Below are 72,089 nucleotides of genomic sequence, written 5' to 3' on the forward strand. Positions count from 1 at the left end.
CATCTTTTAAATGAAAGAACAGGTCTGGAACGGCTGTTTTAAAGGGCAGCCAGAGATAGCACGAACAGCACAGAGAAAGCATCTTGAAGCGGAGTTGTGCAAAACCTGGCCATTAATTCAACCTTACATCTTATTCTTTTTATGCCAGAAAATCTGAAAACTGAACACTAGAGAGGATCGCAACATCTGCATTTCAGTAGCCTGCCTACAATATAAAAGCTATCTTCACATCTCTCTTTTGTGTCCCCCTACAAGAAAAGTAGCAGAGGCAAGGCTTTTTTTTTTTTTGGAAGGTTTGGTGTCAGAATGAGGGGTTATTTGCCATCTGCCATCAGCTTGTAGTTTGCATATCAATAAAAAAAATAAATTAATAAACTAATTTCAGGCATATATAATACAGTTAATGTGGAAGCCTTATTGTTAAGGAAGGAATAGTATATTCTTATCAGTGGCTTTAAACAGCTATTCATCATTTGTAAAGGGCAATTATTTGGAATCTATTAAACCAGAATTTATAATACCCCTGCATACTGAATTTTAAATAGAAATCCTTATTTAGATGAAGGAATACATTAGTATAAGTCATTAAAGCACTGAAAATCCATGACTTGTTCATTTTTCACTCACTTTTTTTCTTTTCTTCCCCCCCGAGAGGATATGAGGTGCTGAGGATCTCAGCATTCAAAGAAAACTTTCCAAAGTCTTTCCTTTTCGGGGAGAATTTGGATAACAGAATATCCAACCCTTTGTCTGCTTTGTTTCATATGCTGCAAATTTCTGATGAGAAAATTAACAATCCAGGTGTCCCAGTTTGAAGGCAGATCCTCTCTTGCCTCCCACCGAGGCAGAAAAAAAAATTAGACTCAGACAAAAGGATTGCAGAAATGATGGAAAGTTCAATGCAAAAGCCGTGAGTGTTTTACAGAGAGCTACAAGCACAGTGACAAAAGGGATCCCAAAGCATGCCCAGAAGCCTCCCAGCACTCCCCTTCTCCCTATCTGAGGGTACACCCAAAACCCCCAGGGCTCCTTCTTCCCCCCTCCACTGTTAGGCTAATCTCATCTGGCCAGATCTGAGATTGCCCTTCCCCCTTCTCATTCTGGAATTAGGCCTAGCCAGGCCCAAAAGGCCTTGAGATAACTCCCCTTCCATTACCAGATAGGGAGCATCTCCCACAGGAGCAGCAAGGGAAGAAAGATGAAGTGTGAGGCCTTGCTGATAGATTTATAGGGAGCCAGACATTATGGGTATGAAATATGCTATTTCCTGTGCCCACCCACTGCGCTGGACACCTGGGGCACCAGAGGTGCACCCCATGTGGCAGCAGCAGGAGGCACCCAGCCTAAACTACCACGCCAGGAAAAATGTTTAAGTCAGCAAGCAGAAGCCTAGGAAGGTAGAGAGACAGACAGATGCTGCATCTGTATCTAGCTGTTGGGCAGTCTAGAGATGTTTACTTAAGACAGTAAGAAAACCTATCACCGGACAGGGGGCTCATATTTCATAGGATCATAAAATCTTTTTGTTTGGAAAAGACATCTAAGATCTTTGAGTCCAACCATTGTCTAACTACCAAGTCTGGTGCTAAACATGTCTCTCAGCACTCTTCTTTTAAACACTTTCAGGACTGGTGATTCAAGCACCTCACTGGGGAGCTTGTTTCAGTGTTTGATAACCCTTTCAGCGAAGAAGTTTCTTCTAATATATATAATTTAAATCTCTGATTTTGTAACTTGGAGCCATTTCCTCTCATCTTGTCACTTGTTACTAGAGAGAAGGTCTCCCTTCGGCTTCCTTTTCTTCAGACTAAACAACCTCAGTTACCTTCTCTGTTCCTCAGAATACTTGTTCTCCAGACCCTTCACCAGCAACAGCTCTTCTCTGGACCCACTCCAGGGCCTCGATGTCTTTCTCGTATTGAGGGCCCCAAAACTGAACACAGTACTCAAAGTTTGGCCTCATTTGTGCTGAGCACAGGAAGATAATCACTTCCATGGTCCTGCTGGCCACACTATTCCTGATATAATCCAAGATGCTGTTAGTTTTCTTGGCCATGTAAGCACACTGCTGGCTCATATGCAGCTGGCTGAATGTCACCTGTTTTCTGATGGTTATTTCACTTTAACGTGCTGGTTATTCAATGTTGGTTTTACAAGGCTGAATATCAATGAATAAAAATAACTCATTAAAAAATGTAATAGAAAAATGTAATGGAACTGTAGAACAGTTTATCAACCCAGTAAATGCTAGTGCATCTTCTAGCAGGAGACTCACAAACAAGTGAAGCAAGCAAAAAATCCAAGACCCAACAGAAATACATAGATAAGCTAAAAATCACTATCACATACTGCACATATTTTCACAGTAAATCTGGCTTAAGTGATGAAAAAAGCACAACATATGGATATCTCACATCTGCTTTGTAACTGTGTGAGGCCATTTATTCCAGCAAGCACATTGTTAAAGCATCATTTCTCACAGGCAGTTGTTCGATATGTACATTCCCATGAATATGTCTGTGCACACACACTCACCTTTCCTACCAAGAAACTGCCCAGGAAGAAACTTAGTCTCCTGAATCTGAAATATGGTAAAAGATTAGCCAATAATACGAGAATATGATTTCCATACATGCTGCTCTTTTGGATCCAGATTCTCATTAATATACAGTCACAATAAAACAGTGGTATGGAAGTAACAATCATGCTTTGGCCTAATGCTTTCTTATCTCTGCAAGGATCATGTTTCCTTTCTGCTTCTGTAGAAACTGAAAATTACTCAGAAACAGAGAGGTATTAGAAAAGCTTTCTGGAGTCCTTACTGCAGCACTGCAGAGGAGTGGCAAGGAAGAAGGTTTCATATTTGGTACTGTGAGTGGGCACCATCCTCAACAGACCTCTCAGAGCCGGTCTCCCCGCAGGACCGAGTGACTGCCAACCCCAAGGAATGTTCTATTGTAGAGGATGCAGTGATGTGAAACTGAGGAAATTTTTTTATATATTCCCTGAGAATAAAAAGCAGTTAATTTACAACAAGTTTTTTAATTGCCTGTTGAATATAGAGGATGCTAGATGCTTTCAAGCAAGGATACATTTTTGTTGCAAAGAATTTTCCTGGACTGATTTTCCATGCAATGATCTATGTCCCTGCTCACTGCAGGGAGTAGAAGGTCAGTGATGCATTTCCAGGTGCAGAACTGCATTAGCAATCTTGCAAGAGCTTTCATAAACTAAACAAACTAGATTTTTCTAGGTCACATTCACTACAGCTGGGCTTGTGCTATGTTTGGTCACCTTTTACCCTGTTTGTGATTCATGAGATGTGATTACATGATGCATTAATCTAAGCTGAGACTTGTGTACGCAAGAAACTTACATGGACTTGGCATAAAGGGATCTCAAAAGTATTTTATTAGTCACACAATCTGGCAGCTACAGTCTGGCAACTACAGTCTGGCAACATTTGAACTTTTTCAGCTTGGTCATGGTAACAGGCAGGTGTACACTAATAACCATGGCAAACTCAAAATAATCTGAATACCCTTGAGTGAAATAAATTTAGGTTTAGATTTATTATATAATATATGCCCCATACATAAACCACACAAGCACAGTGGGCTTGTGATTCCCTTCTCCTGGTGTTACCCTACGTCAGGACAGACACACAAGTGATGTTAAGAAAGTGATGGGGGAAAGTCAAGAAGAATGTTAGGATATATGTGCTTGAATTAAATCTGATGAAAAGCTCTAAGTTTTCAGCATGGCTTCTGTAAGTTTCTCCTAACTTGCTGAAAAGTAGTCAATTTAAAATAATGTCAAGATAATTCAAAACACATTGTTTAGCATAGAAGCAGTTGCAAACAGTTTGAAAAATGGGGCTTTAGTTAAACAGACAGAAAGGGAATATTTAGAGGTGAGTCTTTAATCTAAATTACTTAGTTGGAAGCCAAGCAGCAAGGTATTGGATAAGATAATTAAATTGTTGTGGGTGAAAAACTACTGAAAGGGATGCATGCTTCTGCCCTGCTCCAGCAAAGCATCTGAGTACATTTTCAAGCTGAGAGCACAAGAACCATCTTTTTATTAAATGGAACTATTCATGTGGCTTAAAGTTAGGCATGTGCATAAGAAGCACTTGCAGAATTGAGTCCAGAGTGCTCATCCCTTTACAAAATCAATCCTGGCACAAGTGGCTCGAGATCAGGTCACTATCATTAGTAGCTCTCAATCTCAATTAGGAAATTTAAATAGAGAACACTTCAGACTGCAAGAGAATTTACATTCATGTTTTAAATGCATGCTTGAAATGCATCCAGAGAGCCATGTTCTCCATTAATTGTCATCTTGTTAAGTTTAATACATTAATGACTTCTTCTCTGGCTTGTGCAGTGTTCAGCACATCAGAGAGGATATCACTATAGAACTGTCTACTCTGTCAGCAGTACAAGTTGAAGAATGAATTGCTACAGAATCTAAATGTAGGTATCAGGAGTAGATATGCTGAGCAAGTGAAAACACAGAAGCAAAGTGATGTGCCATGACTTTGTGGATATACAGATAAAAGCAACCACAACTTCACAGACACAGGTGAGGTGATAAATGGAAAAAAGCCCTACACTTGATCATGATTTGCCTGAAGATCAAGGATCTAAGCATATCTAATTTGATGCAACAAATAATCAAATTGTCAAGTGAATTTCAACACCGGAACAAATTCAAGAGATCTCATTGTAACCAAAAGGAGCTTCAGAAGATAAATTACATGTCCACTTGTACTTAAGTGCTAAAGAGTGAAAGGAATGGCTTTCCAGTTGTAGAATATAATAAAAAAGCAATATGCCTTCTCCCTTCCCATGCATTTTTATTCCAGCTCCAGCTGAATTTATGTATGTATATATGCATTTTTTTTTTCCCCCAGAGAAATATGTCATCTTGTTTATGGCATAGCTGAGAGGTATTAGTTTCCTCTGCACCTCACCCAGCTTCATACATGACTCCCTGCCTGCACACAACACAGGGGCTGGTAAGTGATGGAGGCCATTCTCTATCAACAGCAGCAGCAGGAGTAGTGGCAGCAGACAGAATAGGTACTCACTCCCTGCCCTCCCTGGGTTTAGGGCCTTATTTCTAGAGTCCAGTGAAAGGATTATATGGGTGACAGAGATGTAAACCCCTACTTAAATGCAAGGAGATGGTGTGTTTTACTAAGCAATCTGCCCCCTTCCCTCCTCCTGCCGACTGCAGAAGTGAAGATAAAGCAGCCTGACATGCTGCATTCTTACTATTTCATCTCTCAGACCCTTATAAGGAGAAGAAGCTGTGGTATAATTAATGCATGAGATAGCTGAAGATATTTTTGATTTGTTAAATTGAAGTATGAACTGCAGTTAAAATATTTTTAGTGCAAGGCTCTTTTATCATTCTATAGCCATGATCTGTTGTTTCAGATAAAATACAGAAAAATGAATATAAATCTTCCTGGTATCTACTGTGAAGAGTATAATTCAGCAGAGAGTTTCCCCACACTCATGGAATTGCAATAATCAGCATTGTACTCTGCCATTCCTGGAGTGCATAGTGACATTTACTGTTTCCCACAGTAAAGGAAATTGGCAGAATAGTGAAGATTACCAGTGCCATTTTCTTTCAAATTTTTGTGTTCCCTATGGAAGTCCTTTGGAAAGATTGTAGGAGAAAGCATTTAGTATATTTTCTTTTAATTTTAAATGCTAATATATTAATCAGAGTTAAACACACCCCACACCCCACACCTCCCCACAAAACCCCACAAACCACAATAAACCAAAAATAACAACAAAACCCCCATATGAAACAATACCCCTAAAAAAACCTCACCCCAACCCAAAACTAACCAACCAACCAAAACCAAACCACCAAATGGAGGAGAGAATAACAAAGTTTTGCTGAGAATATTGACCTCTATACCTGGACAGATGCATTTGCCTGTGAATATTAGATATTTATATCATCATATTGGAAGGAACATACCTATCATCTTTTAGTAAAGTTATTGGCTTAGGTTGTGAAATTGTGTTCGTATTCCTTTTGTGGAAATGGCTGCACGGGTAGTGCTCCATGATTGTAACTAGCAGGACTCTTTCTTCATGTCATCACAAAGAGATGGATCACGCTGATGTGTAGTACCTAGCACCTCGTTGCTGACATTTCCTTGCTGACGTTGGAGACTGCATTTTAGGTTGAGATTAAACTGACAGTGGACAATTCTGCTGTGTTTTTCAGGAAACAATATTTGTGTGCTTGCATTATGCTACACCTTGTGTGCAAACCATCTTACTAGACTGATCATCTGCACAGTACGTCTGATGTGTTTGACATGCATTGCACTTAATGAGAATGAACATATTGTTGCCATAGCACAAACCACAGTAGGTCGCATGTGTTATAGGTAAGTGAGAAAAATATAGAGCTCTTGGGACCTAATTTTTCCCCCAGGAAGTCTCAGGTGTAAATCTGGGAGTCCTACCCAAAATTAATGGTAGTCAATTCAGAGCAAGTGTGAGGCCGCTTCTTTCATATTCACTTTTCTATCACTGCTGCAAAAGAAATTCTTCCCTTCTTACAAGCCAGGCTGGATATTTTGTGTAGGCACTGAAATGAGAGCAAAGCAATGCGATCCTTGAAGAAACCGAAGCAAAGATTATGGTTAGGTCCACGTTTTTCTAAATAGCAGAAAGATATATAACCCAAAACTTTTTAGCGGAATGGATCATGGTAGTGTGAATAGCTAAACACCACGTTAGTTCATTTCAATTATATGGACAGTGCTCCATTTTTAAGAAATACTGTAGTTTTAGGTGCTTTATCAGAAGAAAGTGAATAAAGATTTCAAATAATAATTACAGGCATTAAATTAAAGGAGATGGAGAAAGGGTAGACCATTCTTTACACCATGTATGATATGAAAAGAGAGGCAGCTACAAGGAGTTATAACTTATTATTGAGTCGAAGACACTTGAAATTTTCATGAACAGCTGTTTGAAAAAAAAACAACCCCAAACCAATGAAAAAGGCAGATAAAATCCCCCATTATTAACTAATGTAATCATATGAATTTCAGCATGCAGCATGCATGCTGCAGATAGTCACGGTGTATTGTTACAGTGAATTAATGACATTGTCACAATGGATAACATCACATATGCTGGCTATCTGAGTGATAGAAAGACCATTAGAGTTTCACAATAACACAGCCTTAAAATTAATAAAAACTAAACAAAATGGGAACAAAAACCAAACAACCCAAACCACCCAAACCCAGCACCCCCAAGTTAAATTCTTTCTTGACTGATGAGTAGTGTAACCTCTGTCTGCTGCTGCAGATGAAAGAGCACTCAGAGCGAACGGCCTGTTTGGAGGAGATACACGCTTTGCATGCGCATAGTAGTCAGTTTTAATCTTGTTGATTGAATTTAGGCTGGACACTAAAAAGTATCCTCATCACCTTCTATACTCTTGATATTTTTGGCAGAAGGAGCCCTAGCTAGTGCAATGTCTCTTCCTCCTCCAATGAAATAAAAATTCACTGCACTTTGGCAACTCGTCAGCGCCTGCAAAACTTATCACCATTTGGACTTCTTTTTTTTTTTCCTCATCACCTCCAAAATAGCTCTTCCAAATCTGAGTCTATAATAATAAACACCATCTTTCAAAAATATTATTCAAAAATTTTAGTGCTGAAAAAACATCCTAGCTTCCTCTCCCCCACTTACAAATTAGTGAGAAAAAGTTAGTTAATTTAAATGAGCTTAAGGAATGTTTAATCAACTGAGGGAATCCACAGCAGACATGCAACATTTATAGATTTTTTTTACATATATGGGATAAAAGCAGGATTTTTCACTTTCTTTTAGGCAAAAAAAAACAAAACATAAGAAGAAGATGGGGAAAAAAGAGAATAATGAAAATTAACATTTTCTTGGAAACCATTTATTGAAATCAAATTTTTATTGCTACTTCAAAAAGAGAGAAAGGACTTAATATACTTAGCCCTCAGGAGGTGCTGCTTGGTATAGTTCATAGAATCATAGAATCACGGAATGTTTTGGGTTGGAAGTGACACTAAGATCATCTAGTTCCATGTGCCGCAACATGGGCAGGGACTCCTTCCACTAGACCAGGCTGCTCAAAGCCCTGTCCAAACTGATCTTGAACACTTCCAGGTATGGGACATCCACAACCTCTCTGGGCAACATGTTCCTGTGTCTCACCACCCAGACACTGAAGAAATTCCTTATGTCTGATCTAAATCCATCCTATTTCAGTTTAAAGCCATTACCCCTTGACCTAACACTACAAGCCCTTGTAAAAATTCCCTCTCCAGCTTTCTTGCAGGCCCCTGTTATGTACTGGAAGGCCTGAGGTATCCCTCGAGCCTTCTCCAGGCTGAACAACACCAGCTCTCTCAGCCTGTCTTCACAGAAGTGCTCCAGCCCTCTGATCATCTTTGTGGCCTTCCTGTGGACCTGTTTCAACAGGTCCCTGTCCTTCTTTTGCTAGGCCCCCAGAGCTGAATAGAATACTCCAGATGGGTCTCAGAAGAGCAGAGTTGAGGTGGAGAATCACTTCCCTCAACCTGCTGGCCATGTTTCTTTTGATGCAGCTCAGGATATAGCTGAGCTTCTGGACTGCAAGCGCACATTGCTAGGTCATGTTGAGTTTCTCACTATTGGCACAGTGGGTGACACTTCCTCCTTGCTAGTATATTTTAACTCCTCGTGTATAGTCATAATATTAATAATTATAGAAGCTTCCAGGCAATAATAGATACATTCAGCATTACAGAAATGAATTCAGTGTTGTTACTGGACACATTGAATCCATTTTAAGCTTATATTCTTTTTGTCTGTTGATGTGTCATTCTCATGCATGTCATTAAAATACTAAAAATATCTGAAATGCAGACTTGGGAGCAAGAAATTTAGGACTTGTACAGCTCTAGATGGCATGTGAAAAGGATTCTGGAAGCTGGAATTTAGACACAAATCACATGTATTTCTTAAAAAGTTATGTCTTGGAATACTACTATAACATCATCATGGTTTTGCTAAAGAGGTTGTGGCATCTCCATGTTTGGAGAATTTCAAAGCTTAGTTGAGCAAAGCCCTGAGCAACGTGCTCTAACTTTGAAGACAGCCCTGCTTGGAGCAGAGTAGGTGATCTCCAGAGTTCCCTTCTAGCTTCATTTATTCTATTATTCACTGAGCAATTAACCCAATGTGATGTTAAGAAACACTCAGACTCAATCAAATTCTGTAGGTCTTGAAATACAATCTCCCCTTTGAAATATTTTGTAATTATAGATGAATAAATAATAATATCACCTTACACATGTCTAAAAATTAACTCAAAAACCGTTTCTACTTTTGCAACCAAATAAAAGGTATCCTTTTCCCTGTGAAACACATGAATTATGAATTTCCCTTTGTTTTGTTTCTCAGTAGAAAACTTTATGAAAAGAACAAAAAAAATAATTCCTACAAATAACTTGACTTCATTGCATTAAAACCCACTATTGGTTTAGGTAATAGAATCTGCAGCAGTGCATTAAAAACATTCCCCATAGAAATAATTTGTTTTCATTGCACTGAAGAAAAAAACCCTGAAATCATCAAGCCCCCTTTACCACCAAGGGTGATTGCAATCTCCAAAGATACTTTTTCATCAATAATTTTCAAACTCTGGAAAAGATTGCAACTTCCGTTTGGCAATCTGTAGTAAATTATGCATTGCTTTTCCCAAGACTCAGAATATTTTCACAGATGTTTAAAGTACATTGCACCGCTGTATAAATTATATGGCCATTAAAGGTGGTCAGAGAATGCAAACACATGGGGTAAAGAAAACCCATGTAATTCCTTCCTGTGGGGGAAAGTACAGTAGAGTTTTTAATTTGGGATTTGCTTTTTGTGCCCTGTGAGCACAGCATGTGAGAACACATGGATATAGCCACAAATGAAATCTTTGCTTTGATTGGTTAGATGGTAGATGGGCTCTCCAGAGGGATCTTGACTGGCTGGACAGATGGGCAGAGTCCAACATGATGGCATGTAACAAGTCCAAGTGCTGGGTGTTGCACTTTGGCCACAACAACCCCATGCAGTGCTACAGGCTGGGGTTGGAGTGGCTGGAGAGCTGCCAAACAGAAAGGGACCTGGGGCTACTGATAGATAGCTGGCTGAACATGAGCCAGCAGTGTGCCCAGGTGGCTAAGAAGGCCAGTGGCATCCTGGCCTGTATCAGGAATGGTGTGGCCAACAGGAGCAGGGAAGTCATTGTGCCCCTGGCTGCCCGCTGTGTACAATAGCCTCATCCTATTGCCTCATCCTATTGTGGTTGCCAAAATGAACAGAACACCCAAATGAGTTGTATCTATTCTTGAGGCCAAAATGCCTGGTCTGTAGAGGAATCTTGCCCTTAGTGTAGTCACAGAGGATATCATTGCAGGTCATGGGCTTCTCTTGCATGCTGCATCAGTCCCACAAGCAGCCTGAGAGCAACGGTTTTCTCTGCTGCTAGTATGGACCATTTGCATGTGGCCTGACAAGCGTGAATCCAAGATGTTCTTCAACTTTATGGTCAATTCCTGGTGACTTTAGGCAACTCAGAATTTGTTTGCACTGCCTTCAATGTTGCTTTCAAAATAGAAAATGTCCACAGGCAACCCATTACCCGTCACACAACATGCAGTACCCGTGAGGACAATGGTAATATGCATCCCTTATGAAAAGATCTAGGAAAATAGTCACTCTGAAAGCCTGTCCCGCAGATCAGCTCTGAAATTGTGTTTGTTGTTAGCTAGCAAGTTTCCATGTGCATATGCATTTGCAAATACAGCTTCCTCTCTTTGTATACAGTGGTTGTGATTCCATTTGCCTTTGCCCAATTTAAAAAATAAAACAAATCATTGAATCTCCAAGCCTTGTTAGAGTCTGCCTGTCAGATTCGCCTGTGTAAAACACTCAGCATCTTACATCCCCTTAAAATTCCTAACTGATGGCTGGATCAATTATTTTATTTTATTTTTAATAGCAGCAGAATGACTGGGTATATATGAGAGAGGGAAGCAGAAGCTAATGTGGATCTGCTGTTTCACTGGTTGGCTGTCATACTGCCTAGACATGAGAACGGAGACCCTGGAGACTCCTCATGCCTGCTGCAGTAAACACTTAAGGATAAGAAAGAAAGAAAAGAAGCAAAGATGGAATAATAAATTAGATTAGGGAAACAATCAAAAGGGAAGACAGATAAAGGAGAGAGAGTGGAAAAGGTGCAGAGATGGCAAATGACAATGCAAAGTCAGGTTGTTATAATACAAAACCAAAACAAAGCGAAACAGAGATTTTGGTTTCTTCCCCCAAGTAGTCATTTATAGGACTACAGGAAATATGTTTATGTTGTGCCAGGGGAGGTTTAGATTGGACATTAGCAAAACCATCATTAGAACAGGCTACCCAGGGAGGTGGTGGAGTCACCATCCCTGGGGGTGTTCGAAAGTGTGTAGATGTGGTGCTTCGGTTATAGTTCAGTGGACACGGTAGTTGTGTTGCTATTCGTGTCCAGAGAAGGTCAATGAGGCTGGTGAGAGGCCTTGAGCACAAGCCCTATGAGGAGAGGCTGAGGGAGCTGGGGTTGTTTACCCTGGAGAAGAGGCAGCTCAGGGGAGACCTTATTGCCCTCTACAACTACCTGAAGGGAGGTTGTAGCCAGGAGGGGGTTGGTCTCTTCTCCCAGGCAATCAGCACCAGAACAAGAGGACACAGTCTGAAGCTGCACCAGGGGAAGTTTAGGCTCGAGGTGAGGAGAAAGTTCTTCACAGAGAGAGTTGCTAGCCTTTGGAATGTGCTGCCCAGGGAGGTAGTGGAGTCACCGTCCCTGGAGGTGTTCAAGAGGGGATTGGACATGGCACTTGGTGCCATGATTTAGTAGTCATGAGGTGTTGGGTGACAGGTTGGACTTGATGATCCTTGAGGTTTTTTCCAACCGTATTAATTCTATGATTCTATTCTATGACTCAATGATCTGAAAGGTCTTTTCCAACCTTAGCAGTTCGTGATTCTGTTCTATGATTCTGTGACTTGTGATGTAAAGCATACACATAAAGAGTCTGAATTGAGTTTTCCAGACCTATTTCATTTTTAATTGCTTTAAATGTTCAACCTTTTAAACCCCAGTGCTTGGTGTTTAACTTTACTTTTCCTTTAATGCAATCCCTGTAGCAAATATACCATATAAACTCAGTAGGAGCAAATAAAAGTCTTGGCCAGATCCTCAACTGATCATTTCTGCATTTCTAAATGATCTCCTCCTATAGTTCAAGATGTTGATCTATATGACTGATATGTAGGTAATTGTATAAGGAGATGGAACAGGCTGATTGTAGAGTTATCTGGGCAGCTGAATTCCTCACTGACTTGCTCCATCTTTTGGCTAATAAGGATGCAGGATTTCAAGGAAATACAATGAAGCATAAAAGCAAATATCTTCTTTCACTTGTCATGGGTAGAAGAAAATAATTTATTGCATTGCACAAAAAAATAGAATCTCAGTTCATATAGTAGAAATATTTGTAATGGAACCAAATCTTATCATTGAAGGAAAATATATCTGTCCTCTTCAGCATTTACCTTTCAACAGCTGCCTTTTATCCAGTCACAACATTCAATTTAATCGACATTATCTCCTAAATTGAATCATAAATGTGGGAAAGATCTTTAACATAAAAGACAAACAGGGTGTTACTCTGAACGAAGTGGAATTTCAGTTCTTATCTTTGCTGACCATTTTGTTGGTTAAAAAGGAAATGCAATTCATGTATAAATGCACTTTTATGAAAGTTTCTGAGCACCAGGTGTTCCCATGGCCACCCAACTACTTTCTATTCAGGGCAGCTCAGACACACATAACGGCCATGGGGAGCTTATCCTTAGTTCATACCACATACAGTGCTTTGGCAAAGGAGCACTCTGGAAGTTTAAGCTATCTTTTGTGACTCAAACGTCATCAAGTAAGATGATAGTTGTATCTCTCCTTTTCAAGGCTTAGTTACTCAAATCAAGGAACACTATTACCCATGAACTCATGAACACATTACAGAAGGATTTACAGCCCCTCAGGATTTTCCCAAATGCTGTACAAATCTCTCTGGTATCAGAACCGTTTCCAAACCCAAAGTCTTTGTAATTGCCGGATTTAACCCAGCGAGCACAGAAGTGTGTGCTTGGAGACACAGAGCTTTACTCCTCCTTTAGGAGCCCCAGTAAGCTGTCATTTGATTAGAAGGTTGTGGTGAATGAATTTTAGCTACTGAATTTTTGGGAGCTCTAAGCCTCTTGTCATATGAGATTTGTGTATGGGTGATAGGTTTCCACTGCCCCTATTTCTAGCTGGAGGCTAGGAACTGCACCCTACATTGCTCTTCAATGGGGAAGAGTTTCGTCAGAGCATATAAAAAAATTGAAAGTTGCCTCATTCTTCCCACTCTAGCTTCTCCTTATTGATAATGTTGCAACATGAACAGCACCAGAACAAGAGGACACAGTCTCAAGCTGCACCAGGGGAGGTTCAAACTGGATGTTAGGAAGAAATTCTTTCTTCCTTCACAGAGCAAGTGATTGCCCATTGGAATGTGCTCCCCAGGGAGGTGGTGGAGTTACCATCATTGGAGGTGTTTAGGAGGAGGCTTGATAGGGTGCTTGATTGCATGGTTTAGTTGATTAGGTGGTGTTGGATGATGGGTTGGATGCAATGATCTTGAAGGTCTCTTCCAACCTGGTTTATTCTATTCTAAACCAAAGGGGCAATAAAAGAAGCTGGGAACAAAGTAAAAAGGAGGTGGTCCAGACAACAGAGCTGACATGCAATGTGTAGCCAAAGGATGTTATGAATGCTTAAAATTTAAAAAGGAGGAAAGAATAGATGTGTTTGTGCAGCAGAAATCTATTGAGGCTTATCAAATACTAAGGAACTCCTCACACCATAATTCAACATAAGTTTAAAATGTCTGGCAGATGAGAGAGTAATCATGGTGAGCATTATGTGTGTCACTCTCTTCTTGTCTTTCCTATGTACCTCTCTGTGCTCACTGCTGAAGACAGGGTACTGAAATATATGACTGATTTGCCCACTACAGCTATTGATATCTCATAGATGTCCATAGAAAATTATTAACTACCACTGTTATCAGTCAAAATTCATTTAACATGATAACTAAAGAAATCATTATCCCTTACTAACTCTCCATTCATCACATATTATACATCAAAAAATTAGTTATAAACTGGTTTATATATGGCGTGTCCTGTACTGATAAGATTATCACACATCTCTTCAGTTAGCCTCCTGTATTTGCCACTATGCCTGCAAGTGGTACAACACTCCCAACTGTGTCACATCATCAGAGTGATGCAGAAAGGTGCACAGCTTTTACCTGCTTCCCAGGAAAATAGAGGAAGAAGCTCTGTTTCTTATAAATCCCTTATATCAAGCTGTTCTTTTAAATCCCTTTTAACAGCTAAGCTAGGACTAAACATGCCACAGAAATTATACAAGCTGTGAAATTTATTTCTAAATAAACTAGAATTTTTAATTTTATTTTTTTTTCTGGGGGGTGGGGCTGAGATATGCATCATGTTCACCTCCCTGGAAGTAGCCTAGTGAAGAGGAGACTTGGGGCAGACCTTATTGCTGTCTGCAGCCACCTGAAGGGAGGTTGTAGACAGGTGGGGGTTGGTCTCCCAGGCAACCTGCACCAGAACAAGAGGACACAGTCTCAAGCTGCACCAGGGGAGCTTTAGGCTGGATGTTAGGAAGAAATTCTTCATAGAAAGAGTTATTGGCCATTGGAATGGGCTTCCCGGGGATGTGGCGGAGTCACCATCACTGGAGGTGTTTAGGAAGAGACTTGATGTGCTGTTCGGTGCCATGGTTTAGTTGATTAGATGGTGTTGGATGATAGGTTGGACTCAATGATCTCAAAGCTCTCTTCCAACCTGATTAATTCTATTCTATTCTAGAGGTACAGTAAGGAAGGAAACACATTGATCATAAGCTTTCCCCTATGAGTGGTGTCACTGAAGAGGTGAGACAGAGGACAGACTGTAGGTGGAACACCATTTTTGTTTCTTCAATACCAAATTTCAACAGAGGCTCGTAAGCCTGATTTCTATGCACACTCATACAGAATTGTAATGTCCAGATATTAAAAATAATATCAGTACAGACATATTCAATCTTAGTGGACATAAAGAACTACTCTGTGTCAAGATGGCTAGTGAGAAACCATGCTAGAGAGACCATGCTAGCATTCATTTAAATCAGGGAGCTGTTGTGAAGAAATGCTGTCTAATCTGTAATGTACACTGACCTGACTTTTATTTTGCCAAGGAAGGTTACTTTGGCTAAGGATTTTGTCTGGCTAGAGAACCCAGCCTGAAGGAACATGGCCATGACATGACTGGTCCTCACTGCCAACTCATTCTCATGATTGTTCTCCCACTGCTCTCTCACAGCAGGATGCCTCAGTGTTGGAGTCTAATCTTCAACAGTGACTAAGCTGCAAGCATCTATCCTTTGATAAGTATATTTTAGAAAGCCATTATTTTAGGTAATGTTTCCAGTAATCCTTGACATTAACTCTCTGGCTAGAATGACCTCTCTGTGTTTAATGACTTTAATCCCAATTTCTTTTCCAAATAGAATATGACACACAGCTGAATCTGTTTCCCCTTAATGTAACATGAGACAAATCAGGGAAGAGAGAAGCCCAGAGGATGTCCATTGCCTCTTACATGTTGTGAAGTACAAATCTTCAGAAGGGCAAATAACAAGACTTAAATATGCTCCAGGGCATCTCTTAACCTCCCTTTCAAACTCAGTGTTCTCCACTGCTTGGGCAGCTGCTGAGTGAAAGCCAGGAGGTGGAAGGTTTTTGAAACTGAATCATATTTGGGTGTTTTTTTTCCCTCACAAAAGAAGGAAGAAGTTGTGTGCTGTTGTTACTGTTCCTCTGCACTCGAGTTATATCTCCCATTTTCTCACATCCAAGGGTCTGCCTTTACAGCTTTCTGTGAAAAAGAGCATGCATCACTCCCTCTAGCCAAATGCTGTGAAGGAAATTTACCCTTCAAAAGTTGATAAGCTGCTCTCACATCCTCTGATGAGTGGCTTTGCTGGCATGCTTAAGTGAGTTATAAGGATGAAGGATCAACACTGGAAAAATAGCATGGCTTTTTCTGGGGTACCAGACCTAAGATGAGAACTCTCTATCTGGGGTTAATTTCATTACTCTAGTTATTTTCAAAATGTCCCCTTGTCTTTCTTCCAAATGGATGACATTGGTACATGGGAGAAAAAAATGCAGTTATACATTTTATTATGAAAATGAATACATTTCCTTCATATTTTCTTCAAGTTCTGTATAGACCCAGAGGTCTGCTGGCTCTTAACATTTGCATCCACAGAGAAGAGTGTAGAAACCTGTTTTCTCCAAGGAAATGGGGTAGACGTAGAGTTTAATGCCACTATTTACCAAGGCAAACTGTACCAACACTCCAGATGTGCTCCCCAGACTCTGAAAAGCAGCAGCTGACATTGTAGTATTACAGCAGTACCTCAAAATTAAAGAAGCTTTGCTCTAATTTAGCTGCTCTGCACACAGTCTGTCTTAATGCTGACATGGTTTGCAACTGAGTAAGGTCAGATATATGGAGATGGAATTCTTCCTGCTCAGAGCTCATTGTAGACTGGGGGCTTCTATTACTGCATTTGCAGACATACTGGCTCCAGGCCTGCTCACGAGGATGCTAAAATGATCAGAGTTCCATCAGGAGCAAGATCTGGCTAACTATAAGATCTAAACATCTAAAAGCAAAATAACCCACCCTTCTTCCTCCACAAAGTGTCAATAGAATATGCAAACGGACCAAGATTACTTTTCCACATAATCATTTCATCACATCCTTTTTGAACACCAACCATTATGCCAATATGGCAATATAAACAGTGACATGACTGAGGTGCTCTAATCCATCCAGCTTGTGTTGCTATACTTGTCAAGAAAAAAATCAAACCTCCTTAAAACCCTTAACCAAAACAAGACCCCACTATCTTACATATGTTATCAATGCTTTCCAAAAATGGCCATTCAACAAACTAGGCTCCATGCAATGACTCCAAAATAGACCACATGCTCCTTTGTAAAATGCAAAACTGTCTTGAATGAACCACAGAGATGGAAATAATGATTTCCAGTGTGATATTCTTTATCAGAAACCTTGGGGTAATCTTTATGCCCACCATACTAATTGCTTTACACCTATGACACTACAGCATACATGCTGGCTTCCTCATATAGGTCCTCTGTTTTGCAAAGAAGGATCACAGGGTGTCAGGGGTTGGAAGGGACTCAAAGAGATATCAAGTCCAACCCCCCTGCCAGAGCAGGACCATACAATCTAGCTCAGGTCACAGAGGAACGCATCCAGTTGGACCTTGAAAGTCTCCAGAGAAGGAGACTCCACAACTTCTCTGGGCAGCCTGTTCCAGTGGTCTGTGACCCTTACAGTAAAGAAGTTCCCCCTTGTGTTGAGGTGGAGCCTCCTGTGCTGCAGCATACATCCACTGCTCCTTCACAGTCCTATCACAGTGAGAAGAGCCTGTACCCTCCCTCCTGACACCCAGCCCTCAGATATTTATAAACATTTATTAAATCCCCTCTAAGTCCTCTCTTTTCCAAATAAAAAGCTTGTGGTCCCTCAGCCTCTCCTCACAAGGACTCAGTATGTGGACTGACAGCTTGATCTTTTTCCATTTTGACATTTGTTGAAAATAAACTACAACAGGCTCAGTCTCAGAGAGTTTATGGACATTGGAAAATTTCTGGCATTCCCAGCCTGCAGGCTCACACACCAGAGTCTACCCTAAACCTGCTTGTGAGAGGACACAATGGAAGGTAGTGCTTTGCACTAAAGGAACCAAATAAAATTACAGTCAGCTTAAAGACAGAAGTTTCATTACACTTAGTTCCTTAATAAATAGTAATAATAAAACTGCAAAACTAGTAATAATAAAACTGATGCAGAATTGCAAGAAGAGTAAACCGAACAACAGTAATTTTAATGGTACACTGGCTTGGTCCCACAGCTCTCTTCTATTTGTACATATATCAGGGTCCACTATGATAATGTACCCAGGTTGAAGAATATAGCAAGAGGCCTCCAGAGAATAAGCAGAAAAACAGACACTCACACTTTCTTACCTGCCTTGCATTTTGCAAATGTTATTCTAGGCACTTTGAGGCCATCTTTAGCAGTGATAATAAATTCCCTTTTCATGACAACTGCTCCCCACTTCACGGCACAATGTGATACCCTTACAGAGAATTATCAGAAGAGCTCTAACAAAAGCAAATTGCATGTGTCATTACTATATGCTACAAAAGTGGGAAGATGGTGCAAAGTATTATAACCTTCAAACTTTTCACTTCTAACAAGCTACTTACTGAGGCAGTAAATGCTGTGGGTTGCAAACATACTTGCAGCACTCCCTCTATATGTTGGACACTTTTCTTGCTTAGCTGAAACTTTCGACTGCTTCTGAATTTCCTTAGCCTTAGGGTTGCTCTAATTTCCAGCTGGCTGCTCATGACCTCAAAGACCTGTTCTTGCTGGGTTTTTTTTGCTGGAAACAGCACATCCACACCCTGTACTTCAGACTGAGTGCTTGGGTGTCTTAGAAATTAAGATAGCCCTGTAATGTACAGAGATTACTCAGACTTGATTAAAAAACAATGAGCTAATCATGCTTCTATACCACAAAGGTAAATGTTGAGCCAAAACCAGATACTTTGTTGCTCCAGCCCTGAGGCTGGGAAGACAGGCAAGGAGCAGGAGGAGCATAGCTAGAAGGGACCACCAGCCTCCCTGAGTTGTTTACTTGTTGGTGGAAGCCAAAACCTGGCAGTAGGAAGCGGGTTTGTTTTTTAAAATCCAGACATACATACTCCTGTGTCAAGCTCACCTGACCTTTCCATGGGGTAAAGTTTCCTCATCCTCCGTCACGTGCCTTTGCAGGTTCACCGGGGACTGTGGCTGACTCACTGTCTGGGAATTTGGAGTAGGCATGGTCTTTGTAAAAAAGCTGTACAAAAAAAAACTTGCTGTGCAAGATAAACAAGGAAAACACTCTCCTTGGCACACAGGCAGTTCAGATGTTGACAATTGTGTTCTCCTGGAGTTAATCATTTCGGGCCAGACTTGCCCTTGCAGTGAGAGGTGAGTTGCAGCTGCTCACTCAGTGCTAAGGAAGCAGGTGCAGTAACAGCTCATTGTTATAACAGTGTTTGGAAAATTGGGAAACTTGATATATTTTCTCCCCTCTTAGGAAAGCAGAGGTGAAGCTGTGTGATGCTGATGCAGGTGGCACAGCCAGAGGTGGGGAGGGCAGAGGTGAGTGAGTGTGGTTGCCTTGCTTAGAGACCCGATGTTTCTCCTTGCACCTGTGTTTTTCCTCACTACATTGGAGGCTGACCTGGATTCGTGTTGGAGGAATAGGCCCCCTGCCCAGCCTAGTCACCCATGTCTGCCAGCTCAGGGCCACCACGGTGATAAGCCCTTACTCTAATTACAGACTCACCAGCTGGGGCCTATCCTGAAAGTTACCTTCAAAAGATATTCAAAGCCTCACAGGCTCCCTGGGCAGTAACCTGCCACAGCGCAGGCTCTCTGAATTGCTCTTCTTCCAAAGGCTGCATGCATGCATCTACCACCAGGCAAATCACGGAATGATGACATTCAGGCACCTTCACCTGGGAGGCATACTGCTTGCTTCATTTCTTGTCCTCCTCCCTGGCCATTGCTCAATGCTTTACAGTCAATTTATTAAATCTCAGCTTCTTTCCTACCTTTCACAACACTAGTTGTGGGAGAGACTGTCAACAAGAGACCTCCCTCTGCTTTGGTGTGCAGAGGCTGAAGGTGCTGATAATTCCATAACTGCTCATTGGCCAACCTGAAATATGTTTGTGCTTAATCCTCATTTACAGAGGACAAATGGATATGTTAATTCTTGCTACTTTGGCTCACCTAGCTGGCAGTGGCCTAGGTCAGTCACAGAAGACTGAACTTGTCGCACAAGGATGGAAGGGCAGGATTGAGATACATGTTGATGACATTGATAACCCATTCTGATCCTACTCTGTGGTTGCATGAAGGACTAAATTTACCAAAGCTCCTCTTGTCTAGCTTGCCTGGAAGAGCAATGCTTTAAGAAGGAGAAAAGAACACAGCAGCAAGATAGGTTTGCAGTCTTTTATGGAATTTTAGCTCTTATACAAATGATTTGCTACTAAGTCTTCTTTGTCCTTGCTTCCTTGCCAAGACAATAAACGATGCAAATGTAGACACACATACACACAAATCTGTATTAGAAGGATTTCTGGAAAACAGCATGTGTAACTAGAGGGGGGGGGGGGGAAGGATGTCTATATTAATTTCAAAAGCATTTGAGGTTGAGATTGTAAAAAAATATTTTATTTTGAGAGTAAATCCTCCGGGCAACTCTGCTCACAATACATGAAGAAAAGGCAAAGATAGGAAGAAAGCAAAATTTGGACCCAAATTCTTTGTGCAAGGCTTTATTCTCTGTGACTATACAAAAGTAGGGAGTAGCACACTGCCTTTGTAAATAAGAAAATAAATGGCAAAGATGAAAGTGGTGAGATTAATACACAACTATGAGGTACACATCATTGTTCAAGAATGTTTGGTAATGTAATAATACCTTCTCAGAAAAGCCTTCATGGAGTAGTGTTGTGTTTTCTGTTTTATTTCTTGCTGCACTGCTCCAGACACTTGTACTGCCAGCACTTTCCCAAGAGTCCTTCTGACAAGTTCTTCAGAGACTTTTAGGTGGTCCCTGAAGCCAATAGCAAGGATGAACTTCTACATGTCAACCATACCTTCAGGTATCTAGTCTTTTACGTAACTTGTAATTTAAGACATTTTAAGTGTGCTGTACATGCATACACACAAATTCAACACATGCAAGATGCTGTACACACCCCCCACCCCCCCCGCCCATACTCTGTAGGTTCTGTCCATTTTGATTATGCAGCCAATTAGAAGATCTAGAGTTTGACTAAAATCCTCACTGTAGCAGGGGCAGGGAAGCCTTGTGCACACAGGTGTGTAATATAACAGTATTTCATGTGGCTAAATGCAGCATGAGAACAGGTAGATTTTCTGGTAGATGAAAATCCTCAGAACTACCAAGTACTAACACCCTTAGCCAATTTAACAATACTGTGGATGCTTAAACTCCCTTATGATTTCTTTGCAACCAACTCATTTTGTACATGTGTTGGTTTTTTTCAGTATGAAAGTGATTAGCTTCATTTCCCAGCCCATGTTGATTGAACTGTCTACATTTAGACAAAAGTCTCAGGTGAGACTCATTCACTGAAATGAGTTGAATAAACCTTTCAAATTTCAATGCACAGCCATTTAAGCAATTGGAATTTTATTGGAAAGTGTCCCAAAATCAATTAAAAAGATGGTGAACACTTTCAGCTTGCTAGGGTCACTAAGCAGGCTTTTGAAAGTAGAATTTGCTTGAAAGTAGAGAAGGCCAAAGAGTAAAATCCTTGTGATCTACATTTTTAGATGAAAATCAGAGTTTGAAGCTGGTGAGATCAAACTTGTTTAAAAAGATTTCTCTTGCCTTCCGGTGAGATTTTCTTCTGAGTTTGAGGGCCTAAGACTATGGGAAGTAGACTGCCATGTTTATTTTTAATGGAATTAAGTAGTCTTTATTTCCTTCTTCACTGATAGAAATTACACAATATTCTGAAGGAAATCCTATTCTTTTGATAAAGAAACATCTAAAGAAGCTGAGTTTATAACAAAGGGAGTAGGGTGTAATTGCAGATCTGATGAAAATCTAGTAGGTCTGGCAAATGGAGATTTGCAAAGACATTTATTCAAGGATGAAAATCAAGGCTTCTTTCTCCAGAAGATTTGAAGAGGTTTAAACACAAGTTTCTATCCTTCTCAACTTAAAAATTAGTTAAACAAGCAAAAAAAAAAACCCACAACTAGGTGATCTTATCTGCAGCGTGTTGGACTTGATGATCTCAAAGGTCTTTTCCAACCTGGTTAATTCTATTCTATATATCATGCCCTATACACTGGAAGAAAGTAGATACTTCTAATTCTGCACACTGCAGCATTCTGCCACACTTTTACTATGGAAATAACCAGAAAACATAACGGTGTGGAAAATGCGTGCCTTGAGCAGAAATACTGTACCTCTGCTGAGATTAGAGTTACAGAGAGCTCCATCAGCTGATGGAGCAATTAAAGAGAGAAGCTGGTGTCAAGATGACTGATGTGCCACTCTTAGTAGATGCAGCAACACTGACTCTTGCAGCCTGTTTCTGGACTGTTTCCCACCTTGACTGGGAGAGGACCCATGAGTGCCTACACTGTCTCTCCATTCCCTGGTAGAGAGAATATGTACAAAACTATATAAGCAACAGCTGGTTTAGCCTTGTGCACTTGCAAGAAGCTCTGATAAAGCATCTAATTTCACAGTCAGCTGGTCTCCTTTTATTTTTGGTAATCTTACCAGGATCTTCTTTGATATCCCGGACTTTGATGTTCAAAACTTGAAAATACTTTTCTCAGATAATGTCCTTAAAGTTAACTCTTCTATATGTTGCTTATTGATGACATGAATTCCTTCACTTAAAACAAAAATGAAAAAGAAATCAGCACACCCCCAGATCTGTTCCATTGCAGTCTTCTGAATGAATATGCTTTAAATATCGTTGCTGTTAACTTTCCTGTTTTTAAAAGCAGTCTGCCTTTCGGATTATGCTGCTATTGTTTTTACTGCATCATTACAAAGGCTAACATTTTCTAAATGCCTTCAGGTGCTGCACTGCTGCTGTTACCTCATAGGCTTACTTTTTTTAGTTTGCATATATACATATTTTGATTTACAACACATTAACTGAATGCCCCAACAAACTACTAGGAGGAATATTTTACGTCAACTTTCCAAAGCAAAGAGCTGCCAATGATGAAAAATAATACACGGTGTGCTTTAACAAACCATCCACAGATTCACTTTTAAGACTTAGCAGGGAAAACATGATCAAGTCCTGACACAATGACAGGATGTAGATTCCTGCTTGGTACTTGTTTTTGATGAACTCAGATTGCTGCTAACAGTATTTCCTTCAGAAAAGAAGGGTCTGTTCAGTCTGGAGAAGAGAAGGCTCTGAGGTAACCTAATTTTGGCCTTCCAGTATCTGAAGGGGGCCTACAGGAAGGCTGGGGAGGGACTTCTCAGGATATCAGGTACTGATAGGACTAGGGGGAATGGAATGAAGCTGGAGGTGAGGAGGAAGTTCTTCACCCTGAGAGTGGTGAAGCCCTGGAATGGGTTATCCAGGGAGGTGGTTGGGGCCCCATCCCTGGGGGTGTTTAAAACTAGGCTGGATGAGGCTCTGTCCAGCCTGACCTAGTGTTGGGTGTCCCTGCCCATGGCAGAGGGGTTGGAACTAGATGATCCTTGTGGTCCCTTCCAGCTCTGACTGATACTATAAGACTGTGGAGTTACCCAGGACACTTGATTTTAGAGCACTACTGACCACGACTGTTACTATATTAATTACAAAATATCTGCCTAGCTAAACTTCAGTTTGAGTCAAAAGCTGAACTCTTAGTCCATACATATTCTTCAAAGTTTGCTAGCACATCAGAGAATTTAGAGTAATCCTTTAGCTTTGAATCATGTTCACAGATACATATTTTCCTCATATTCTTCCTTAAGTAATCCAAGTTATTTGAACTGCACTGTTTCAAGGTAATTCACCTCAAGTGCTGCCTAAAGGACTGGAAAATCTGTCCCCTGGTGAATTTAGCTGAAAAACAAAGCAAAACAAAAAAAAAGGAAGATAATTTAAAAAAACAAGTCAGAATGTTTCATCTTTCTACTCCCAACATTTATCTTTCCTGCTTTATCAAGTTTGTCTGGAGTCATTCACCAAAGCCAGCACAGACTATTCACTTTTTTGATAATTCTATTATTTTGCACATCTTTCCCACTACACACACACTCACACACACCACCCCAACCTTCACCCTCCCAAAACCAAAAAGAATAATGCATATACACTGGAGCATGTACTACCTCTTCATTTCTTGAGATGCATGTGTGAATCCTGAAGTAGACACTGAAGAAAGGTAGAGGAAGAGGCACTTGTCTTTACTGCAGAGTATAGTGCTACATACATGATGTATTACTGTTTCCTGGAGGCTTTCTCTACAACTGTCTTCTGATTGCTTTGCTTAGCAAGTGACTGTATTACTGTAGAACACATACTGACACTCCTAATTGTCTCTGTTATGAAATCATTATAGAGCTGTATAATGAAATTTTGTAGTGGTATTCTACTGAGGGGAATACTGTTAGCTATTAGGTAATAGGTTGGACTTGGTGATCTCTGAGGTCCTCTCCAATCTGGTTAATTCTATGATTCTTCACATTCCCAAAGCAGCTCCTGCTCCTTCTACACTATCCTCCATCCTGCCCAAACAGCTCCTGCTCCACCACCAACATTTTTGCACCCATCCCAGAGCCAAGGGCAAGTCCCTCAATCAGCCAAGACACCACACAGAGGAGCTCAGCCAGCACCCATAGATGATATTGGAGTTGCAATCAATCCTGTCCCTAACAACCGGGGGGCCACCAGGCCCCCCGGCCTTTGTTGTCACCACCACCATCACCCAGTGTGCACCATGGGCACTCACCAGTGATGAGAGGAGGATCCCTCAGCCCAGATGGGCTCAGCTTGGGGCATCTGCCTTTCCTGGGGGGGATTAAAAAGGGGAGCGGGCGGGGAGGGCCAAGTGGCCACACCTGGGGTGGGAGGAGACTCCAACAGAGCCCAGGTGCTCTGGGATTTGAGAGCAAAAAGGGGAAAATGAGGCAGGTGGGGTGGAAAAGGGGCAGATATGGTGGGAAAGGGGAGCTGGTGGTGAAAGGAGGATATTTTAAAATAGCTTTATTTTCCATAAATCTTTCATAATGCATGGTTTCATGGTTTGCTTTGCCTCCATGCAAAAAGAACAAACTCATTAATACTTCATAAAATAAAGCAGCATGGTGGCTATTAGAATTAAACCTTTCCATCATTATCATTTTCCTTGGCAGGAAAATCTGTGCTTTTCAGATCAAAATAACAAGTTTTAACAACAACAAAATACTCAAAGAGTGAATTTTTTACCTGGATACCAGCAGACAATGCCAAGGTGATTGAGGGACTGGAGCACATGCCTTATGAGGAGGAGCTGAGAACCCTGGGGCTTTTTAGTCTAGAGAGGAGAAGACAGAGGGATTTAATAAATATTTATAAATATCTGAGGGCTGGGTGTCAAGAGGGAGTGGACAGGCTCTGCTCAGTTGCACATTGTCATAGAACAGGGGGCAATGGATATAAACTCCATCACAGGAGGTTTTGCCTCAACATGAGGAGGAACTTCTTCACTGTGAGGGTCACAGAGCACTGGAGCAGGCTCCCTAGAGAGGTTGTGGAGTCTCCTTCTCTGGAGACTTTCAAGACTCATCTGGATGTGTTCCTGTGCAATCTGTGCTAGATTCTGTGGTTGTGCTCTGGCAGGGGGATTGGATTTAATGATCTTTGGAGGTCCCATCCAACCCCTAACATTCTATGATCCTATGAGCAAAATCTGTACTGTCTACAACTACCTGGTTATAACCAGGTGGGGATTGGTCCCTTCTCCCAGGTAACCAGCAACAGAACAAGAGAACACAGTCTCAAGCTGTGCAGGGGAAAGTTTAGGCTTGATCTTAGAAAGAAGTTCTTCACAGAAAGAGACATTGCCCATTGAAATGGGCTTCCCAGGGGGGTGCTGGGGTCAATGTCCCTGGAGATGTTTAAGAATAGACTGGATGAGGCACTTAGTACCATGGTCTAGTTGATGAGTTAGGGTTGGGTGATCGGTTAGACTTGATGATCTTGGAGGTCTCTTCCAACATTTTTGATTCTGTGATTCTGATTCTGTGAACACAATGCTCAGCCTTTTCAGAAACTATAACTGCAGCTATACAGAAGGAAAGAGCTAAGAATGTAGACATAAATTGTTAATCACACAGAAATGATTACAATTTGATAACACACAAAATGAATCCATCTCCCTTGAAATTAAGTCAAAATTATTTAAAACCTCAATATGCAATCACAATCAAAACAACTTTATAAAATGATATTTTAATTTAAATTGCTTAAGTGGAATGCTTTAGTGTATTCAACTGGCAGACAGGCATAGTCCCAGTACTTGTATAATAAGCTACTTAGGTTAGATAGCAATTAACTTTTAAAATTCTGTAAGTATTACAAATTGTCAATTGCTTTCTGGGAAACAGTGTCTAGAGAGGAGATCGGGTACTTCTGGCTGAGTATAAGAAAATGTACTTGTATTAACTAATCCTGCAAGATGTTCAATATTCAAAGTGTGATAAAGCTAATGCTTTTAAATGGTACTCATAGATTATTGCTCCCTATTATTTTTGTAATCATATTCAAATTCTGTGTGGAATTGTGGCTACATTCTGGATATAATTTAGGCAGAGGACATTTTCTGGAAGCTGCTTTTTGAGTAAAAAGCTTTTGATTTACAGTCCAAAAAACAGGAGCAATAACCAAGGGTATAAAATAAAATAAAATAAAACTCACCAAAAATCACTACCACCAACCCTCTCCCCCCACCCCCCAACAACAACAAAAAACAAGCACAACAACTTACAGAGCTGTTAAAGGTATATTTTTAGAAGTAGGTAAAGAGCATTAGAAAAGTGTCATCAACCTTCTGGGGCATATATCTTGCTAAACCTCTTTGGCTCCTCAGTTTAAGAAGGACATTGAAACACTTGAGCGTGTCCAGAGAAGGGCAACGAGGCTGGTGAGAGGCCTTGAACACAAGCCCTATGAGGAGAGGCTGAGGGAGCTGGGATTGTTTAGCCTGGAGAAGAGGAGGCTCAGGGGTGACCTCATTGCCCTCTACAACTACCTGAAAGGTGATTGTAGCCAGGAGGGGGTTGGCCTCTTCTCCCAGGCAACCAGCACCAGAACAAGGGGACACAGTCTCAAGCTGCGCCAGGGGAGGTTCAGACTCGAAGTGAGGAAGAAGTTCTTCACCGAGCGAGTCATTCGGCATTGGAACGGGCTGCCCAGGGAGGTGGTTGAGTCATCGACCCTGGAGGCGTTCAAGGGGAGATTGGACGTGGCACTTGGTGCCATGGTCTAGTCATGGGGTCTGTGTTGATAGGTTGGAGTCGATGATCCTCGAGGTCCTTTCCAACCTAAGTGATACTGTGATACTGTGATACTGTACCCTTGAAGATCTCATCTTTGGTAGTCTCTTGGACTAGATGTGTTGCAAACAGAATAGCAAGAAACTTGTAATAGATGAACTTCAGGGGAAGTTTAGGCTTGAGGTGAGGAGAAAGTTCTTCACAGAGAGAGTTTTTAGCTGTTATAATGTGCTGCCCAGGGAGGTGGTGGAGTCACCATCCCATGGGACTGGATGGCATCCATCCTAGGTTGCTGAGAGAGCTGGCAGGTGAGCTGGCCAAGCCGCTCTCCATCATTTTCCTCCAGTCCTGGCTCACCGGTGAGGTCCCAGATGACTGGAAACTGGCCAGTGTGGTCCCCATCCATAAGAAGGGTCGGATGGAGGAACCTGGAAACTACAGGCCAGTCAGCCTGACCTCAGTGCCAGGGAAAGTGATGGAGCAGATTTTCCTGGTGGCAATAACTGCGCACCTGAAGGATGGCCAAGGGCTTGGGTCCAGCCAACATGGATTTAGGAAGGGCAGGTCCTGCCTCTCCAACCTGATTGCCTTTTATGGTCAGGTGACCTGTCTGGTGGATGTGGGGAGGCCTGTGGATGTGGTCTACCTGGACTTCAGCAAGGCTTTTGACACCGTCCCCCACAGCAAACTGCTGGCTAAGCTGTCAGCTCGAGGCTTGGACCACAATACTCTGTGCTGGGTTAGGAACTGGCTGGAGGGCCAAGCCCAGAGAGTGGTGGTGAGTGGTGCCACATCCAGCTGGTGGCCAGTCACCAGTGGTGTCCCCCAGGGATCAGTGCTGGGCCCCATCCTCTTTAACTTGATGGGGTGCTTGGTGCCATGGGTTAGTTGTTTAGGTGGGTTGGATTGGTTGATGGGTTGGACACGATGATCTTGAAGGTCTCTTCCAACCTGGTTTGGTTTATTCTAAATAAAGATTTATTCTAAATATCTTTGAGGTCTTTTCCAACCTTATTGATTCTATGATTCTGTGATTCTATGAGCTTCTCATAGGGCTGTTAAAAAGGGCTTTTAAAGATAACAGAGAGATTTGCACAAACTTCAGTGGTTTTCTTCCCTGTGTTTGCTGTATCTGTACCCACAATGACAGAGAATGTGTTACATTATGTGAATTTAAACCTCCAAGCTATCCTCATTTTGCAGGACTGTTGGCCTGAGTCCTGGTTGACATCCAGCAGCACGTGAAGGGGGAGAATTAATTACCTAAAACCTACTCCAAAGCAGCTGTTTGGTTCTTTTGGGCAGAAAGAGATAGTATGACTGTTTAGGCTTTGTTTCCTCAGTGTACAAAACAAAAACTCAGGTGTGTTGACTGAAGTGGACAATTCCAAAATGCAAGTAATTTGTTATGTGCTGTGACTTATGGGTCTCTGTCAGTGGTGACATGTGAAGGTCATCTTCTGAAAGAGTTTGGCTTCCCTCCTTGGTACGCACTTGCTTGCAGAAAGTACTGAGGCTTTATCTCCCTTACCTTGCAATTAGCATTCTTGCACACACTGAAGCCAGCCTTCTAGAGAGGGTCTTATTTATGTAAGTATTCATTAATCTGATAAGCAATGGAATGAGTGTTTTCACTTGCATAGCTGTTGAGCTGTCAAAGTCAGAAGTGTTGTACATGTATTACGCTTTTGTATGTAAGTATTGGGAAGGAGGGACTGGTCAAGGAGTTATAACAAGCAGGCCACTGATGGGAAAGAACTAGGGAGAGCTTATGGAGGAAGGGAAACAGGTGGATGCAGTAGGTAGACTGGGGTGGTGAAGAGGAGCAATGCAAAGAAGGGATCAGAATTAGAGTAGGCTTGGCATGCTGTCAGCAGTGTAAGCTATGTTGCAGGACAGAGTGCTTGCGTAGGTAGGTGCTATATGACGAGAGGAAAATAGGGCAGATAAAACGAGGAAAGATCCAGCCTCCAGGATTCACAAGGCTTGCCAATAGTTGCCCGTAAAAGCATGTGAAACAACCATGGCTAAGGGTTTATTTCAGTCCCACAAGGAATCCCAGTAATGTAAAGTAGAATATCAGGTATTTTGCTCCTTTCTTTCTCTGTATATTTTGAATATTTATGCAAGCTCCTGAATAGAGTGCAAACAAAACACTGGATGGTTAGCATATTTTTGGAGCAAATATTTCTTTTAGAAGCAGGAGACAAAGGTCAGCACTGCCCACGGAAGCAAAAAAAAAAGCACCAACCAACTGATGGGAAAACTGGTTTTTAAAGATGCATCATACAAATAATTATTTATGCATGAAGTATTGCACAACATAGGTCACAAGTCAAATCAAGGCATGCTAATGCTTCCTTTTTCAGCTTCTTCAAAACTTCATATTAACCTGAACATTAATGCAATGGGTTTATGTGGAAGAAGAAAGGGGAAAAGGCAAAATGAAATAATTATGTGTGTGCCATTTCAAGTGCTAATTATTCTTCTATATTAGAGGAACTTCTGTTTTCTGATTCACTGGGAAACAGTTGGATGATTTGTTCTTATGGAAGCATAGTTTTAGTATTTTTAGGAAGAAAGGAAGAAGGCTGAAAATAGGTTTACTGTCCACTGTAAATAACTTTCTAAAACAGTAGCTGTTCTTCTTTATTTTTAATAACATTTGAACTTATATGTAATTTCAATTATGTATAAATGGAGTGAGGTGAGGATCCATGTAAGTATGTTCATCCACACAGAGTAAAATAAAAGCAATTATTTCTATTAAAATAATTGTAAAGGTGGACTTTTCTGTGGTGCACTGGAATCGACTTCAGACTTACTGGGGCAATGCGAGTGCCCAAATACTCTTTTGGGGCACAATTTTAGGGGCTGGTTAGGCCATGCTCTTTGGAGAAGCAAACTGGATCATAAATCCCAATTTTCAGTCATTCCAGGGTAGAGTAACAGAATTGGAGAATCATATAAATTGTTTCAGTTGGAAAAGACCTGTAAGTCCAACCATTGACCCAACACCATGATGACCATTAAACCACAGGTACACAGTTTTTGAATATCTCCAGGGACAATGGCTCCACCACCTTCCCAGACCTCCTACTCCAATGCTTGACCACTCACTCAGTAAAAATTTTTTTCCTAATAGCCAGGTGAAACTTTCCATGGTGTATTTTCAGGCCATTTTGTCTCATTTTATTGTTTGATACTAGGGAGAAGAGACCAACACCCACCTCACCACAACCTCCTGTCAGGATAAACTTTTTCTTTGGATCCTGATGCAACCTAATGAAGTGGTTATGCATTATACTTGCTTTCAAATAGCCATGCTGCTCAAGCACAGCATTTTTGAACTTGTGCCAAGTCCTATACAGATTAGTAGTGCTTTGGGAACGAAAATAGAGGTGTTTTTAGCACATCTGTGTCTCACAAATGTAATCATACAGAGTTTCTTGAGAAAGGATTTGGCTGCTGGCCCCCACCCCCACAAAACAAAACAAAGCACCGAAAACACAACAACAACAAAAAAATGCTTTCAGAAGGATTTGCTTTTGATAAACTACTTTAAGAATTTCTTTACCTGTAGTCATTTTGGTTGGTTGATTGGTTTTCTGATTCCTTGTTTTAAACTGAAAAGTCTTCTTACAAAAAGCAAGGGAGAAAACCCTGTCCAGACAAGAAAAAAAGCTTCCTTTGATGATAGATCTATCTTGTCCTTCAGATTTCCATTGCACATGGCATTGTATTATGCCCTCAGTAATCTTGCTGACAATAGCACGGTCTCATTCTTCATGATGACTGTAATTCAGCTTGGTGAAAGCACTCTTTGACAACACTTACCACTATAGCAAGACAAGATGAGAAGCATTACAAAACTCTTTCAGCAAATGTTGTACTGCTCCTCTGTCTTCACCTCTGGAAAAGCTGCCTGCTGGTATGGAACACATGAGCATTTCATTTCGTTTTATGATCACTATTCCTCCCTAATACAACCTTCCCTAAGCCAGTCCTGAATTCCCTAAGCTACTCCTCAGTAGCTTTTCAGTTTATAATGGGAGTACTGCACTAACAGATGAGGAGCTACAGTAGTCTTTAAAAATATGCAATGAAAACAGTTGGGATGATAGGAAATGTAGCCCTGTCAAGGCCCTGCATAGTGAAGGGAAACTCTCCTGCTCACTCACTCACCCACCCCTGTAAGAGACTAAATCTTGTCTCTCTTGACATGAATCAACAAAGATAAAATCACCTTTGTTCCTCCACCAGACAACAGCTGCCAAGGGAGGGGATGGTGAAAAGACCCTCTGGCAACAGAAATCTCTAATGGGCAGATGCCACTGGTACCTGCTCTCTGGAATGTGCACAGACAAGATCATCTCTAACCCAGAAAGGAAGGATGGTGAGAAGGACAATGGATTCACCACCTGGCATTATAAGCCCCTGATGTGTATTGTGTGTATGAACAGGTAAAAGACAAAGGAGGAGGTGGAGCAGCCCCTGCCTCCATCGGACCCCTGTAAGCACACAAGGAATACACAGGAAGCTTTTCCCTTGGGACAACACCTGGACATATACCTAAAAAGTCCTGTGACTATAAAACTGTACAAAAGACCTGAGGATGTCTGATCAGGAGGAGGAAAAACAAAGAGAGGAGAATACAGACACAGAAGATAGCATGCAGCCTGGAAGCAGTCCAGGAACCCTCTCTTCACCACCACCAGCAAAGCTATGCCCTATATTCTGCCTGCTGTAACTCATGGAGAAGAGAAAAGACATCTTTGCTGAAGTCACTCTAGGACCTCTCCCTCCCCTCCTCCAGGGTAGACAGCAGAAACCAACAAGGATGCAGCAGCACCCTTCCACAGACCCAAATTGTCTCAGGGCTGGGGGGATGTGGTGATATAATTCCTTTCCTTCTCTCTCTCCATTTTTTTCTGCTCTCTCTCTCACTCTCTCCCTTCTTCTGTTCCATCCACTTTATTCTGTTAATAAATAGCCTCGCTGTTGATATTTTGGCCTCGTTTGTGCCTCTAATTTCATAACATGCGAGTGTTCAAAATGAACTGAGTCTCTTTCCCCCTCTGGACCGAGGCAACCCGCTTTCATATTTTCAGCATATGGGAATTCAGTAAGACAAGCTGTTGAGTTAAAGGTCAGAATGGAACTCTTTCCCACCCTTTTTCATTTTTCCAAGCTAAATATTTTACTGGCTCTAGTACAGTGAAAAGTGGAGGGGGCGGGGAGAAGGAAAATATATCCTTCCTATTTTTAACTCTGCAACCCTTTCAGTATTTTTAGGTTTTGGTTTAGGTTTTCTTTTCTTTTGTTGGTAGTTATTTTGAAATTAATTGATTAATTAATTAACATATTTTAATTGTATTTACACTGTTTATGTTACAGAGGCAACCAGGACTGGCTCGACTTTGGAGAAGGGTGGGATAAATTTTGCACTGACTTACACACCTTACAATTCCAATATATGTGCATATCTGCAGAACACAGTCCAGTCAATCACTACATACTTTCTTTGAACAAATACGTGCATGAATGCACACATTTTTAATCCTTTGAAGGCCTTTCTTTCAGAGCCTCGCTTAATTTCAAGTTACAGCAAGTCTATCCTATTTCAGTGTATTTATCATCATTCCACCCCAGTCTGCACAAAATGTGCGGGGTCAGTAGCATCAGCAGATTGAGTCTGCCAAGGTGCTGGAGATGAAAGGTCATGAACAGAATGTTATTCCTGATAAATGAAATCTGCTGCTGCTCTTTCCATTTCTGTGCAAAAAGCTGCAAGTCATTCAGAGCTGTGTGTGCCGGCTGGTAGAGTTAGAGACCACCTGCTCTGTAAATGATAAGGAGAAATGAATTAATTTAATACTGACAGCTCATTAATCTATTACCTGGTGGCCACTGCACTGAGGCCTGATCACAATTTACAAAAATTCCTGTATGGTTGCCTGAAATTTCAGTAATATCATTGCAATCTGTGAATGAATCCAACCTAGAGTCATATATAATAATCATAATGGAATTTGTTAGCAGATATAAGCTCTCTACCTCTGATAACCTAAGGAAAGGTTTTTCCCCATTATTCTTTCTAACATGGTAACTAGTAAATGTAATGAATGACAGAAGAGTAATATTTGTTCTTGTCTAACAACTGAAACATAATATGATTGGAATAGACAATACCTTGGTATTTATGGATTACACTTAATTGCAAGCAGTAGGACTGGTGATTGGAGATAAACCTTTTCTTTGTTGTTTCTTAATATTATTTATATTGTTAACTACAGGGCAGTCTGTAGACAAATGAAGTTTTTCTATAGGTCCTGCAGTTATTTTATACATACTTGTTCTCAAAACTCTTCCAGGTGAACCCTAAGGTCTTTACTTACTTCATGGAACTTGCACATTTAAGTCATATGAACAAAGAATACGTATCACTCAACTTGAGGAAGAGTGCAAGAGTCAAATACATGAGTTTGACCAAATGACTATGTACACCAAATTCCCAAAGATGAGAAATGGCAAAAGCAGACTTGCTGAGGACCAGAACTGTTTTCATGGTGCTCCCAGCTGGTGTCACAGCTCAGCTCTCACCGGGAAGTCATGCAGCCGCTAGTATGGTACATGGTTAATAAGCCACATCCCAGAATGTGCCAGTATGGCAAAATGCCTTGACAAATTTAACCATAAGACAGAAATAGTCTGCCTTTGACTCAGGCCATCTGTGGCTTTCAAGCACTTGCAGTGTAGGTTCTGTGACAGAGCTACGTCATAGAATCATAGAATGGCTTAAGTTGGTAGGGACCATCTACTCCAACCTCCCCACCATGGGCAGGGACACCTCTCAACTAGGTCAGACTGCTCAAGGCTTCATCCAGTCTGGCCTTGAACGCGCCCAGAGAGGAGGCATCCACAGCCTCCCTGTGCAGCCTATTCCAAAGTCCTACTACCCTTATAATTCAGTGAGGGGTTGTGCTATCACAGGGCCTACTGGCTAATGCCCATCGCTAGCCATTAGAGGTAGGTGTGTGCAGGACCTTATAGTAGCATTTGGGACTCAATATTCATGAGCAGAGGAGCGTCTGAAGGCCAGTGTCACTGCTCATCTTTCTGATAGTGGATCTATGGCTTGTTTCTGCAGATGCTCCCCTCACACAGAGCCAGGAAGGATGCCCATTCCTGTTGTCTGTATGTTTGGATTGGGGATTTTGGAGTGCCTGCCCCTCTCCATCCTTTCCACAGGAGTGCTAGATGAAGAGCACAAGTTTTGATCTGTTGCATGAGGAACCAGTTGACAAAAACTCTGAGAAGATGAGTCTAAGCCTTCCAGAACCATGGCTTTCACTACCAAGTGTCCAAACCACCACAGTGCTGAAGTACCCGCCCCAAGGCACTGCCAGTATCCTTGTGTTTCAATCATTTGGTGTGTTGGCAATGCTTGTCTGAACTACAAACACCCACAGATCCATAATGTCCTAAAAGACAGGCAGAAAGCAGGCCACATGTAGTGTAAGTAAATAAAATTGGTTTAGGGGCTGTATGATGAAAATGCATCTTTTTGGTAAATGCTTTTCAAACACACAGACTCCAATACAAGGCTTTAAACCAGAGACCCCTGGGGTCACAAAATGGCTGCAAATCAACGGCTTGTTGTGGTAGGTTTTTTCCCTCCATATCCAAATAAATTAAAACATTCTCCAGATCAAAAGTATGAGTTACAAAGATATTTGCCACCATGAAACACCATCAAGAGCAGATCAGATGATCCCCTGCAACAGAGCATTGTGAGGGGTTCTGAAAGGAAAACAAGGTATGATTACCAGATTCCTGGAGCACATTTTGCATTGCTAAGTTGTTTCTCTCAGTTTCTGTTGTTTCCCACTGACTGTGTGAGAATAATAGTGTTGTTTCATGAGTACTTACATGCAAAGTGCCTTTAATACTCTCTCTGCTCTTCCTCTCTGTGCCAAAATTGAGATAAAGATTTACTGTTTTACAAATGAGAGAAATACAGAATCAAGCCCCCATTTCTATTCCCACTATGTGACACTCGGTACGAGAGGGCACAGAGCTCCAGGTGCCAAAGTTTGCATAGGAAAATGACCAAGTAATACCTCAAGGATACTCATAACATCCTTTTTCCTTTTGTCATGTACTAGCAGTAGACACCTGCCTTGTGTGGTCAGCAGGGAGTTTTGGTACCATGTGGACAACAATCAGGGAAGTAAAATTTTGTACTATGTAACCAATAGCTGCTCACTGCACAGTAGTATGGCACCAGTAAAATGCCCCAGGAAAGTGACTTCTACCTATGCCTGCTTTTCTTTCATCCTTTCATTGGACTGTGTGTTGATGGGCAAGAGACAGAAACCAGGAACAAGGGGAAAATGCAGCAGACCCTGCTTTCCCTTCCATCTTACTGTCTGGAAGCATGACTCAGACTGCACATAAACAGAAGTCCAGAGGTGACAGGGAGAAAAGCATATTGGATACCCAAGGGACACCCTCCCATTGTGAGACATCTCTCTTTCAAACTTTCCAGTTAATGATTAATTGTTTCAGTTTGGCTGTGGTCACTCTTTACCTAACATGGTCTATCTAGCCTCAGCAGGCAGGATCAATCATACTAATTGATGCTGGAACTAGAAATGCAACATTCAGTAACTTTATGCAATATATAATTTCACTTCATTGTATAAGGGCCATAACAGGGCAGTTTCCAGTGAGAAGGGACATGTGGAGTGTCCTTGATGGATTTTGTGACAGAGAAAACAACCAGAGGAAGAGTTCTCAGAGCAGATCCTCCCTGTGACCCCTGTGTGAAGTGTGTACCAGGCATGGCTTCCTGGTTTAGAACTCTAATCTCCACAATAGGCATTTTAAAACCTGGTATCTTAGTATTTAACTCCAGCTAGATGACAGGAGCATTTGATTTTCATTTAAAAAATATACCTTGAAATGAACAAGGGGGAATAATGCAAAACAAATTAATAACTTGCAAGGAGGACTGAGTGAAATTGTTGTGTTTCCTACTTTAATATTCACATCAATCAGTCTATTTTGTTTTCAGCTTCATATAGTCCTATTGGATAACATGTTAACAAAACAAATATCATTTCAGCACCGAGGGCTTTTCCCATGCTTATTCAAATCCTGTAAATATTGTCTAAGGAACAGGTTCACTCTCAGGTTTTACTACTGTAATATATGTGCATGATTGGCACATACATTTGAAATTTATTGTTTTACAAATGAGAGAAATACAGAATCAAGCCCCCATTTCTATTCCCACTATGTGACACTCGGTACGAGAGGGCACAGAGCTCCAGGTTCCAAAGTTTGCATAGGAAAATGATGTATTGGCTTTTCTCCCCTTTTGTTTCACTGTCATTCATAGAATCCATATTAGCTCTTATATTAATCAAGGTACAGCTATGTAATATATATAAGGTTTGGTATCTGTTTAATGTTCAGTGGTGTATCTGTTTACAGCACCTCACCAGGTAATTAGCTGAGTATTCTCCCAATATTACTCTTTTGATACTCATATGACATAACTTTTCCAGGAGCTGAAGTATGGTTATAACCATACACTCCACTTGAATAGCAAAAAAACATATAGTTAAAGCAAACAAGCCTAAATTCCACAATCTCTTAATTTTATTGATGTTATCTATCTTCTAATAACAATAATAAAAAAAGTCATAGAAATAACTGAGGTAGTCTCTAGCTTATCTATTTTTATCCTAGTTCTGCCTTCCTGTTATCTGTGACACTGGCATCTTGTGGCGCCCTAATGATCTCAGAGAGTCACTCTGTAAGGATACCTCTGAGAAGCTGGAACACTGGTGGTCTTGTTAATTCCTCCTTTCTTGGCTTTTCTCCCCTTTTGTTTCACTGTCATTCATAGAAGGGCTGAAGCAGAGAGGGTAAAAGGTCAAGAGAAAGGAAGCACTACTGGGAGAGAAGATGTTACAATAGCCCGACTGTATGGGAAAAAAACATGGAGGAGAGTAGTTCATAGCAGGGTCTCTGTTCCCAAGAAGCCCATGAAGAGATCTCTTTATCAGTTCAGTGTACTATATGCACCTGGACTAATGTATACAGCATGTGTATACATATATATGTATACTTTATGCTTTCTAGCCTCATTTATATTACAGCTTTGACATTGTTTGATAGCAAAGCGCATGATGGAGACAAGAGGAAGAAGAATAATTTGCATTGCTCTCCAATCTGATAACTTGACTTGCAGGTGTTTTTGTGGGGCCTATCTAGGAATAGTGGAAGGAACTACAGATGCAGTAGAAGAGATGGTTTTTGTTTGGTTTTGCCTAAGTTGCTGTAGATGAAATGCAAAAATGCTGGGTATGCAAACAGAAGTTTTAATCACATCACAGTTTTTTTTTTAGTTTTCCCAGTTAACTAACTAAAGTCACTGTTCATAGATTCATAAATTCATAGAATAGTTTGGGTTGGAAGGGACCTTAAATATCAGCTAATCAGGGACACCTTTCACTAATCCAGATTCTCAAGGCCTCATCCAACTTGGCCTCAAACACCTCGATGGAGGTGGCAACCACAGCATCCCTGGTCAACCTGCTCCAATGTCTCAGCACCCTCACCACAGAGAATTTCTTCCTACTCTCCAGTCTAAATCTCCCCTCTTCCAGCTCAAAGTCTTGCTCTTGTCCTGTCACCATAAGCCTTTGCAAAAATTCCCTCTCCCAGCTCTCCTGTAGCATCCTTTGGATACTGGAAGGCTGCTATGAGGTCTCCCTGGAACTTTCTTTTCTCCAGGCTGAACAGCCCCAGTTCTTTCAGCCTTTCCCTGTAGGGAAGGTGCTCCACACTCTGATCATCTTCGTGGCCTCCTCTGGACCAATCTAGCAGTTCAATGGACACCCCAAAGTCCTTCTCCTCAGGGTTTTTCTCGAGCCATTCCTTGCCCAGCCTGGATCTGTTCTTGGGGTTGCCATGACCTTGTGCTTCACCTTGTTGAACTTCATAAGCTTGGGTTGGGCCCTCCTCTCCAGCCTGTACAGGTCCCTCTGGATGTCTCCTTTCCCTCCAGCATATCAACCAGACCACACAGCTTGGTGTCATCTGCCAACTTGCTGAGGATGCCGCAACTCCACTGTCCATGTCACCAACAAAGATATTAAACATTACTGGTCTCAGTATAGACTCCTGAGGGACACTACTTTTCACATTCATGTGACAAAGTTAGTCCCAGATGAGGATCTAGGAGGTGATGCTTGGATGTGAAGACAGGTTTGGCTGTCGTTGCACAGCTTGGTCTTGTCAATAGCATAGCTTTGAAGGCAGAAAGCTGGAGATCCTTAATGCTGTTCCACATCCTAGAAATAACTCCAACTACCAAGGATCCCAGCAGAGAGCTGCTCCTGTAAAACCTGCACCTGGGATCAGTATAGAAGCAAGACATGTACTTGAGGTAAAAAAGACATTTTTAATTTTGACATCCATGAAAATGTTTCCATCAATTAGGCTAATGAGATAAGCCTGACATTTCTAAAACTACTGTTAAAATCGCAATCACTTTGAAATCAGTGCCTGAGTCTCCAGAGGGGCCAAGATTTCATTCCATGAAGTCAGCATCTTTGGCTGCCTACATCCCAAACTCAGAAATCACATCAGTTCCAGTGCATGCTGAAGCTTTGAATCTGAAGGTGCTTTAGAGTTTTCCCCACATTTTCTAATTAAAAAGACATTTTTCAAGGAGCCCATAGTGTCTGACATAATTACTACACTATGATTCCTGTAGTACCACTACTGGGCAGATCCCAACAGACTTGTGTGCTGTCATTGGATAAGCTAAGCAGCTTTGAGATATACTCACTCCAGTCTTGAATAGCTAAACTGATTAAGGTGTACTGGATCATTTGTGGCTTCAAACTGACCACTGTAGACCAGAATATCAGTTAGTTCTCCATTTGTTTTTCCTGTGGTATTTCCAAGGGATATTTCTGGCACAAAGGATGAGACATGCATATGACATAGTGCACTTGACGTGAACGTGCAAGACAAATATATCAAAGTGAGAGCTATGTCACAACACTTATAAATCATGCCTGCCTGCTAAAGAGCAAGATATATGACTGAATGTATATGACTATGTATATTGATCCCTGCAAGCAATACAAACAGTCATAGTTCCTGCTGAAATATGGGAACTGGAATCAGCATAGTGCTTTTAGAGTTTTCCTTGCCACTCAGGGTAATTATCCGCTTAAATAGGGGGGAAAGGTGCAGATGAAATGCCAGAAGAGTTTTGAGTCTGAATATTTGTATTAGGTTTGGCTGAGCTGCAGTTGATTCTCCCCAGAGCACCTTTGTAGTGCTGTGTTTCACGGTGCTGTAGCTGGGTATTGATAACACACGAGTGTTTTGGTTAGTGCTGAGCCAGGCACCCAGGCTGTGTTTTTAGAGCATTTCCCTCCCCCCACCCCCATCAACAGTAGGCTGAAGGATGGGTAGGATATTGGGAAGGGACACAGTTGGGCCATCTGACCCAAACTGACCAAAGGGGTAAGACCTCAAAGACCATCGAGTCCAACCTGTCACCACAGACCTCATGACTAGACCATGGCACCAAGTGCCACATCCAATCCCCTCTTGAACACCTCAGGTAGGGCCTGAGATTATTCCATGCAATGTGACATCAGCTCACATTTAAAAGCTAAGTGAAACAAGGAAGTGTGTGGGACATTCATTGATGGAATCTATCCTCCAGAGCAACCACTACACGTTTTGAAGCGCTGCTTCCCGGGGAGTGACTGAACATTGTTTGCTGATGGGAAGTAGATAATAATGTCTTTGTTTGCTCTTTCTTCTGTGTGTGGCAGGAAGAAGGAAAGAAAGAATTATGTGGCATTTTTATATCAGTAATGGTGTGATACTGCTAAGTACAACTGCAGTGAAGGCAGTGTAGCACAGCCAATATTTAAACCAGAACTTCTGCCTGAAGAAACTGTGTTATGCACATTAGCCATGAAAGGGACAAAGAGCAGTAAAACCATCTAGAGAAGCAAGTCATACCATCCAGTTCCTCAAAAAATTCATGTCTATAACACAGGCATCAAAGAATATTATTGTATCATACAGAGCTGCACAATGGAGTGCAAAATTTAAGATGATCTCTCTTAATGTAGTTCTTCTATTTCCATAATGCACTCAGCCCTTCCCTCTCAGCATGTGCTTTCAAGAACAGGATGCAAGGTAGGAATGGGAGGTAATTTTGCCTGAGTATAGGTTAACATACTCATGCTTAAAATGACTTAATGAACAAATTGTGATGTTTCCAAAATGGAATAAATAGCAGAAAACCAAGTGCTATTATTTAATTCAATAGTGAGGGAGAAGGAAGGAAAGGAAAAACTTTTCTGTCCATTGTCTGTAACTGAAACACCTGCCTATGCTCCCCTACATTTAATAGCTTTTGAAGATGGCTGTAAAGTGCCTCCAGCATACATCACTGAGCAGCAACACAATCCTTTTTGGTAGAGCAAACACAACCTACAGAAGATCGCTGCACCTAAAAACACACCTCCTGATGGAGTGCAAGATGGATAATGGCTACAACAGGCATGGCAGTTACACTTACAAGCTGGGTAATGGCACATATGACTTCCATGTGAGGTGGTAACCCACTCAATACTCAGCACTTCCCTAAATATGTAAGAAACACTAGATGCCAGGGTTGTTTTTTTTAACATTTTTTTTTTACATCCCATAAATCCATTTGCAATTACAGTAATCTGTATTGTTATACAGTAATAATAGTCTTGCTGACTTTCAGACCTGACTTAAGGGAGAGGCAACACAGGTTCAGCAGTCCAGGTAGAGTGAAACAAGTGGCCGTTGAAGAGAAAAACAACTTCCCTTAGAAAATCAAGTGTTGAATTGAGAGCATTTCCCAGGAAACTGGTACTGACCTTCTAGACAGCAGGGGAAGACTCCACACAAGACACTGTGTACAATTTTAGTGCTCCATGATGAGGAAAGATGCACTGAAATAAAGAGGAAAAGATGCAGAAAAATTGCTGAAGGGATAAATAGAGCAATGTTTAGAATCCTTAACCTGCTTGGCTTATTTTGGCAGAGCAAAATAAGAGCTCAGCAAAGACAGGTGGTGGTGAAAAATAAAATAAGTAATTGCTAACTGCTTATCAATTAATTTGGGGTTGGAACTGTAAATGAAAGACTTACAAAATTATGTTCTAGACCAGAATTTTATTACCACAAATATTGTAATTTGTATTACATTAAATTTGATCTATTTTGATGGAAATGCCTTGCTTTCCATGAAATGTATAAATCTTGTTAACAGTGTGATACAGTGAAAGGATTCATTTCAGAACGTGACCACTGTAGACAGAGGATCCATTTTCCTTAATGCTCAGCTGTGTTCAAAGCAATGACAAATTGAACTGTCACTTCACCATCTCTAAAGGGGGGCTGTATTCCATGGCCTCATGTTTTGGTTTTTCATATGTTCTCTTACTTGAAATGCAGACAGTGGTGTCCTTATGGATCTCTATTTTGCAAGGAAAATCAGAGTATTAAACAATTGATTCCACAGTGAATTGGGAATATTCAGTATTATTTCCCACCTCCAAACTACAATAGCTCTGTAACGTTGTCATATTGCTATAAATATTATTGCTGCTGGCTGGACTGCCAGCTCCTGAGCCTGCTTTCCACTACCCCATGACGAGCCCCAGGGACTGGGTCAGTGACCATCTTTGGGTTTGGACTCCTGGGGTGCCCACAGGCTGCTGCTATAAACAGAAAAAAGGAAACTATACCTAATCCTTCCCTGTGATGCCCTCATAATACTCCCAAATATAAGTACTATAGACATGCAATATGAGCTATTATAAGGACCTCCAAATTGACAAAACTGGATGGCACTTATAAAATAAATGCAAAGTGTTTTTCTTTTTTCTGAAGATATCCCACTCCAGCTATCAGTCCAACTATAATTGGAAGCCATGTATTTTGACTGGAAAAGACATCTAAGTTCACCAAATCCAACCATTGACCTAACCACATTATTCAATCACATCCCAAAGTGCCATGTTTACATGTGTTTTTAACACCTCCAGGGACAGTGACTCTGCCACTTCCCTGGGCAGCTTATTCCAATGCCTGACCACTCAGTAATGAAAGTTTTTCCTAATTTCCAATTTAGGTTAGGCATAAGAAAAAGGTTCTTTACAATGAGAGTGGTAAAATACTGGAACAGGTTGCCCAGGGATGTAGTTGAGGCACCATCCCTTAAGACACTCAAGATCAGACTTGATGTGGCCCTGGGCAGCCTGATCTAGTTGGATGGTGTCCCTAATCAGAGCAGGGGGTGTTGGATAAGACGTCCTTTCAGGGTCCCTTCCAACCTAATGTAATCTGTGAATCTGCCCCAGACAGTCACAGTGAACTGTGATATGGATACATGTCTGTGATCTCTCTCAGCTTGTCAACTCCTTTCACCATACTTTTGTGATACAGCCACTGATTACCATACCAGAACCTCAGTGGTGTGGTTAAATTTCTTTCCCACCCTTCCCATTCATTTCTCCATGGACCTTTCTAGCCTCCTAAACAGCAGTTGTTTTGAACAGCATCATTATATCCCTCCCCTCAGTAAGGCCTGCAGTGCACCTAGCAGGAGGCAGCATCAGGGTCCATGTAGATTTCTCTCTTTGTGAACAAGGCCATTGTGGCATGCACCTCTCCAGCAAGAAGAAAATGCCTGCAATCTTCTTTTTGTATATCAGTGTACTGTAAAGAGTTGAAGAACTTGTGTGCTGGGAGAGGTTAACTGTGACTGAATAGTTATTGTAAGACTACCGCACTTGTCATTGTTGTGTGCAATAAATGGGTTCTTTCATGCACTTCATGCAAAGGGCCCTGTCCTAAGCAGGTAATGTGTGACACTTAACCATAAGGCAAGGTACAGAACAAGTCTCATTTAAGTTCTGGCTCCTTAAACCAGAATATCCTCCTGTCCCACAAACATACTGAAGTGCCTATACACATGGCCTTTTTGAATTAAAAAACACAGCAGCCCTCTCTTATTTACTGATGTTGCAGGGATAGAGGGGAGAAGATAAGCAGGGAAACAGTCAGGAGCATCTGAAGACATAAAAGAGGTTGCAGTGATGTAGTATGCTTCCATTAAAATGTTTATGGGAATTGAGCTATTTTCCAAGCCATCATTATGCAAACAGGCGACAAGGTGGAGGGTGTTCAAGGTAATCAATTGCTCTAACCATGTTCATGATCACACAGTATCACAGTATCACAGTTATCACTTAGGTTGGAAAGGACCTCGAGGATCATCGAGTCCAACCTATCAACACAGACCCCATGCCTAGACCATGGCACCAAGTGCCACGTCCAATCTCCCCTTGAATGCCTCCAGGGTCGATGACTCAACCACCTCCCTGGGCAACCCATTCCAATGACGAACGACTCGCTCGGTGAAGAACTTCCTCCTCACCTCGAGTCTAAACCTCCCCTGGCACAGCTTGAGACTGTGTCCCCTTGTTCTGGTGCTGGTTGCCTGGGAGAAGAGACCAACCCCTTCCTGGCTACAACCACCTTTCAGGTAGTTGTAGAGGGCAATCAGGTCACCCCTGAGCCTCCTCTTCTCCAGGCTAAAAAAGTGAAGGGATTTCTTCCATACCTAGCTCACTGCCACAACATGTGTCTTGGCTATGCCTTTTTACTCTGCTTTCCCACGGAGGAGGCAAAAACATAGGAGTTGTCATAGTTTTAACAGCACCTTGTTAAAAGCCTCAGTAAAAACCATGATAAGATCTTCAAAGAGGAAGATAGTGGAGATGTAGAGAATGTAAAATAGCACACAACTATTGATGCTTCTGTCCTCTCTACAAATACATCTGTGATACATCCTGACATGTTTTCACACTTTGTGTGGGGTTAGCCCCCAGGAAAGATGGCTGTCGTCAATATTATGTTCTCCATTGGGTTTAACAATAAATTCTAATCCAACATGCTAAATCCAGGGATGCAGGACCCAAATGATGGTAACACTAGGTAACACGACCAGGCACCTTCAGAATATGGAGATGAAAACTCTATACCTGCCCTGTATATAGGTAGTGATGATTATCTGCTTACGTGTTATCAGTATAAAGAACAACTATTTTCATCATTGCTGCTGTGAACTGAAGAAGTCATCAACAGTTCCATTTCTCCTTTTAATTTTTTTTCTTTGTTTCTCTCTTTATATCTTGGCTTGTTAAACCATCAGAAAACATGAAAAGGATCAGATTTAGGAGATTTACACACTGCTTGAATGCTTGCTAATATACAGTCAAGCTGTGTCCCGTGACAGTGATGTCTAACCTTTTTTTTTTTTTGCACAGAACTATTTTAGTTTATGTCAGCTCTTCAATCTCAAAGCAAAAGAGAGCTGAAGAGGAAAAGGCAGGTTGAAGAATCTTATGTCAAGTGCTAATAGCCGCTAGCAAACATCCTGGTTTTAGCATATGGCTGTGAAGAAGAAAGAACAAAGGTGATGAAACAAATTGCTGCCCACCCTTTTGAAATTTGAAATGAAGCACTGAAATTCTCCCAGACAAATAATCAGATCAGGATTACCACCTGACAGCCATAAAAACAATGATGTTCTAGCAGGGGATCCTCTGAGCTCCTGGTAACACTTTGCCAGCAAATCTGAGTGAAAACTTGGGGTGAATTCTCCATCTCTGGTGTTGATCACTTCTACCTTCAAATATAGCCCCCTATGCTCTTTAAAAACACTTTAGAGAACACACCCCTTTGTTAATGTAATGAATGTAAAGAAATCTTTGAAGGAAGACTCAGGTTTCATTCAGATGCACGATATACACACCCCTTCACCTACTGCAGAAAGTGTCATTGACACACACAGCGAGCTACAGTCCTGTGATGTATGTTGAAAGCGATTTCACAGAATTGTGCAGGTTGGAAAAGACCCTCAGGATCACCAGGCCCCAAATGGTAACCATTAGCCATCAATCAGCTGTATCACATGACCCATATGCATGTATTTACACAGGAGGTTTCTAGTAAGTCAAGCACATGAAAGTCATAATTTTAAGGGCCTTCATTCATTGTCTGAAGGAAAACAAATCATGTTTCAAAAATCATCCTTTCTATCACACCAAATGGATCAGAAAATTATTTGTCTCTTTTTGGTTACTGGTGTTATTGGTATTTGGTATTACATCTGTTATGTTGGGTGTTACATCTGTCATGTTGTTTCCCTGCAGCATGACTAGCCAGTGTGATGTGATATGCCTCTGCACCAAAAAAATGAATCAATGGGGTAACATCAGACATGCAAAAAAGCCATAGGTCATACAAAGTTAGTCTGCACATGAGACAACAAGAGTACTTTTAATTAAGGAATGAGTCTGTATCCACAACATGATGGGGAGCAATAATCTTCATGGAGGAGTGAACTGGAGATAACACAAACCCCTGAGCCATAATACTCACAGCTGGCTTGATGTGCTTCTTCACATCAAATACTGAAACTCCTTTCCTACGTTATCGTCCTTCAGTATTATTGTAGACAGAGGGAAAAATGGAACACACACTTCCACATAGGTGTGTGTTGCAGGTATGGATACCATTTTTACCTCATTTGTTTGCTGATGCTCTCTTTTGATCCTGTTTCTTAATGATATTAACCTCTGAGCTGCCTCTGAAAATGAAGGGATGGAAATGTTATGAACTTGTCCTGGGGATATAACAATCTACTGCTTGAATCTCAAATCATTCACACAGATAGCAGGTCACTACATCATCTCTACTTTTTGTTACCTAACTGGTAAGGACTGCCACATTCTACAGCACACAGACTTGCTTGACTCAAATTGTAATTGCAGTAAAGTTGGAGCTTTAAATGCCTAATTCAAAAGCTTGTTATTTTCATCCATAATATTATATGTTGTATATTATAGAGGATTGCTTCAGTACGTACAAAGTCTGCACAGAAAACTGTGAAACTCCTCTGTGTTGTTAACCACTGAATCTAGAGCTAGAATAAGATAGCTCTTTTACAATGTACTAAGATATCCCCAGTTACAAGGTAGATCATGAATTTATGTGAATGGTAGTTTATATCACAGATCACAATAGATCAAAAAGGTACAAAGATATGAGGGTGAACTGGAGAAACCAGGGGAAGATCAGGTAACAGAGAAACCTACTAGGATTTCAATACAGTATGAAGGAAACAATTTAGTACTTCAATATAATTAACAGGCCAAAAAATCAAACCATATGTGAACTTTCTGGTATCTCCTCTTGGCTTTGCTCTCATCAATCATCTCATTAGACTGTGCTTCTCATGTCAGGCCCTCTATTCCTCCCCATTTTTCCCTTCCTCCAAACTACTGCTCAAAGCTGGAAAAGCAGAGAATGATGTAAGGAGGAAATCAGCAGGGATCTGAATAAATTGGTTTCTTCCATTTTGACCTTCCTTCTTATTCCATAACTGTAAAATACCATTTTCTTATGGACTAACAGCAAGAGCAGTCTTCTACTACACCACAGGAGGATCCTAGCTGTCAGGAAGCTCCAGAGGGCAAGTGTCTTGTCTAACAAAATCTGCTTCAACTTTCAGTGTCATTCTTGTTCCAGTCTAAATGCCTATCTTGACTTTCTGAACATGTTCCTCCCAAAATTGTGTGAAACCTTGGTGTTCTCAGACATCATCTGGATAGTTATTCATATAAATCACAGAATGGCAGGGGCTGAAAGTGACCTCCTGAAATCAGCAAGTCCAACGTCATATTCCTTACAAATCCATCACAGGGTGTTGCTTAGCAGGTTGTGCAAGGTCACTGCTTTCCTGCTAAAGACCATACTGCAATTAAGCTATAAGTGTATTCAGAGCAGCATTCAGGGTGCACAGCACATTCACCTTTGCTGTTGATCCATCCAGCATTTACTGTGGAGATCACAAGAATGCTCTAACTGGAAAATTTTCATTTCATCATGCATGGGTTGGGAGGGTAACAGGAGGACTATACTATAATTGTGAAAAATATGTTGGTAGATGCATGACATCTAATGGGAGCAATGCTTAGTACAGGTGGCTCAGAAGTTGTCATGGATTGAGTTGAATCTATTGATTTGTCTTCAATACCATCCTGCCACCATGCCAGCTTCAAAATGAAAGAGCTGGCTGGAGCGAAGCATCAAGAGGCTTGAAGTTTGGACTGTAACTTGAGAGGCTTTCTGTTCTGGTGGCTTCTTCTGGTTTCTGGGGATTTGAGTTGTTAATCTTTTCTGATGGGCTGGCTGCTGCATGCTTCTGGTGAAGGGAACTGTTTTATCACTGGCTTCTGCTGCTGCTTCTGCTTTTTCTTGTGCTGTTCTGCAAAACAGGCTAAAGTAGTTATGTATCTCATTAAACTCCTTATCTCAACTCAGAGGGTTTTTTGTGTTACTTTCCCTCCCATCTGTGTGTGTGTGGGCTTCACTTGGAGGGCAGACTGTGAAACCAAGACATTTCCCCTCCCTATCTGTGTGGGTGGGCTTGCTAATTAGAGCGGACTGTGTTAACCCAGGACAGAAGTGCATTCTAGAGTTTGCTGTAAGTCTTAGGTGCTTCTGAAATACATATATTGTTATTCCAAATGGTCCTCAAAATTTACACCATCTGGATTGATTTTATTTTCTTTTGTTTTTAGCAACAAAATAGTATTTTGGGTTTGACAGATTTCAAATGTCTTGACTCTTCCTTCTTTTCCCTTTCAGTACAGAGAAAAAAAAATTACTAATAGTTTGATCTTTGAGGGCTGCTGTCATTTTTAACTCAGACCCTTGATTTTTTTCTCATATGCTGTTTTATTTTCCTCCTAATATTTTTTTTCTCCAGATTGCCTGTATATCAAAATTAAGCAAGTCTGAGTGCTTCTGATTTGTTTGTGTTAAGAATGAGGGGGGGGGCGGGAAATCATATTAAACTTTGAAGATTCTGTTGCAAAGCACTAAATTAGTTTCCCAGATCCATAGCCCATTGAATGGCTGAGTGATAGCTGTGTCATGAATACCTTTACCATTCTGTGAAGGACCTTGATATTAATTTGGAAGCAGAATCCAATACCTGGAAGATTTCTAACCTAAGGATATTTGTGCCTTCGAAGTTCATGAGCCATGCTGCTGCTTAATGGAATTCATACATTCTGGCTACTTTTTATGGATTTTATTGTTAATAAATAAATTTTAATATATCTGAAATATATTGCTGATTGTATCACCAATTTGCTAGCCTGGGGTCATAACTCAAATCTTTGAAGCAAAATATTAATTGTCAAATTACTGTAACAAATAATGAGGCCTAATTAAGAGGAATAATTGTGCTTTCACTTCATACAGGATTAAGAGTAAATAGGAGTTTAGTGAATGGTGAAGTAAGACTATCCAACACTGCAGGGTCATCAGTAAAGTTGATTGATCTCTTTGATGAGGGGCGTTCATATCTATAGGCTGGAAATGCTCATAGGATCTAAATGTCCATTCTCATCCTAGACCTAATCAGATTAAATCACTTAAGCAGATAACATATGGTTTTTGACTCAGATGGGAAAGTTATAGCAATTTAAAGGCTCACAGCACCCTCCATTTTACCCCTTGTATCTTCTGATCTCTTATTATGTACTCTTAATTTATTCTGATTTTACTCACTCAGAATAGAATAGAATAGAATAGAATAGAATAGAATATAATAGAATAGAATAGAATAGAATAGAACAGAATAGAATAGAATAGAATAGAATAGAATAGGAGTAGAGTAAGCCAGGTTGGAAGGGACCTTTGAGATCATCAAGTCCAACCTATCATCTAACCCTATCTAATCTACTAAACCATGGCACCAAGCACGCCATCAAGTCTCTTCCTAAACACCTCCAGGGATGGTGACTCCACCACCTCCCGAGGCAGCCCATTCCAATGGGCAATCACTCTTTCTATGAAGAACTTCTTCCTAACATCCAGCCTAAACCTCCCCTGGTGCAGCTTGAGACTGTGTCCTCTTGTTCTGGTGCTGGTTGCCTGGGAGAAGAGATTAGCCCCTACCTGTCTGCAACCTCCCTTCAGGTAGTAGCAGACAGCAATAAGGTCTCCCCTGAGCCTCCCCTTCTCCAGGCTAAGCACCCCCAGCTCCCTCAGCCTCTCCTCATAAGGCTGTGCTCCAAACCCCTCACCAGCTTTGTTCTCTGGACACTTTCCAGCAACTCAACATCTTTCCTAAACTGAGGGGCCCAGAACTGGACACAAGGTGTGGCCCAACCAGTGCTGAGTAGAGGGGCAGAATGACCTCCCTGCTCCTCCTGGCCACACTATTCCTGATACTGACCAGGATGCCATTGGCCTTCTTGGCCACCTGGACACACTGCTGGCTCATGTTCAGCCTACTATCTGATAATTAAATGTCTTTTGATTGACTTATCAGTGCTTTGTCTAGACACTGAACAACAAAATTAATCCAAAGGAAATCAATCTGATGAACGTGAATCATATCTGTGTTTAGTCTCACTACTATAATTATCATTCCTCTTTCTCGTCTTTCCTAATAGACAAACACACTAGTGTAAATTAAAGAAATCAGAAATATAGGTTTTCATCCTAACAACACAGAAGAAAATGTAACAAAGAGTTTGGTCTTTGGATTAATTTCTCAGCATGCATAAGATACATAGTTAATTTTCTCAAACCATGTGTTGGAGGCTTAGCTAAAGTTTGCAATCCATGTGGTGTCTCATGTCTCACTGCAGAGTGGTCAGGCCTCCTTTGACACTCTTCTTTCCAAAAGAAGCAGCTGCAGGTGGTCCTACATTGTGTTGGAGGCATCAGGAGATGGAGATTGTTTTCCCTCTGTGTGCTTATGGCTTTCTCTGAAATTGCCCCCCAGTTTGTGCTGCTATGGGAACATCCTTTTAAGCCTAAGAGCACAGTGGAGATTATTGCCACTGAAGGGCTTTGATTTTGCCAGGTCAGCCAAGACTGGCTGCAGATCACACCTACTTCTTTTTTTTCCCCAAAAGGGAAAGAAAAGGACTGTCTCCTTGGAAGGCTGTGCTGTCCATTCCTTCTGAGAAAATGGACACAGGACCAGGACCAGAAACAGCGCCCATTGGCAAAGAAAAAAAAAGGAAAAAGAAAGAAATGGCTAATCTAATGAACACACTCATAGTAATTTCTCTTAAGGCAATTATTTCAGAATCTGGAGTTTTATTGACAAGGATTAGTGGAAAAGTATTCATAAACATATAGCGTGCCCTAGGGGAGCATTTCTGAAAGCTGAAGCTGCTGTTAGAAGTTCTCAGAATTACTTTTCCTTCTAAATTATCCATGTCCAGATCAAATGTGGGTCCTTACTCCTCAGAGGCTGTAGAAAATTTCACTGTCTGAAAACTGTGCTGTTCTTTCAGACTAGATGCAAGGTACGTAGTCAATAAGCCAAATAACATCCACCCAAGTGCAGATGCTCAAACAGCCAGAGCTGTAGTCAGATGACATTTGGAATTATACAGGCGATGCAGAGCAAGGTTTTTACTTTATTAGGTGTTAGAGAGACAGATAGGCAGATGTGAGACAACACAGAAGCAGTGTCAAGAAAACCATTTTACCCCCCAGGATCTGGCTGTCACACACACCAAAAGTATTTTTTGAAACAACTGAAAAACAGTTTTAAACAAGCCAGTGGATCATGGGTTCAACACAAGGTGCAGGTGTAGACTTAAACATTCTCCAGACAAGCTAATTGATTAAGGAAAGTCATTACTCATATCTCTTGAGTTTACTAATGGGAGACCCGAGAAGTTTAAAAGCATATCAGATTTCTGAGAGACTGGCTCTGGACTGCATTTCAAAGTACATCAAATGCTGCTGTACCTCGACTGGATATTTGATATGCTACATGCTTCAGCAAGGCAGGAATGTGAACAGTCAGGGCAGGTGGTGGGAGAGCTCCCCGTACATCACTGCCTTAGGGGTCTGGCTGTTCTTTTCCTCCATGCTACTTTTGCTTAGGGTAATCACACAAAGCACCCAGACAAGAGCCATCTGTGCTTAGGGTCACACTGTTCTTCCTTTCCTTAAGCACAGCCTCTCTAGTCCCAGAACCTCAACCTGGGTGGGCCGGACCTGTCCCCAAACTGGGAGGTGCAACCTGCACCTGCCAAACTCAAGGCACTCCTGCTATCCCAGCACAACTTTGAAATTCTTCAGCAATTTTACCTTTTTTCTTATTCCTTTTTTTTTTTTTCCTTTATTTATTTCTTTACCTACAGGAGTTTTACTGATGGGAGAACCCATGCAAGACAAGGCTTTGAATTAAAACTGAATGTGGCATGTATTTGACATGTAAGTGCATTAGGAAACCGCCTAGGCTAGTCTTTCAGAAAATGGAAAAGATGACACTCTCGGTATTTGCCACCTCTATGCTTCATTATAACCATCAATGATGGATTAAAGGCAAGGTTGGATGCTTCTGTTCAAATTGCTTAGCCTGAAACAGTTAACCGTGGGTTTTAAATTGTCGTCATTAGGTGTCAGAGCCAACGCTTCTCTGAGACAAATGTAGTTGTTCATACCTCTGCAGAAAGTACTACTCCAGACTGCCTGTTGACTCTGTCAAACAGCACTTCCTCTCTTCTCTTCCTGAGGGTTGTCTCGGCAATCTTAATGTAAAAACCTTCGACTTTATAAAAATGAAAGCATGCGCTTTGCAGAAAGTGAACACAGCACAAGAAAACTCTGGAGTGCTGTTTAGACTGTGTCTTTTTTCATCACAAGCTGACCAGACATGAGTTAGTCACTACCAAAATGAATTTTAAAGTTCTGACTGCAAATATTACAGAGATTTTATAAACATACTCTATTTTCAGGTACTTCTGTAAGTAGTTTGTGCATAGTTGTATTCTTAGCAATCACTTAGCTATCCATAAGCTAATTCTTCAAGAAAGGGGCACTGTCTATCTTCCAGGACAGCTTCTAGGAAGAGAGAACTGTATTTTTATTTCATTATATTAAGAGGTAAATGCATAAAGCTTCACACATCAAGGTGAGATCACAGCTCTTACTCAATTTGAGGGTAAACTAAATACCTGCTCTGATATTTTGTCACAAAAGATAACAATTATGTTCAACAGCATTTGTGCCCTAGGTATGTTTTCAGCAGGGATTAATCTCTTCAGTATAGCTGTTAGTATGAAGGAAAGGGGAAAGGAAAAGAAAATAATTCCATCTGTCAGTTTCTCAGGTATTCCTACATGGAATGAAAAGCAGGTAATCGCTGTGGTAGGATCTTGCCTCAAATTAAAGCAGTATCATGTAAGATTGGTAATGCTTTAAGGGATGGAACAAATGATGTATGGAATCCAAACTGCTGTTGGCTTTGTCTAGATTCCTGTTGGCAGAAACGACTGACCTTAGATATTGTGGGGAAGAAGTAAGAAACCCATAGCTCAGCCTTTTCCAGTGGGTAGTTGCGTCCCTACAAATGCCTTCTCCAAATAAAAGTCTCCTTATAAATGTCTTTTCCAGCAGTTAGAGAAAGACACCACACCCTAACTTTTTATATACTTTCTGATATACCTTTCAAAGCTTTAATTAATGTAAATATGCAGGGGTTTATTATCTATAAGAGTGTATTATTCATTAGAAGACACCATGAACTTGACTGAACTTGGTTGTGGCTGTGCAGAGCAGAGTGACGTTGTGCAGAGCAGAGTGACGTTGTGCAGAGCAGAGTGACGTTGTGCAGAGCAGCCTGCTAGCTTCAAACCAGCTGAGGTAAGAAGAGCAGAAAACTGTGTCCAACCACCCTGGGCTCCCTTGACTGGAGGCATTTGCACAGACCTGCTCCCTCGTGGCTTTGTAAGTGTATCATGTAGGTGAGTCTCCTGTAGCAATGAGTTCCACAGCATCCTTCTGGAATTTGGTGTTATGAGAGGTGGGATGGGAGTTCTTCACCTATGTCATTGACTTGTGCATTTATTTTTAATCTTAGGTATCATAGTGGTCTCTTATGGTCAAGAGAATGCTCTTTGTAAACTTAACCTCTGTTATCTGACAACCCTCTATAATTTTCCTTGTGGTTTTCAGCAACCCTTCCAAAGTTTTTATATTGAGGTGACAAGCACCGTACCCATTATTTTCATAAGGCTGCATCACTGACCTAACTTGTGCCACAACTCCTCTTTAAAAATGGAAGATCTTGTGAATCTGCAACAGTGCTACCCACTGGCTATAAATGGGACTGATGTGTCTCTTAGTGTGTGTACATAATTAATTAACAAGCAAACCATAAAAAGGAAACTAAAGAACATGAGGTACCAGTCCTTGTTTTTCTGTATGACCAATAAACTTTACACTGACTTCACAGTATCACAGTATCACAGTATAACTTAGGTTGAAAGGACCTCGAGGATCATCGAGTCCAACCTATCAACACAGACCCCATGACTAGACCATGGCACCAAGTGCCACGTCCAATCTCCTCTTGAATGCCTCCAGGGATTGTGACTCAACCACCTCCCTGGGCAACCCGTTCCAATGACGAATGACTCGCTTGGTGAAGAACTTCCTCCTCACCTCGAGTCTAAACCTCCCCTGGCGCAGCTTGAGACTTGTATTTAATTCCTTACTCAACACAGAATGAGAGAATCGCAGGATATGCCTGGCTGGAAAAAAAACCTCAAAGATCATCCAGTCCAACCCTCAACCCAATACTGGAGGGTCAACACTAAGCCATGTCCCTAAGCACCAGGTTCACACACTACTTAAAACACCTTCAGGGATGGTGACTCCACCACTGCCCTGGGCAGAGCATTCCAGTGTTTGATAACCCTCTCTGTGAAGAAATATTTCCCATATTCCTTAGTCAACACATATCTATAAAACTCACAGAATTCCCAACCCCCTTCCCCACCTTGCAAAATATGATCCATAAAAGTATGCATGATTTTCCTTTAGGCATCCAGCACTGGAAATTAAATAAGACTTGTGCTCTATGTATTAGTAGGACAAAAGTGGATTCCTAAACACTATATTAAACCCATGGCAGAGGGAGTAGTCAACTAGCTACAGCATTAAAATGAGATTAAAAGAAGTAAAAAAAAAATAAAATATTGTGATTGGACTAAGCATAAAATTATGTGGGATGGTTGGGTTTTTCTAAATGTCATTCAGTTGTGTGTGAATGTAGCAAACCAATTAGATAAAATTAAATTTCAAGCCTGATTGACTTTTAAATATTCAATTTGAACGCTGCATTCTGTGTTTATTGCATTGCTCAGGAAACATCTAGAAACGGCTGTTGAGTCAAGGAATTAAATGAAACTTACACTGTCAATAGCCTAGCTGGGGTTTCCGTGAAAGCATGATGGCAGTTCTGCTTTATTCAGCACCATTAAATGCTGAATATCCACAGAACACAAGAACTATAAGTCTGATAAAGGATACACTGGACGCTGGAGAGCTTTGGCATTTATAGCTGGATAACAGCGGCAGATAACGAGAAGCTTGGTACCACGGAAAGCACAACTATGAGTTATATACCAATACTAACCCATGAAGATGGAATATATATCTCATGAAATATTGGAGGCTAATTCAAATGTTCACAGCAATCTGCTTTTGATTTCAAGTGTCAGGCTGTGGAAGCTATAACTTATCCAGGTATTACTCACATGGGAAATAACTAAAAATTCAGTACAATGCATGGAACAAAAAAATCCCAAATCCACATAAGAAGAACAGGAATAATGTAATGTCCTCTCTGTTCCTACCTCCTTTGTCTGTGGGAAAGAAAGGACTTCTCTTAGAAATATGTGTTCACTACTTGTTGACCGAAGGGAAAGTATATTGTTGCTACAATGAGATGTGCTTACTGGAAAAAATGCATCCTAAGAGCAAGAAGATAGCCTTCTTCCCAAGCAAGAAAGAGTAGCATGTGCTTACCCCCAGGTTCTCTCTGTCCTTAACATTCTTTTGCTACCCTGAGAGAAAGCAGTGATGTTACACAAAGTGCTTCATTATGGCCTGTGTCAACTGGGGCTTCTGTCCTCTGGGGTAAAGGTGCCATTATTGCATTTTATGTTGTATTTGATGCTCTGAGAAATGGGCTTTGGACCAGAGAGAGAAAAGAGGAGAGGAAACCTGTCCTTGTAGGAGACAAATACTGTTTTTTCATGCTTTTTATGACAATTCTGCTCTCAGTCAAAGGTCAGAGTTTCCCATTATCCTGTCCCAGCACTATCAAAGCCATGGTAAACAAATGCATGAATTAAAAACTACTGATTTTTTTTTCCTTTTCTTTTTTTCCTAGTGGCAAAAAAAGAACAGCTCCAGGCAAAACAAAACAAAACAAAACCAAACAAAACCAAACCAAACCAACCAACCAAACCACTAAGTAGATCCCTTTAATTCTTTTCTTTTCCATTTTTTCTGCTCTAGTAACCTTCACAACCAGCATTCTGTTTACTCTCCTAAGGCAATCAATTTTCTTAATAAAAGCAGCAGATAGAAATGGTGAATGAAGCCATTGCAATGGAACCTCCTCAAAATCATCTCTTTGCCCCCTTTCACTAACCAAACCCAGAAATATTAACAAGTGGAGGTTGCTATGGCTAGAGATCTTTTGCATATTCTTGTGCCTACTCTGAGGAACAGGAAGCTATCCTACAGCACATCCACAGCAGGTGTTTTCTCAAGTAAAGAAAACTTACAGCCAGAGGTTTCAGGAAACTGATTTATTTTTCTCAACTTTATAGACAGACTTAGTACAGACTCATTCATTCACTTTGGTCTCACTGATAAAATCTATGCATCCTCATTAAAAAAAAATCAAAGTACAAAAGAAGTGTATAATTTTCAATTTAAATTTAGAGAGAGAGAGGCCTCTCAAAAGTACCATTCAAGGAAGTTCCTGCTAGAACATAGATGAAAAAGATCACATTGACACAAAAGCCAAATCCAGCCAAGCCTTTGGATCATTCCCAGAGCTCGGAATTAAATATGTCTGTGAAACAACCCATTCTAGATAATTATATACAAATGAGTATAGCATGCATCCAGCTTTGCTTTGGCAAGTGTATTGAGCCATGATTTCCTGCATTGAGGATCCCACCCTCAGACAGGAATAGCCAGCTGTACAAGCACAGGGTGAGGACCAGCTAGCTGGGTAGCTGCTCTGCAGAAGGCATCTGGAGTTGTTAAGCCTCTAACTAGATTGTGCTGAGATATTGTTGTGACAGAGGAAAAACTGATGATAAGGCAAGTAGTGAAGTCTTGCTTACAGAACACATGAAGCAATCGTTAGTCTGCTCAGCTCTCCTACAGCCTCAGCTGAGATCTCTACTCCTTCAACAAAAAATGTGGATCAGTTAAGCAGAGCCCTCATTATTCAGTAATCTAGAAAACATGTCTTGTAAATAAAAATTGAGCAAGTTAGCCTTACTCAGTGTGAAGAGAAAATCTGAGGAATATCATGAAAACATCCTGCAGACAGGTAAAAGGCTGCACCAAAGAGGGGTAAGATAAAATAGACTAATCTATGCTAGGGAGGAGAACAAGGTGTTACAGTAGCAAAATGCCAGCAAAGCGGTTAAAAGTATTTTCTGGCAGCTAGGAGAGGGTGCAATCAGACTCTCTTGCCCTCAGAGGGTTGCCAGCATTGGAGAATTTTGAGGACAAATTGGCAAACATTGATCAAGAGTAAAACCAGGTCCCACAAATCCTTCCTTAGGGCAGGTGTGTACTAGATGGTCTAGAATGCTACATAATTCTTTGCCAAGTGATTCTAATGCAGTCTCTGGTCAGCCACACACAACACACCACCATTCAAATTACTTCTATTGAGAACTTCTACATGGTCTGCACGGAAGAGTTATGTGCCAGATGACTGTCCTAGGGGTAAGGTAATGCTGCCTCCACCTCTGGTACCTGCAACTGGCACTTGAAAGTTATCTCTGGAACTGTTTCACAGAGGTCCCACTAAGTAGCTTCTCCACTGTTTCAGTAAGAACCAATGATGGAGTAGACCAATTACTTTGCTTTGAAGCTGTCTTTGTACCACTTACTTGAAGCTCTGCTCTGCCTCCTAGCTGGATGGCAAGGCATTTGTTCTGCTGGTGATTAGCAACCTCTCAGTTAATCTGGGTGTTTCAGGGAATGTAATGGGGAAGTCTAGCACTCTGTATAGGAAGTGACTGATTTATTTTTTGGGGGGAAACAGGGAATATTTCATGAAGGATACAATCTGAGGTTTACGTATGCCATATGCTGTCCATCACCAGGGCTGCTTCTTCACCTACTGCCCAAACACTAAACTACAACTGAAATCAGAGAAGTGTCATGTCACTGTCAGCTAATGCACAGGAGGCTGTAATGTGGCTGAGTAGCATAGGAAAGGTGTCACACGCTTGACTGATAGTGACAGCCTGACAAGTGAGTTTTAGATAGGGGGATTTTTCTCTGTGCTATGAAGTGCTTTACAAACATGCACTAAGCTTCATTTTACTTCTCATACCACCTCCCTTTTATAAATGCAGAAGCTACAGCTCATCAGTTCAGCTTCACTCCTGGCAGAAACAAGAGGCCACAGTGCTGGCAGGACATTGGTGGTTGCTGGTTGGCATTTTTATCACCCTGTCTTCAGCACAAGGTCCCAGGCAAGTTCAGATGACTCATCAGGATGCTCAGGTGCTATCTGCCTCCCTCCTGACTGTCTGCTATGCAGAAGCCCCAAGATGTGGAAGCAATGCTTCTGCTTCATCACCAGCTGCAGACCTTGCATGCAGTTATCACTGAAAAGGGCAGGACAGAAACTGGCAGAAAGGATTGACATAGAGTTCCATCTTCAGGCAGCTGGGATTTGCATGTGTACACTCCCACTTGCCATCCATCACACTCACACATGTTCTCACAAGCCTGAAGAGCTGAATCAAAAATTACTGTGTTTCTAAATTAATCCACATCTCCACCTCAGGTAGAATTAAACACAGATGTCTCATAAGCTAGGACAAGCCCCAGACCTGCATGAATTATTGTTGTACTACAGCAGTGAAGTGCAGTGCATCCAAAATTAGCAACTTTGTGGGAATTTTATTTGGTTGGTTGGGGTTTTTTTTGTGTTTTTCTTATTTCCCTGAAGCCCAACTGGAATTATCACAGGGATTTGTATGTGTCTGTGTGAGAACTACTGAATTCCCAGGCATCTAGGAACTTTGTTTTATTTTTATGTCTTGAGAGGCTTATGCCTCCTCTTGTTGAACACTGTGCCTCAGAAAACATTCCCTTTGAGCACTAATCTGTTCAGGCTGGAGCAGCTGAGCATCAAGCATTGGCTTCTGTCTCTGCCCCATGACTGAGATGATGGCACCAGCAAACTGCTGCATGCTGGTTGGAGCAAGCAAACTTCTGTGCTCTCTCTCTCTCTCAGAAAGCCTGCAGTAATGATGCTTCGATAACACAATATTCTTGCCAAGCTGCAAGTGTTTTATCAGCAGTCAGCAGCAGGAATGATCTTTGAGAAGTGATTCTGCTCTTCTGGAATCATTGGCATCTGGAAGAACAGAATCGTGAGAGCCCTGCCAAGCATCCTACGCACAAAACTCCCAGTTTCTGAGTGCAGGGCTCTCCTGGCAGGCAGTAATGGAGCAGCCCGCAGGAGTCAGCAGACCACAAGGAGTTTTAATTTCCCTTTTCTCCTTCCCCTGCTTGTCAGTCACCCCTCCCATTTTTTGAGCTAAATGCATGATGTGTGCTTCACATCATGTGTGCATGAAGAGAAGCTCAGCTTGGGTAAACCAATGAGCCATGTACCCGTAGCAGAAATGTGGTCTCCCCACATGGCAGTGGGAGGAGCACGAATGATGTGAAGCTGGTGAAAAGCTGCAGTGCTTCACTGGAGCGATGCTGTGGGATCAGGGAAAAAAGTCAATAGTTACCATTTGTGTGTTATAGCAGGCTGTCAGGATTACCCCAACAGCAAACACTGCTCCCACAACATCTTTACATTCAAAGCCATAAAAAGATTCACCAACTAAAAATTCTGCATTCTCAGGGAAAGCATTGCCACTGTTGAAGAAGTCTCAGTTTCACATGGTATCTTAATGTTAAGCCAGCTCTTTCAGGAATCTGTTATTGGCTTCAGCAGGCCCTTCCTAAAGCTGTGGTGTTACTTGCTTGTTTATTAGTAGCAGTAAAAGCACGGAGTAAAAACACCGAGTCAGGAAGAACTTTGAGTTCCTCGTTGATTCCAATAAAAACTGGGAAACTCATGACAAAAGAGAGAAAACCTACCTCTTGGTTATAACCCATAGGCAAGTAAACAGGAACCAGATGCAGCATTCATCAAGTGCTTATGGCAGAGTAACTGGAGAACAAGTTAGAGTTAGTTAACAGGCTTGCTACTGAGTCAAAATTTGGAAGTGTTCTTACAGAGTGTATGCTGATGTCATCATGTTAAGAGCAGACATGGTCATTTATCAGCAGCTAGAAATGTACCCTGTTGAGTGCTGTTGGTGATGCTTTAGTTACTCACTTTTCTGACATTGTCTTTTAGGGCTACACACTAATTTTCATGCCAGTGGGCACTGACCCCATGACCTCAAAACTCTTATCTGCTATGAGAAACAGAATAGGTTTGTGGTGCAATGGGAGACTGCAAAACCAGTGTGGTTTTGGTGTTGTTTTATTTTTAAAGGAGATACTTTTAAAGTTCTCATTTTTCTTGAACCCAGTGTGCACTGTAACATCTGGATCTCATTTTGCAAATTCTGAGCCTTTTTTTCCAACGTTGATTTGTTGCCATTGTTGGTTGTTTGTTGTTGCTGCTGTTGGTTTTTATTTGGTTGGTTTGGTTTCATTGTTTTGTCTTTTTCTCTGCCCACGTTGCTTCTAGGCAGAATGAGAGGACTTACCTTGTCTGCATATACATTACTGACTTCGATGGTTCTCTGGTGTGACCAGTTGCAGTTACTTACATGAAATTACAGTGTGAGCAAGTCCTAACTGTTAAGAAACATTGAGTTTCTAGGAAAATGCACATCAACGTTACCCCAAGTGATTCTTCATTTCCTTACTGGAAATTGCTAATGTGATCCCTGGACCTATTGCACAGAACTATAATGCATAACTTTAGTAACAAACTCGATCCATTGGCCAGCATTTATCTGTAGAACTGATTTTTTAAATGTAACCCTGGTGCTGTTTTGTGACTTCGGCTGTACACCATTGGAAATGGATTCTGTTGAGTCAGACTTAGCCCGTGAATTGAAATTTTAGAAGACAAGTTTCTGCAGAATCTAAGAACAATAAAGAATTCCTCTGTGATTCATTATTGCAAGTGAAGTGTGCATTTATTTTTAAATACAGATAATAATCAGGCAGTGTAAATATTTGAAAATACAGTGGCTTTTTTTTTTTTTTCATATTCAAAATAAATGGCAACATATTTCCCATTGCAGGAAGATGACACTCCTGAGAAACACCTTGGTCTGAGGAGAGCACTTGCATGGATCAGCTAATTCGCTGACTTGGGTATATGTCCTGGTTTAACACAGCTTGGTCTAACAAGACTCACCCCCCAAACTGGGAGATTAGCAACAAAAAGCCCTGTGGATTGAGATAAGGAGAGTTTAATGGGATACTACAATGCGTAATTACTTCAGATTATTTCACACAAAAGCAGAAGCACTGTAGCGGCAGCAGAAGCAGAATCCTTCTGCCCCCCCCACCCAGCCCTGCAGCAAACAGTGGAAACAAGAAAAATCCCAAACCAGAAAATGGAAACCCCCTGAATGTGAACACCAAGCCCCAGCATACTTTGCTTCAGCCAGCATTTTCATTACAAAGCTGGACTGACATCAGCATGGTACTGAATACTCATCAGATTCAATAGGCTGTCCCGACGTCCCTCCCAGCTGAGACCAGGACATCCCTCCCAGCTGAGACCAGGACATGATCCACAAACATGGACACCAAGACCTCACTTCTAGATTCTCTTCTCACCATGGCTCATCACCTATAACTCATCCTCTGCACTTTCCTCCACCTCTCTTGGCCTCCATCTCCTTTCTTCCATCCTTCCTCCCTTGGTGAAGACTGCAAAGTGCTGTGGGTTTGTGCGTAACCTGCTACTGTGAAAGAAACTAGGGGTGACATTGAGAACAGTGATCATGCTCCTGCCATTATAAAATGCTAAATAAATAAGGAAATAGTTCATTTTAACCACAGCTCATCTCTTCTAGATCAAAAGAAATATTCTGAATGGGAAGGAAGTTTTAAAATAAAGAATGTGCTATGAGGAAGTCTGATTTAATTGTGTGGCATGAATATTAACCAGAACAATTCTGTATCACCAACCTCTGTACAATTGTTAAGGAAGAAGTTAAAAAAAAAAAGAAAAAGGGGGTGGGGGGGGGGGGGGAAACCATTTAAAAGAAATAGTAATTTTATAAGGCATGAGCATGTATAATGAGAAAAGTATTTCTGGAGCAGCTTGTACCTAGCCTCCAGCCTTGGTTACGTTACTTGCAAACTTACAATAATCCACTGTCTTTTTTAATAGGAGGTAGGGGGTGTTGTAACCTTGCACTATAAACCTGCCTCTCTGTTTCTATTTGGTATGCTAACAGTGTCACATTAGTGTCACTGGTATGTCATTTTGACACTTACTTAACAGTAGCAGGAAACCCACTGGATAGTGACTCTTGCTAGGTAGAGCATTTACTCCTGAATGATTGGAAAAGGTTATTTGGGAAAATAAAGAGAAAGCAAAGCCTTTGTGTTCTTGATTGATGGCTTGCTTTCTTGCTTTCTTTCTTCCGTTCCTATTTTCTTGATTTCTTGCTTGCTTGCTTGCTTGCTTTCTTGACTGCTTTCTTGCTTGCTTTCTTGATTTCTTGCTTGTTTGCTTTCTTGCTTACATTCTGTGTGCTTGCTTGCTTGCTTGCTTTCTTGCTTGCTTGCTTGCTTTCTTGATTTCGTCCTTGCTTGTTTTCTTGCTTGCTTGCTTGATTGATTGATTTCTTGCTTGCTTGCTTGCCTGATTGCTTGCTTTCTTGATTGCTTGCTTGCTTTCTTGATTGCTTGCTTTTTTGGTTGGTTGGTTGATTGCTTGCTTGCTTTCTTGTTTTCTTCCTTGCTTTCTTGATTTCTTGCTTGCTTGCCTGCTTTCTTGATTGCTTGCTTGCTTTCTTGCTTGATTTCTTTCTTGCTTGCTTGCTTGCTTTCTTGCTTTCTTGATTTTTTGCTTTCTTGATTGCTTGCTTTCTTGCTTGATTTATTTCTTGCTTTCTTGCTTGTTTGCTTGCTTGCTTGCTTTCTTGATTGCTTGCTTTCTTGATTGCTTGCTTTCTTGCTTGATTTATTTCTTGCTTTCTTGCTTGTTTGCTTGCTTGCTTGCTTTCTTGATTGCTTGCTTTCTTGATTGCTTGCTTTCTTGCTTGATTTATTTCTTGCTTTCTTGCTTGTTTGCTTGCTTGCTTGATTGCTTGCTTTCTTGATTGCTTTTGTGATTTTTTTCTTTCTTGCTTGCTTGCTTGCTTGATTTCTTTCTTGCTTGCTTGCTTTCTTGATTTCTTTTTTGCCTGCTTGCTTGCTTTCTTGATTGTTTGCTTTTTTAGTTGATTGGTTGCTTGTCTTCTTGCTTTCTGGATTGCTTGCTTTCTTTGTTGCTTGCTTGCTTTCTTGATTGCTTGATTTCTTTCTTGCTTTCTTGCTTGTTTGCTTGCTTGCTTTCTTGCTTGCTTTTTTGATTTCTTGCTTGCTTGCTTGATTTCTTTCTTGATTGCTTGCTTTCTTGATTTCTTGTTTGCTTTCTTGCTTGCTTGCTTGCTTGCTTGCTTTTTTGGGTGGTTGATTGCTTGTTTGCTTGCTTTCTTGCTTGCTTGCTTTCTTTGTTGCTTGCTTGCTTTCTTGATTGCTTGCTTTCTTGCTTGATTTGTTTCTTGCTTTCTTGCTTGTTTGCTTGCTTGCTTTCTTGCTTGCTTTTGTGATTTCTTTCTTTCTTGCTTGCTTGCTTGCTTTCTTGATTTCTTTTTTGCTTGCTTGCTTGCTTTCTTGATTGTTTGCTTTTTTGGTTGGTTGGTTGCTTGTTTTCTTGCTTGCTTGCTTGCTTGATTTCTTGCTTGCTTGCTTGCTTTCTTGCTTTCTTGCTTTTTTGGTTGGTTGCTTGCTTGCTTTCTTGCTTTCTTCCTTGCTTTCTTGATTTCTTGCTTGCTTGCTTGCTTGCCTGCTTTCTTGATTGCTTGCTTTCTTTGTTGCTTGCTTGCTTTCTTGATTGCTTTCTTGCTTGCCTTCTTGCTTGCTTGCTTGCCTTATTTCTTGCTTGCTTCCTTGCCTTATTTCTTGCTTGCTTCCTTCCTTCCTTCTTTCCATTTCTTTTTAAAGGATGCAAAATCACAGCAGTTACAGCACCTGCCTTTATTTGTTTCCAGAAAGCATTAAATGCTCTGTAAATTCTCTCATAAGTAGTGTGCCTAAACCAATTTTTTTTCTAAACTACACAAAGCCTGTCTCTCTCCTTCAATGTCTCAAATCAGATTTTTTTTATGGGCTCCATTCAATGTTGCCTCTAGGAATGGGTTCTTCTCTCATTTTTCCTGTTTCTGTCCCTCCCCTTCCTGATGTCCAGCCTGTGATTACTAGGAAGCAACATGCAAGGAAAAACAGTCCAATGCTGATTTTCATTCCAGTTTCACTCCTCTTCCCTCTCTCCTCCCTTTCCCCTTTTTATTTCTGAAGGTTTTGCAATATTTGATTTGTTGAAAATTAATGTTACACATAGTCTGGATCAGTATGGAATAGGTAGGGTTATGAAGCTGATGGGAGAGTTAAAATTGTTTTGAAGGCAAGCCAATGCCACAAAGAAAGGAAATTTTGGTACTCCTGCCTAGAACCAATCCCAGAATAAGGTGGGTAACAGGAGATAATCTTCTGTTCTGTTTTTAAGAGCCTGTTGAGCATTTGGGTGTTGCTTTTGCTTGTGCATCTGGCATGTCATCAGGCATATTTTGTACTGTGCTGAATAAAGCTCAGCATCTCCTCTTGGTCTCCATGGGGCAAGGATGCTGCTGGGACAGCGGCTCAGCCAGGCGTGATGGCAGGAGAAGAGGATCGACTACAGAAAAAGGCTTTTGGATTGGGAACTGCTCTGTTAGAGAAAAGTGGGGGTTGAGAGAGGGCAGAGAGGGGAGAAGGAGGCGGAGAAGGCAAACAGGACAAAGCAGGCTGGTGGGTATTCACAGCATCCTTAACTCCTCAATAGGCCATTGTTGCAGGATAGGGGTCCTGCTGACAGCGGGGGTCAGGGGCTGCTTCCCCTGGAGGCAGCCAGCTGGAGGGTAGCCTGGGGGGCCCAAGGTAGTCCCAGAGGCACAGCCCCCCCCCCCCCCCCCCCCAGCTAGGGAAACATGGGAGCGTCTTCCCCAAAATCCAGGAGACGCTGGCTGTGTTTATTCAGGCCTCAGCGACCAGCTGTCAGGAGTCTGTGAATGACAAGAGATTTTTTAATGATGGCGCTTTCAACCATAATGATCAGTTTGTGTCGCTCTCCATTTTGAAAGCTGCTTTTTGCAAAGGAAAAAGGCTGAAACCTTTCTTTAAAGAAACACCAAGCCCAAGACCCTCCTTTGCCTGTGTGCCTCTCTCCACCCCTGATAGAGCAGCTTATTATCGCAGGCTTTTCAGGACCACAAAGACAAGCTCTGCTAATACTCCACAGCACCTTTCACATGCTCATTCATGTCTTTTCTTATTTTTTTTTCCAGTCTAGTTTCAGCAAATGGTCTGGGGGGAGATTTGGGCTTTAGGAGGGAGGGAATGAGGAAGGGAGGTTGCTTCAAATCGGGGGAAGTGGCAAAGCTTTTATTTAACCATAAGCACATGAGTATGCTTATTGAAATTACTCGAACTGCAATATACCTGATGGAGTCCTTGGTTCTCTTCTCACTTCAGTAGTTCCACAGTGCAAGTTTCACTATTCTCCACCTGTAAAATAGGGCAAGAAGTACTTGCTTCCTTTGGACAGTGTTATACATCTCAAAATAAAGCTCACAAAAACAGGTAACATTACTATCTGTGTCCATAAACTTGGTAGTAAGTTCAAGCACTTGACTGCATGTGAGATGGGGACAAGAGGGTAAAAAGTAAAATAAACTTCGTATAAATTAATAATTTAAAACATATCTGAACATAAAAATATAATTAAACCATATATCCTGACTGCAAGCAATACTCTAATCTCATAAACTTTAGCATATGTCATCAGGAGACAATTGAAACTGAGGAAAGGGCTCCCATTGATTTCAAATGTTATTAGACAAGACCAGCCTAGCCTGTTCCACCAAAATAACCAATGCTGGTATGTAATAGATAAATGCCTGCTAAGAGATACACAAAGTCAGAGGTCACTTACAACCCAAGGGCAATCTGAGACAAACAAATCTGAAAAATATCCCCAAAGTTCAGATTTGAGAGCTTAATGGTTAGTCCTGCATGACCTTGTTCCTCTTATGGAATCCAGATCTAGGTGCTAAGCACTGTGGAGTTATATCAGTAAATGCATATCAGTAAAAGTAACAGCTGAGTAGGAAGAAACCTAGAAGAGACAGCAAAAAAAAACGGTGAAACATCCAGCAGTACAAGTGCCTGGGTTTTGACTGGGAGAGTCTTGTCAGAAAACTCATCTCATTTGTTTGGTAAAATGAAGGAGTTGAGGTGGACAGCACCTTTGCTGTGTGTCTGCTAGCTAGTTTCATCTGATGGCCTTCAGCAAGGAAAAAAACAAATTCTTCTGAGTAGAAGGCAGCCTTTCTCATTTACAGGAACCACTAATTCTTTTCCTAATGGCCAGTTAACACTTATCTTCTGATCTTGATTCCGTAAATGAAGACCAAGCACTTGCTGAGGCAGAATGGGTTTGATAGAGATGTTCACACACTTAAAATTTGTCTGTTAATAGTTTATGGAATCATCACTAAATACACAACAAACAGATGAGACAAGAAATGCACCTGGCTGTCTTCTCACTTCCCTGTCAGTGGCCTTAATACAAATACAGTGCAAATTAAGACTGTTTGAATTTGTAGAATTAGAGAATCATAGAATGGTTTGGGTTGAAAGGGACCTCCAAAGGTCATCTAGTCCAACCCCCCTACAGTGCTCAGGGATATCAGGTTGCCCAGAGCCCCAGTGAGCCTGACCTTGAATACATCCAAGGATGGGGCCTCAACAATCTCCCTGGGCAACCTTTTCCAGTGTCCCACTTACCCTCATGGTAAAGAATTTCTTCCTAATGTCCAACCCAAATCTGCTCTTCTCTAATTTCAAACCATTGCTCCTCATCCTATCACTATAGGCCTTTGTAAACAGTACCTTTTCAGTCTTCCTGTAGGCCCCTTTCAGGTACTGAAAGACCATTTTCATGTCTCCCCAGAGTCTTCTCCAGGCTGACCCACTCCATCAGATCCACATCCTTGTGTTCAGAGTAGCAGAGCTGAATGCAGTGCTCCAGGTACACCAGAGCAAAGTGTCAGAATCATGTCCCTATCTTTTTTTTAATGCAGCCTATGAACTTTAGACTTTTTGAACTTAACAAAGCACTGTACACACATATAGTATCAAGAGCATCTTGTGCTCCAGTTGCATTTCCTCTGCTCCTGCACCAAATCCCATACCACACACTGAACCTCCCTTACTATGCTTGTATATCATAGAAAACAGTTGCATTATACCTGAGAATTGAGGTTACCTGTTTTGCCCTACAAGAACTCTGGCATGGTTTTAGCTTCATTGGTCTAAGTAAATTGTTACTTTTTCTTATTTCTATTTCTCGTTTTGTTTAGAAAAAAAAAAACTCAGAACTTAAAAACCTGAAATGTGAGCTGAGTGTTTCCCTAGGTGATCAAATGAGAAAAATCACATCAAGACACAGCGTGAAGAAAATCAGGTGCTGGACTTAGACAAAGAGGAGGATCTTCTGATCAATTAGACAGAAAGGTAAGTCACAGATGTTTTTGTTTATTACTTCTCCATAACAAACATCTGGATACAGAAGAATCCTCTAAATGTAAGAGCATAAAGCAGGAGAGTCTCCTGAAAACAAATTTTTTTCTTTCACCAGTCCTCCCAGATGAGAGACTACAACATTGAAATAAATTAATAAAGGCCCCAGAGCCACTCCTTACCAAGCTATGGGGAAGTGGCAAGGGAAGTAGGGGAGCACTCAGGGGGCATATGGGAGTACAGAGCAGCAGCTGGCTGCTCCCACCTCGGTCTTCCCACCTCAGCACAGGCAATGGGAAACCCAATACCCTGACTAGGGATGGCCTGAGCTTGTTTTTCCCATGTGTGGAAAGCACACAGGGAATGGTCTGTCCTGCAGAAATTACAGGCTGAGAATGCCAATTAAGTCATTCAGTTCAACTCCCTGGGGCCAATTCAAAGACTGCTCTCTCTACTAGATACGCTATTGTGGGGGTTTCCCAGTGTAATTTTACAAGTCCCAAGTGACAGTGCTTTAATTATTGCCCTTGGGAGCCTACTGCACAATCTAATATATTTCTCTGTCAAGAGGTTTTTCCTGAAATTTCTCTTAAAATTTCACTGTTAATTTCCTTCCATTTACTCACAGCTATATGTATTCTACCAAGTTAAACATTGATTATTAGTTTCCAGGACATAGGTATACTAAAACAAAAAATGTCCCTGTTTCCCAAGTGTTGATAGACTGTCACCATAGCCTGTCTTTGTCATTGTTTAACCAGAATGAGTTTTATCGAGATTTGTCCTTTTTTCTCAGTTCAGGCCATTCCTGAATTATCTTGACCCCCTGTGGGCACCTTTCCCATACACACTGTAGCAATGCAATATGCCAGATTATGGTTCTCACACAACCTTGATGTATAAATTATTTTCCCTGCCTCCACAATATGTTGACAATTGAGGGCAGGTTTAATTCTCTCATGTCAGCTTGTAGTTGAAGTTCATGCCTAAGTCCACTGCACGTGCTCACCATTGGCACCAGTCCCCAGCTCTTTTATTTCTGTGCTTGGAATTTTATTTCCTAGTTTGCATCAGATCGTGTATTTAATAAATCTATCATTTTATTATGTATGCTCATGTATCTCAATTAGGTTTTAGAAAAGCATTTAGAAAAGCATTATGGAGCATTCAAGCAAAGACACCTCTTGATTTTGTTTTAAATACATATTATATGTACCTATCTGTTCAAGTTTTTTTGTAGAATAGAATAGAATAGAATAGAATAGAATAGACCAGACCAGATTGGAAGAGACCTTCGAGATCATCACGTCCAGCCCATCATCCAACACCATCTAATCAACTATACCATGGCACCAAGCACCCTATCAAGTCTCCTCCTGAACACCTCCAATGATGGTGACTCCACCACCTCCCCGGGCAGCCCATTCCAATGGGCAATCACTCTCTCTATGAAGAATTTCTTCCTGACATGCAGCCTAAACCTCCCCTGGTACAGTTTGAGACTATGTCCTCTTGTTCTGGTGCTGGTTGCCTGGGAGAAGAGACCAGCCCCCGCGTATCTACAACCTCCCTTCAGGTAGTTGTAGAGAGCAATAAAGTCTCCCCTGAGCCTCCTCTTCTCCAGGTTAATGAACCCCAGCTCCCTCAGCCTCTTCTCATAGGGCTTGTATTCCAAACCCCTCACCAACATTGTTGCCCTTCTCTGGACACATTCCAGCAAGCCAACATCCTTCCTAAACTGAGGGGCCCAACCCATATTTCTTTCAAAAGTAGTTGACCTTTCTGTAATAACATTATTATGCAATTTTATTATTGTAGTCAACTATACTGTCACCTGCACTTGCAGACTTATTGAGAATGATGTTTTCCTGAGCTACTTCTTTTGCCCTTCATAGCATGTTATGTTAAAAACTGTATTTTTTTTTTCCCTGTAAGCTTTATGAAAGCCGTTCCTACATTCATGCACAGAGTCAACACTGGTCCCAAGAACATCACGAGAAAAAGAAGGTATGGTATTGATTATTTGAACAAAAGAAGATGTCCGTATGCCATTGTTTAAGTCCAAATGAAGAAATTGTCAGGAAAAAAGAAAAACCAACAGTCATAGGAATAGAATAGAATAGAATAGAATAGAATAGAATAGAATAGAATAGAATAGAATAGAATAGAATAGAATAGAATAGAATAGAATAGAATAGAATAGAATAGAATAGAATAGAATAGGATTAACCAGGTTGGAGACCTTTGAGATCATCGAATCCAACCTATCATCCAACACTATATAACCAACTAAACCATGGCACCAAGCATTTGTCAGACTATCATATTCTAACAGTTTTTGCTTTGGCAAAATGTATTTCTGGACAGTGGGGTCAAAATCTCTTCTGACAGTCACTGGAGATAGACTGTGTTAATATGAATTACTTTACTTTTTCTAAATGCTACCTGCATGGTGAACATTGATTAGAAAGTGACAAAACTTACTTGGAAAACCCACAAGGTTTTCATGTTTTGGCATGCAGCTCTGCTTCGATGATTAGATATAGTAACTCTTTAAAGCAAGGAATCCCAAATATTTGCCTCAGCTCTCATGTGCAGGCTGCATAACCAGACATAAAGTAGATGATTTAACTTAAAGTTCTGTTAGTGATCTGACACTTCCTTCTACATTTAGCTTTTTAAGCACAACACTTTAATTATGGCTATGTAATCATCAATATCTATAATGACACATTGTGGGTGATGCTGTCAAACAGGATAAGCATGCTCCTACTCCTTCAAAGCCTTTGTGATCACACAGTCCTTGTTATACAGCATCTTTCATTCGGTACTAAATTACACTAAAGCCTCTCATTTTGACCTCCTTATCAGAACTGTTCACTCCTCAAAAACAACAACAAAAAAAGAAACAAATCTTGTAACTCAACGGTGTGTTTCATTGATGCCAGACATTTCTGTCCTCTAAATGATAAATGCTATTATGTTTGCTACAAAAAAAAAAATCCCTAAATGATAACCTAAAGAGATGAAGGCTAAATTTGTGAGGGAATTCATGTGCCCCAATGGTTCACTATTTTAGTTCCTAGGTGAGAATGTAGAGGAATATGTCATTTCATAATGTATATATATATATATATATACACACACATATATATATATATGTACACAGATTTCAGATGTCTCCAGCTCTAGGAAGCAGCTGTGAAAATATGCTAAGGACCCATATTTTAATCCAGTCACTTATATTTCACTTTAAGTAGCCAAATTCTTTTGTGGCTTTGGCCATAGTTGATTAATGAGAGAAGACAGAGGAAGTATTCCTCTTATTTTACAAATGAGGAACCCAGTACAGAGAGATTAAATGCTTTGCCTAAGGAAATGTAAGAAACTTGAGGCAGAGTCAGGAAGGTCCATTTAAGCTGTGCTTCAGATCTAGATCTCCTCAGTTTCTGATTCCAGTGTCTTAACAAAAAGGTCTTTCTTTCTCACTACTCTCAGCTATGTCAGCTTACAAACACTGCTGAACTGGACACGTTGAGACCATAATACTGGGGATTTTTTTGCATGCTTTCTGGTGAAATGATTAATTCTCTTTTCTCTCTCCTCTCCTCTCCTCTCCTCTCCTCTCCTCTCTCCTCTCTCCTCTCCTCTCCTCTCCTCTCCTCTCCTCTCCTCTCCTCTCCTCTCTCTCCTCTCCTCTCCTCTCCTCTCCTCTCCTCTCCTCTCCTCTCCTCTCCTCTCCTCTCCTCTCCTCTCCTCTCCTCTCCTCTCTCTCCTCTCCTCTCCTCTCCTCTCCTCTCCTCTCCTCTCCTCTCCTCTCCTCTCCTCTCCTCTCCTCTCCTCTCCTCTCCTCCCTCTCCTCTCCTCTCCTCTCCTCTCCTCTCCTCTCCTCTCCTCTCCTCTCCCTCTCCTCTCTCCTCTCCTCTCCTCTCCTCTCCTCTCCTCTCCTCTCCTCTCCTCTCCTCTCCTCTCCTCTCCTCTCCTCTCCTCTCCTCCTCTCTCTCCTCTCCTCTCCTCTCCTCTCCTCTCCTCTCCTCTCCTCTCCTCTCCTCTCCTCTCCTCTCCTCTCCTCTCCTCTCCTCTCCTCTCCTCTCCTCTCCTCTCCTCTCCTCTCCTCTCCTCTCCTCTCCTCTCCTCTCCTCTCCTCTCCTCTCCTCTCCTCTCCTCTCCTCTCCTCTCCTCTCCTCTCCTCTCCTCTCCTCTCCTCTCCTCTCCTCTCCTCTCCTTTCATTTTCTTTTCTCTTTCTTTTTCTTTTCTTCCTTTTTTTTCCCACAGAGGTTTTTCTACCATGACAGTCCCCCTGGTTTGCAAGGCCATTAAGGAAAGCTTTCAGCAATATAGCTAACGTCTGTCACAGGCTGTTTGTGTCTTCATTGTCTCCCCAGGGAAGGAGTGTTGTTTTGGCATGATTTTCACAAACACATGTGCTGTCAAGTATTTGTGTTTGAGGAGGCAGGCAAAGGTGAAAGTGCACCTTGCACTGCCAGCTGTGGCACTGAGGTTATGACAGGCTCTGCTCTCATGGGGACTTTTTTGCAGGCAGGAATGACTCAAGACATAACAGTAAGGCATGCAGAATTGTTGCTTCCCCTGGGTGGGATTGTTGGAGCTGGGATGCTCTGAGTATGGGAAGGAAAGG

The sequence above is a fragment of the Melanerpes formicivorus genome, unplaced genomic scaffold (genome assembly GCF_026170545.1).
Source record: "Melanerpes formicivorus ecotype bairdi unplaced genomic scaffold, bMelFor1.0.p_v2 SCAF_53, whole genome shotgun sequence".
NCBI lineage: Eukaryota > Metazoa > Chordata > Aves > Piciformes > Picidae > Melanerpes > Melanerpes formicivorus.